General features: G+C 33.0%; 2 protein-coding genes across 2 annotated transcripts in view; one reads left to right on the top strand and one right to left on the bottom strand.

The window, feature by feature from the left end:
* Nucleotides 1-2,925: 2,925 nt before the first annotated feature.
* On the bottom strand, nt 2,926-28,485 carry LOC124362680 (tuftelin-interacting protein 11). Its single transcript, XM_046817384.1, has 13 exons — nt 28,080-28,485; nt 25,991-26,213; nt 23,667-23,838; nt 17,464-17,557; nt 17,045-17,258; nt 16,363-16,552; nt 16,002-16,217; nt 14,592-14,839; nt 11,396-11,592; nt 8,462-8,683; nt 5,879-6,085; nt 3,889-3,992; nt 2,926-3,273 (listed from the first exon to the last, which is right to left on the bottom strand). The coding sequence occupies exons 1-13, from the start codon at nt 28,189-28,191 to the stop codon at nt 3,031-3,033; spliced, it is 2,442 nt and encodes an 813-aa protein (XP_046673340.1). The 5' UTR covers nt 28,192-28,485; the 3' UTR covers nt 2,926-3,030.
* A 32,141-nt stretch (nt 28,486-60,626) lies between these two features.
* LOC124362670 (senecionine N-oxygenase-like) overlaps nt 60,627-60,948 on the top strand; it is a 14,773-nt gene continuing 14,451 nt past the window's right edge. Inside the window, exon 1 of the mRNA XM_046817372.1 lies at nt 60,627-60,939. Within this exon, the coding sequence (XP_046673328.1) occupies nt 60,656-60,939 (284 nt within the window). The 5' untranslated portion in view covers nt 60,627-60,655. The remainder of the gene's footprint in view (nt 60,940-60,948) is intronic.

Raw genomic sequence — 60,948 nt, 5'->3', positions numbered from 1 at the left:
ATGAAAACCCATTACAAAATAACTTATTTATATCTGGTATATATGGGATTATTATATGTTGACATTTGGCACAAAACGAAAATAACATGTTAATAAAATAATATTAAAGGAAACAAGGTAATTATATTAAATGCAAAGCGATATATAAAATATTTATTTTGTTATTTTAAAATCCCCACCATGTACACCTTACAGGCTATGGAAGCAACAAAACTTTAACAAACCTTCCAAATTTTTAACAGATTAATTATAGGCCTATGTTATGGAGTGAAATAAGTACTGGCAGAAACATTTCTCTATATATGAATTGGTAAGTGAAACTACTAAATAACAGAACCACTAATGTTAAATGTCAACAGTTTGAAAACATATATTTTGGAACTAAAATGATTTATTACTTTTTTGACTCTGGAAAATTCAGACGAAGTAAAAAGTTAAGTAAAATAGTTAAATACTACATGAAAACATTTTAAAACAGAAATAAACAGCAGAAAATGCCCGCCAGCAAAATCACATGTCACAGACTTTGATTTTACACTATCACTCAGGTTTAACAACCATCTGACTAATAGAATAAAAATTCTCTTCGAAAAACCATACAAAAATGGTGTTTTATCACTTATTTTAAGAAACCCACAAGAAGACATACATGTATGGTATTTTTGAAATCAGAAAAAAATATACTTTCTTTTAATTGATAAAAATATGGGTTGTTACTTTAAACAAAATTGACTCGCACCCTAGACCTCCTGCTTGCCGTTCTGAAGGTTTAGGGCATTGCAATATTTAAACATAATGGGTACCTAGTAAGGTGGAAAAGATCTAAACTATGCAACTGAGCAGAGAACAAGAGTGTTCTGTGAAGAGAAATTTTGGTACTAACATGTACTAAATGGGTTGACAAGAGATAGGTTGTATCCATTACTGCACAAGAGCCATCTAATACCAATTTGCTCCTGCTTTCTGCATAATGTATACATTTTCTTTTTAAAGAAATATTAAACAAAATCTAGTCATCCACTCACAATATATTTACTAGCTTGATCTGCTAAATCGGGACAAGGTAGGTGTTAAGTTACAAGCCTGGCTCTAATTTTATTACTGAAATAATTGTTTGTTTTGGTGTCATGTAGCTGCATGCTGTTGCTATACATTCAAAAGTTCCATGGCTTTAATTTGTTTCCTTGCCTTAATATCTACTACCGAATTAGCTGTTTATTTTTCTACTTATTGTAATTAAATTAATAGTGTATAGTTTTTCTGCTAAAATGTACTTTTCTTTATGCTTATTAGGCATGGTCAAATAAAAATATTATTTATTGACATAAGATATTGTGTATAATTTTGAAAAAAAATCTTGTATTTAAAAAGTAACTTTTTAATTCATTTTTCACAACTTTGACTGCAGTTGGAACAGTAAAAATAGACATGGAAGTTTCTGTTATCTATTTTACAACTAAAATACAGTAGTTTCATAAATGTAAAATGTACAAATAAACTGCAACATAACATATTTAAATCAATTTTGTGATTTTGTTATGGTTAATTAACTGAAAAATAATGGTCTTAAAATAATATTGTATTTTACAAAATAATACCTTTATGGGTTAAAAATTAAAATGCTAACTGAAAAATAAAAAATTGATTGTGAAGATAAATTGTCGGCCCATATGAAATAAGTACTACAAACCAGGTTAAATACACGCCAGACATTGGGTCAGTGTGTTAGACTTCACACTTGCTCCAGAGTGGACAACACCTGGTCCCAAGAGTGATTCCTTAGCTTAGGGAACCGATAGCAACATAGAAGAGTTTCACATCACATTCCAACCCTCTACATCAAATTATTCAACACTTAACGTGCAAACAGACAGACATAAAAAATATTTCGTTCATCAGCAACTAAAGGATTTAGATTTGGTACTAATAAAATTACCATTCCAAGTTACAATATGGATATTTTTTTGGTTATTTACCTAATTATAATAGTTAAAAAAAATTTATAGTTTCCAATGTATACATGACTAATTTTTTTATTGAATACAATAAAATTGTTACAGAATGTAATTTAATATTATTCCCACATAAAATGGGTAGTACAAATAAATGGAGAGTTAAAATTACAAAAAAATTGTTTGTTTTCAAAATTGAAAAAGTAAAAATGGTTCTTTTGTTTACATAAAACAAAATTGCCTGATATCATTCAGATCCTCAAAAATTAAAACATATTCTAGTCTAAAATAACATGTATCACACTACAAAATTGGATTAAAAACAAATTTTTAGGAACTTATTTAGCAAACCCTGACTTTTTGAATTAAATCCATCCATTGCTAACTGCCAATGAGACAGTTACTTGAATGGGTGAACTGTCTTTTACTTATACAAAAATACACAATGTATACTAAACTATATTTAACAAAAATTATGTTGAATATTACTACCAAACAGGTACATAAAGAAATTTAAATTACAATAGGCTTTCGGAGATGTGGCATCTAACACGCTAACTATACTAATGGCCATAAAAATGAAAATTTATACACCTTATCTAATAAACAACGTAAAAAGTATAATGAGGGCTATTAACTCTTAATTGGCACTATTTCACAAATCAAACCATTTTGTGTGGCTTTGTTTGATTTTTTTTATCTGCTGGCACTAAAAACCCACTTGTGAACTAAATTAAAACTCATAGCCTTTTTTCTCTAATAAAACAAAAAAGTTTTAGATTTCTTCATAACCTAAAGCAAACAAAGTAATATACTGTATAACAACTATTTAAGATTTCCAGAAGTCCCTCAACACCAACACTGCAGTTCTATACAGAGTGATATTGAACAAAGCACCTAGCCTCTGAGTGTCATAAGATTACTCCACACACTAAATGTTGAGGAAAGGGGTAGGGGCATTTTTAGATCTACATTTATCTGTAAAAAATACTTTTATTTACAAATATTTACACAAATATACAGTGGAGTTAAATAAATAAAGAAGATCAGCATAATAAATAGACTTGGTATACAATATTTATACGGCCATATCCAAAAGAGCGGTGAGGGAGGTGGGTTCCCACTGGCCAGAATTGCAGACAAACAGTACATTGCGGTCAATATAGACCTGTAGAGTGCCGCAGCGGTAGATCTGCTTGGCCTCTCTGTAGCGATTGGGGATTGGTAGCCACACAATTCCACGTTCCTCGCATCTCTTCTGCACCAGCTCCTTAAACCCTTGAGGAATCTGTTGGGCCGTCCTCACACTCTCAGCAATACCCTGTAATCACATTTAAGGTTTTATTAGTACTTTCCTAGTAAATTTTTTTTCTCTGTTACATAATATGTAAAAGAAATAGTATAACGTTAGTCAGAATTTAAATCTACTCCCAAGAAGTGTAACAAGTTTTGTGCTAATGTCCATTGTATATTCACATTAGTTTTTGAAAAATGTATTAATTTTTAATTATATTTTCTTAAAACAAATATTATAATCTAAACCCTTTTCTCTAAATACAAAACGAAAAATATTTCTTGAGTGCGTTTCATTTTATTGCTTAAAATAATTACTAAGTTTATCTCCAAAAATTGTTTCAACCTGAAATCTACACCATAGACTGAAAAAAGCATTAGACAAAAAGAAAAACAAAACATTATAATACTACTCTAACAAATTCATGATTATCTATACACAATTTGTATTTTAATCTCCATGTACAATTTAAGTGCTTTTATTGTTTTTCTAACTGATTGGAAACCTGTAAAACCTCAATGCGATTGCTGTACAGTGTATAATGTAAGACCTGGATAAGTGAGTTTAGAACACCTTATCTACTTTACTTGGCTCATCTGATCAATTAAAAAATGTATGGCTTGTGTCAGAACCAATGCTCACCTGATATCTGGCCTGAGCCTGAGAAGTGTCTGGCTGGGGAGGCTGAGGTACTGGTGTACCACCCACAGATCTATTCATCATCTCCAAGGCAGCCCTGAAGTGTTCTGGACAACAGGAACATTAAATTAGTGTGATTCTGCTACAACTATAACGTTTAATTGTCAGATGTGCCGATGCACAGTGTGTAACTGTAATAAGGAACATTTGATAAAAAATTGAGCTGGACAAATTGAATTTAATAATAATATAAAATTGTATTACGTTTTGTTAAGAATTGTACTTTATGTAAAAAGTTAACAACACACAAACACATGTACCAACGGCAAATCTCCATATTTTTCAATTTTGGTTCCAGTCTTATGTCTACCAACACACACACACACACACACATGTGCGCGTAGCATAAAAAACAATAATATGATGGTCTATAACAGAATTTTGGTTGTCAGTAGGAATATCCATTTATGAACAACCTGACATTTTCATTATTTGACGTGTTTATGTGGACTGTTAATGAAGCATGTTTTGATACTGTCTGGTATGTAGAGCAGTGGGGAATGACATTTTGCATAACTGTGTTGCCCAGCTCAATATATATCTGGGATTGCGTGAGAAGGCTAATGAATTATTTTTTAAATGCAGAAACTGATGTAAATAGATGCTGTCATCCAAAATCCTACAGATAGTGAATCACATGTAATCTATATTCTGTGTGAGGAAATATGACAGTTTTAAACTTTCACAGTTTACTTTGCACAGAAAACTAAAACACTTTATGGCTGACAGTGTTGTAGGGAAATGATGCTTGAATGCAGTAGTACAGTTTCAGACATTTACCAAGTATCACTAAGTGAAACAAAAACAATAACATTAGGTTTAGATATCAATCTGATCTCTTTCTCAGGTAGATAAATAACAAACCTACCTAATACCTTACACTACAAACTACATTAAAGGGAACAAATCATATACAATATGTTATGACATTCAGAAGTGACAAATCACAACAAATATGTCAAGAGACAACTGTATACATACTATCTCTTAATTAATAAAACTAAACTAACACTAATTTGTATTAAATAAACTAAAGAAGACAGGTCACAAATATTGTATGGCTCGCAACCAACCAGTGAAAACTGACCAATGACTGTAAATGGTGATCATAATGGCAGAAAGAAGAAAGCGCCATATCAGGAAGAGGGCTACTCTTGTTTTATTAGTACATTCTAGATGAACATCTAAGACCATAATGTGACTGCACATTAATTTACTACAACTTTCTATTGTGTTGATTTTATTAGATTTCCATTTTAGTTCATTTTTTAACTTCTCAACAATTGTTGAATAATGTGACAAGTTTGACCAAAAACAAACTTTAAACAGCAAGCAATAGTTCTGGTTGTTTCAGGAAGGACAGACAAATGTGGAATCATATTTTCTGCAATATAACACAAGACCTCATGTTGACCACAAAGGCTGCAAACAGTTACAAATGAAAGTTGTATTATCCTCCAGATCATATTCTGCTCAGTCCTGATTTACTACCTAGTTAGATCCGGAGCAAAACTATTTTTTGAAGACTGTCCCTTAATTTATAATTATCTTCAATCTTCTGTAATTTTGTACTAACAATCAGAGTAGTTTAGGTAACATGCATCTGTTTCCTAGTAAATAATTACAGAAGATTGAAGATAATTACAAATTAAGGGACAGCCTCCAAAAATAGTTTAGTTCAAAGATAACAGAATTCTACAAAAAGTTGAGTTGAAAACTCATCTCAATATGACAATTGATTCTAAATATGATACATTTGATAAAAATGTTTGTAGTCTTAATTTGTATCCGGGCCCATAGTAAAGAATCTATAAAATTCTGTAGTTTCTTCCATAACTAAATGGAACTGATGCAAAATTTAAATCCCTACACTAATATTTGCAACAATTCATCAGGGTTTTAGACCCAAATAAATCAAGCCAGTATTGCATACCTTTGACGAGTGGCTCAGCCATGAGAGAATCTGGAACCATTCCCTTCCACCCTGAGTACCAGTTGGTGACCTGGTCGTAGTTGGGATTGAGATTGAGCCAGAGAGTCAGCACCTGAAGCCACTTGGGGAAGAAGCTCTTGTCAAGGAGAGAGGCCATTGCATGTGATGGCAGCAGCTCTGCCCATTCCATCACCCAGTTCCAATTATCTGCCGACACAATCCAAATTGTTAGTGATAATAATGTAGACAACATTGTTGACAAAGGCGTAAAACACCAATGTATATAAAATGGAAGCTCACTAGCGTTAACATTATAGTATTATTTTATTGAACAGTTCAAGTAAAATCTAAAATTTACAATTGGTCAAACTTGGATGTTATTATAACCTGTTGGGGAACTTGCCCGAGCGTCACTCGTTGCAGTTGAGCGGGACTGAATAATCTTGTGCACTCATTGTGCTCTATCTAGACGCTAACGATCACGTATTTGTTTATTTTTCCACTAGATCACAGATTTGTGCCCTCAAGCATCGTGATAAGCAATTATTCCATTTCGATTCATCATGTTTCCACACTGGAACCACAACTAATAGCTTGTATTGTTATTGTTTACATTTTGCCATGTAATTAATTTTCGTCACTTTCAATGTTCTAATTACATTTTATGTATCGCGTTCTCAATGTTTAGTGTTTAACTGTTTATAGTTGTTTAATGAGTTTTTAGTTATTCCACTAGTGGAAAGACAATTTGCGTACTTCATAAGACAGATACTTGGACAGTGATATTGAGATATCAAAGATACCCGAAGGCTGACACAAAAGTGAATTATAAAAAGTAAATGAATGGTCATTGTATATGATGCAAATAGTTTATTTTAATTATCATTGTAATAATAACAACTGAATGTAACAAACAGTTTTATCTCATCTTCCAGGCAACTAATTAAGGAGCTTGTCACAAAATTATAAAAAAGTGAAAAAATGTAAGTTAATTTGGATTGTTTTATGCTTTATCATTAAGTAATCCAATAAAAACTGGTTTTCCATGTAAAAAAAACACTGTGCTGTTTTGAATAAAGAAAATATTGAAACAAATAAGCAAAAAAGTATTAAAATACTGAGTTGCTTTTGATTTTTTGTTTTTATAAAAAAAAATTATTTATGAAAGCAACAAACACTATTATAGAGCAACCAAATAGACTAAAATGTCCTGAAAATCTACTAATTTATCTGTATCCAAACTCATCCTATTAATATTTTAGTACACGCATGTACTTTGCCAAAATCAATTAAAACATTCAGTCCTAGACAGGCTAGGTTAATTGATGCCTCAATGGGTTAAAGGTCTTGAGGAGAAGAGAGCTTGATTTACAAAATAATCAGATCTTGTACCCTAAATTCCTGCATTTAATTTCATTTTTTCATTTGTTTCTCACTTATAAAATTATATGTTTGATGCTAATCTTTCTTTTATCTACAAGCAGCTTATTTGCTTACTAGGTTATCTATGAACTGTTAAATGATATTATCAAAAAAATTGAAGGATACTAATTAAATTTCTAAATACTGTAACTTACTAAAAATGATCAGCAAGAGTAGATGAATAGACTTTGACTGTACATCTCTATACCTGGTGTTCAAAATTGTATGCACACTGAAGGGATCTTAGAAACTGGTCTATGCGTGTTAATCCATCTTCCGGAGTGTAGGTTTTTGTTTTGTTTTTCAGTTACAGAAAACTAAGTTGAGTAAAGATATAAGCAGGTTGTTTAATTATTTTTATCTGGTTTTTTAGTTATTTTTATAAGAATACAAAATATGATACAATTTTAAACTAACATGATATTGTAATCAGTAATCAGTCACAAAAATGTCAGTAAGTAATTTTTAGACTAATCTTGTAAAAAATGGGTTGTGGCATTAAACAAAAAAATAATGTAAGCCTAGTCCTCCTGCTTACTTACTGGTCCTGGAAAAGTTCATTAGAATACTTAAAAACTAGAAGGAAGTTCATGCAAATTCTATGTAAAAATGTTACATTATAGGTAGTAATAAGAGAGAAGTAACAATTAAAAACTTTGACCAAAACAGTATTTACATCGTAGCAGTGAACAATGCAACTTAACCATATAGATTTCTTCATCTTATTATTACCCACAACTTTGTCAATTTAATCTTTGCCGCATCTCTTACAGTTTCCAAGGTCCCTTCAGTGTGCATAAAATTTAAAACACCTGGTATATAAAAGCCAATATAGCACTGACTGATTCATCACGAAATATATCCAAAATTACAGAATGGATTTACATGGAACTTTGTTCATCTTACTTGATGAGAAACAGTTTACAAAATTTTCCATCGTAACCACGCAAACCTGTGATAGTTTTAATGACAATATTTTTCACATTCACAATATTGTTAAAATATTGAAGTGTCTCATTTGACTAAAATATATATGCTCAAGAGGAGTTTTTTGCAGATTTTCATAACCAATCATGGAAATTCAAGAAAAAACGCTGTCCACTGAGTAACAAATATTATTTACAAAAACCCATTGCTATTTCCATATGAGCAACTACCTACCAAGGTGTTGCTGATGTGGATTCACCACAAACTCCTGCAGTGTGAGGTGCAGCTTGGGCACTATGTTGTTGATGAGGAAAGCGTCCAGCTCACCCTTGCTGAACACACCGACCCAGGGCCTGAGCATAAGCCGAGCTGAGCAGTCTGACGGATGCCATGACACCAGTGCTGCACTCAGCTTGTGCCTGATAACTGGGAATATTGTTGTACTCAGGTACTTACCTACACAGAAAAAACAACACTAGCTCATAATATATACATTGTATGTTTAAAAAAATTCAAAACATTGTGTCTTTGTAATTGGCATAACTGTATTGTTTAGTGTTTCCATTCAGCACAAAAATGGAATTGTGGAATGCTCACTACGAGTAAATTTGATCTTGAGCTGAACAGTCACAACAATTACTGAACCCAATTCAAACTTCTCTTCATTATTATAGCTTACTCACCAATTTGAACAGTCTTCAATATTGTACATTTATTTTTGGTTAGTTACTAAACATTTTTTTTAATCTTTTAAATATGAGTACATCTTTCCTAATTATAGTTCTAGCAACACAATCTTATTCATATTTAAAATAAGTAGAAACCGTGGACCTGCCTGTGACATTGCTTATAGTTTTAGAACAATCATTAGAAAACTAGAAATTATTTTCAAATTAGGAATGACTATGCAGAATAAGGTAATAATTGTAAAAATACTTTTGTGACTGATCCAATTATTTTTAGTTACTTCATAAAATTTAACATATTTTTAAATTACTAAATACACAAATTTCAACATTTTATTCGGTTATCTTTAAAATTACTGAAAGTATGAATATTTATTACACATATTGATTATCTAAATAAAAGACTCTCACGAGTCATTTATCTTCTGAGTAGACTGAATGATATTGTACCACTAAATTTTATAAGAGCCGCATACTTTGCCTTTTTCCAATCTGTTTTTAGATATGGATTAGTCCTATATGGTAATTGCACCAGAATTTCCGAAATACTAGTATTACAAAAAAAAGGCAATTAGGGCTCTAAAAAAGTGTGATACCAGAGAGCATTGCAAACCCCATTTCATAAATTTTCGTTTTCAGACGGTTCTAAATTTGTATATATATGACTCGGTGGTTTACATCCATAAAAATCCAAATTTGTTAAATTTTAAACATAAAATTCATGACCACAACACGCGTAATCGAAACAATGCTGAAATTGGACATTTTCGATTAAGCAAAACCCTCACCAGTCATGTTGTAGTATCTTTGAAAATTTATAACTTTCTGGAGAAAAAATATTGCTCATATCCCTTTGATATCTTTAAGAATAAGTTATATTCCTGGTTGTTGGAGAATCCGTTTTTACAGTCTAGATGAATTCTTCAACACCAAAAGTATTGATTTTTTAATGTGTTTGTTACTGTTACTGACAATTTGTACTGTCATTTTTGTGATTTTTTATTTATTTTATTTAATTTACTTGTAAGACTTTATTGACTATTGTATTGACTTGGTTAACAATAAGCAATATACTATGACTTTGTCAATGATGTAATACATTTTCATGACAAATAAAATTATTATTATTATTATTATTATTATTATTATTATTATTATTATTATTATTATTATTATTATTATTATTATTATTATTATTATTATTATTATTATTATTATTATTATTATTATTATTATTATTATTATTATTATTATTATTATTATTATTATTATTATTATTATTATTATTATTATTATTATTATTATTATTATTATTATTATTATTATTATTATTATTATTATTATTATTATTATTATTATTATTATTATTATTATTATTATTATTATTATTATTATTATTATTATTATTATTATTATTATTATTATTATTATTATTATTATTATTATTATTATTATTATTATTATTATTATTATTATTATTATTATTATTATTATTATTATTATTATTATTATTAATAATAATATTATTATTATTATTATTATTATTATTATTATTATTATTATTATTATTATTATTATTATTATTATTATTATTATTATTATTATTATTATTATTATTATTATTATTATTATTATTATTATTATTATTATTATTATTATTATTATTATTATTATTATTATTATTATTATTATTATTATTATTATTATTATTATTATTATTATTATTATTATTATTATTATTATTATTATTATTATTATTATTATTATTATTATTATTATTATTATTATTATTATTATTATTATTATTATTTTCTCAAGAAATCCATATAATTTTCATTTTTAGACTCATCTTTTTTGGATACGAAATACATGAAATTGAAAAACTTTTCCACAACCTAAAAAGTTCAAAACCATCTCGACATTGATTGTTCTATCAAAATGCTTAATAATACAATAGCTGTCACTACAATTCTTCAATTTACCTATAATATGATAATTGAGGAATTAATTCTGTATGCAATTCTATTAGGGTTCCAATACCAATATTTAAAACGAACACAAACATATGAACTATGGCTGGCCACTGTCCTTAGACATACACATGAAGAAGTGTGATATTGACATAACCACTTCTGAAGATAACAAGAATAATTCAAGAAATCTAACCTTCAATAATTTCCTCCTTTATTTTATTTGCAGTATAGTTGTACTGGATATCTGATTTAAAATGTATATTTGTTAAACAAAATATTCATATTTTATTAACTAAAACATATTTCAATTACAAAATGTATAAAATACACATTCCATATGATGAAAAGCTGAATATGCACAAATGAGCAGGGAGCACCTTTATATTGAGATATCTTACAATAATATATCTTAAATTGGTAAACAAAAATAAAGAGATAAAAATTATCTCAGGTTTAACTTATAGTAATTATGAGACAAAACTAAGATTGTGTTAAGATTTGCACAATACCGAGCAAAGGTAGCCAGGGGTGTGTCCAGGTATGTATGGGGATGGTGTCTGTGAGGGGGTTCCACTCCTCCACCTCATGATGGAGCCTGGGCAGAATCAGCTGTTGCAGGATATTGTCTAGAATCCAACCTGGGATCAGAGGTATCCATGTCTCCAGGAAGTCTATCATTGGTTCAAACTTCCTGCATTGCCAAGCGCTGAAGCGAATACAATTTTGTTTGTTAGGTTGCATTATACAGAGTTTCATTACTATAAACTTATTGAGGTTCATCAAGAATTATCAAAACTAATCTAAACTAGCAATTTTTCTGAGAGGTACTGCAATTGCAGAGTAATTTTCTGGGCAACAACTGATTTTTTATAATCTGCTTTACGTTAGAGTGTTGCTTGTGTGTCACAATATCTCTCTATACAGGCTGTTTCTTCTTACATTTAGAGAATGATTTGTATAATGATGAATCTGGCAATAAGTATATCAAATGAAAGTAAAGTGTGAAGCATCCAAGTGTTAAAACGGTTTGAACTGAGTAACGAGTTAATCCATAATAATAAAAGAAACAAGACATTGCAGTCAGCAATAATTGCTTGTAGTGACAGACACCTGATAGCCAGCTTAACTCAACACTTGCTTATAGTGACAAATACTTGGCAACGTTCACTTGATGTCACAACTTTACTGACACCTGATAGCCAGCTTGACCCAACACTTGCTTACAGTGACACACTCGGCAACGTTCACTTAATGTTACAACTTTACTGACACCTGATAGCCAGCTTGACTCAACACTTGCTTATAGTGACAAATACTTGGCAACACTCACTTGATGTCACAACTTTACTGACACCTGATAGCCAGCTTGACTCAACACTTGCTTATAGTGACAAATAATTGGCAACACTCACTTGATGTCACAACTTTACTCACACCTGATAGCCAGCTTGACTCAACACTTGCTTATAGTGACAAATAATTGGCAACACTTACTTGATGTCACAACTTTACTCACACCTGATAGCCAGCTTATAGTGACACTCGGCAACGCTCACTTGATGTCACATATTCACTGACACTTGATAGCCAACTTGACTCATGTGAGTACTGAATTAGTACACTTGATGTCACAACTTTACTGACACCTGATAGCCAGCTTGACCCAACACTTGCTTACAGTGACAGACACTCGGCAACGTTCACTTGATGTCACAACTTTACTGACACCTGATAGCCAGCTTGACCCAACACTTGCTTACAGTGACAGACACTCGGCAACATTCACTTGATGTCACAACTTTACTGACACCTGATAGCCAGCTTGACTCAACACTTGCTTACAGTGACAGACACTCGGCAACGTTCACTTGATGTCAGAACTTTACTGACACCTGATAGCCAGCTTGACTCAACACTTGCTTATAGTGACAAATAATTGGCAACACTCACTTGATGTCACAACTTTACTCACACCTGATAGCCAGCTTATAGTGACACTCGGCAACGCTCACTTGATGTCACATATTCACTGACACTTGATAGCCAACTTGACTCATGTGAGTACTGAATTAGTTTACACTTTTGTTTAGTGTCTTTCTTAATTATCAAAAGACTGATGAGTGAAGAAAAAAAGTCAATCAATGATTAAGTTGACATTTTCCTTGTCAACTGCAATAATTGTTAATCATTCCCATTATAATATTATCCTCATATTTTAATTAATTAAATAAACTAAATTGTAAATATCTAAGAAAAGCTGTAGTAAAATGTATCATTCATATAAAAGAAAAATTAATTTGTAAGAACAACAATAATTTGTTTTAAGTTAGCAAATAATTTTTTGTTGTGGCCAATATAAATTATGTAACTTATTTAAACCCATATGTGATAGATACGGCCAAATACAAAATAATTGAATCGGAAAAAGTAAGCGCTCTGTGGTGTAATGGTAGCACATTCACCCGGCAAGTGAGAGATCCGGGTTCGACTCCCGGCGGAGCAAGTACTTTTTGTGATTCAATGTTTATTGAAATTAAATAAGGCTATTGCCATTTATACAATGTAATGTATATATATATATATATATATATATATATATATATATATATATATATATCTTCAATAAGAAATCTTCAATTGTTTCAATTAAACAGTTTCTATATTTCGGCTTAAGCCGTCTTCAGGAAATTACAAATTATAAATAGGGCTATAAGAACAAAATAAACATACAACGTCAACACAGAAAATGAAAATTAAGAATGAATTATGTAGAATGGTAAACATATGATTTGATTTTATAAATTCACTTTGTTGACTGAGTCACCTTAAATTTAATCCATTTGGAAATTTTGATTTAGTGACGAGCTGATGGGCTTGTTCCATGTTTCTAAGACTGTTTGTACTTAAAGTTTCTGATATTTTTCTAATTAGTTTCACTGAATATGTTTCTTCAAAATTTAAATTGTGTTTTAAGCCATATACCACTACAGGTTGCTCTATCTTTTTATGTTTATATGCATACCTGTGCCCTGTCATCCTTGTACTAAGAGAATTTATCGTTGAGCCAATATAATCTTTAGGGCATAACTTGCACTGAATTTGGTAAACAATATTTTTTTTATTCACATGATATCTTAAAATATACTTTATGATTTTTGTGTAGAACTACTTGTAAATGTTTTTAAAGTAGAGCACATGTTGCAAACTAAACACCTGGGTTTATTACAAGGATGTGACCCAACTGTCACGTTTTCTTGGTCTTTGTGCTTAGGTAATTTTGGATGTACTAAAATATCTTTCAAAACTAGTGGTTTCCTAAATCTCATTTTTGGAATGTATTTGAAAATGTTTTTAGTTGAAGCAGAGCTGTCCAATAAACTGTATGCTACTCAAAATATATTGTTAATTTTATACAGTCCTGGGTGGTATTTTGTTAAAAACTTTGGATCATTATTCTCAAATTTAGATTGATTTGTTCCAATAGATAGTGATTTAGTGTTCAGTTTGTTGTTTAAAAGTTTGTGTGGATAACCCCGTTTGGAAAATGCTGATTATAAATTATCAATATATTGTTCTAAGTGATATTATTTATTTATTTCTACACATACAGAATACATACATACGTCTAAAATATATAGTATCGATAAATCACCATGATGATCAACATGACTTGATCGACAATGCAAACTGTTAAATATTACATACCTGACTGCAATTCGTACACAAGGCATCCACGTATCCCACAGCAGCTTGTGGTAAGGATCCTGATTGGTGGTGAGGGTGTGAGCTTGGTCCTGCTCGAGGATAGCCTTCCACTGCCGGAATACTGCTACTGGTTGTCCAGGATCCTGCAGGGGTGACCATGCAGACAGACTATCCTTGAACAGTGGTCTTACCACTGTATCTGCCAGTGACCATATCTCGTACATGCAGTACTCCAGATAATACTTCTCCTGTGAGTAAAATCACTATGAGACTGACGTAAGTTTAGATAATTTCCGCTATATCAGTTTTAAGGGGATACTATAATAATTATAGACAGAATATCCTCGAAAAGTGGTCTTACCACTGTATCTGCCAGTGACCATATCTCGTACATGCAGTACTCCAGATAATACTTCTCCTGTGAGTAAAATCACTATGAGACTGACGTAAGTTTAGATAATTTCCGCTATATCAGTTTTAAGGGGATACTATAATAATTATAGACAGAATATCCTCGAAAAGTGGTCTTACCACTGTATCTGCTAGGGACCATATTTCATACATGCAATAGTTGTAGTATGTGTTTATATATCTTTTTCTTAGATTTTCCTCTCAAATAACTTCGGCTAGAGGGGATAAAAAGAACTGCATTGTAAAGAAATGGTTATTCTTGAATGCAGTACTCCAGGCAATATTTCTCCTGTGAGTAAAACACTATGAGACTGATGGAAGTTTTGATAGTTTATGCTATATCAGTTTTAAGTGGGTAATGTAATAAATATAGTAGACACTGAATGTAACCCTATATTTTAAAATTTTACACTCAGTTTTTCAATCACAAAACAAAAACCAACAAGCCTGTTTATTTCTGAATTCAGCTGTTGTGCAATGTAAAATGTTCTTCTTGTCATACGTTGTACTTGTATGTTTTTTATGGTTTGTATGCTACTGATTTCATTTTAGTTTACACATTGTTTAATATATATATAAATTGATAGCTCAAAATTCCAAAAATGGTGTTATTCAATGTGTTTTGTAAACAATGTATATTCACCAAGCAGACAGTATCTTGGATTTAAGCTCATACTGACCATTTATAAGAGTTATATCAGAAACATTGTCATCACTCACTCAGACTCAGTCTGATGCCTTTCCCCTTGTGGCCACTGGCTCTCCTGAGGTCCTGAGAAGGATGTACCATTAAAAAATTGTACCAGCTTACAGGAGTTGAAAGCAATTGAATTAATACATTTTTAAAGTATTAAATCATTATTTAAAAACAATTATCCTTGAGTGAAGAACATAAACAAAACAAATGAATCATTGAAATAAATAAATAAAGTTTGTGATTTAATTTAGCTTATATTATAGTATGGTATAATTGTAATTTTATATTTCATGATGAATTACCTGAAGCTCCCGAAAGGCCTGGGAAGCCTCCTGTAGTGTGAGAGTGTTGTCCTCTGATCCAGATACCAGTCTCTGAACCACAGCCATCACCTTGTCCAAAATGGCAATAGTCTCTGCTTCCTTGACCTCCACTTTAGTCAGGTTATCCACCTCTGCTTCTAGTGCCACACAGCGGTTCTCTGCATATTGTAGGTTGCGGTCATTTGTTATAATGGCCTGTTATAAAAGAATGAGTGATAAGTGTATATAAAACTGAAGATTACAGACCAGCATCAATAAAAATTCTTGATGCTCAAATTTACCTTATTTAAATAAAATTATTTTCAGTAACAATGATCATGTTTTTATCAATGCTACTTACTTCTTCACACATTTCCACAAGAAGATTAAGATTATGCTGAAGTTCCGGCAGTTCAAAATTAGTGAATTTCTTGTCTTTGCGTATCTCCCACTGGTCAGACGGTTTCTGGACGCTTGATATTGCGTGATAGCCCGATAACACTCTCTGTTCTGGTCCTGTCATGTCTATTACCTTCACCTTGCTCAATTCACTGAAAACAATTACTTGCAAATTAACCAAAACCAACAGATAAACATTAAGATGATCTTAACTGGTTACAGTGATTAAATGTTATGAAAATGTCATGTCTCAGCAGAAGTAAGATGATTATGAAGCATTATGATATATAAACCAATGATAACATAGAAGACAAGTTTGTATATATTACACCTGAACCATTCACCATATAATACTTCTTCACTATATAAGGTCAACATGTGATTTTGGGTGAACAAATTCTTCAAAGATCTGAATTTCTCATTGTTATTTTCATAAAAATGGGATTCTAAACTATAACACAATTACATCACATGACTCTAAAACCATTACAATTGTGCAAAAGCAATGCATTTTTTTAATTGAAACAAAAATGTATACCAACAATATAGAAATTCTGTTTGTATACAATTTTAATTTCTATTGCAAATAAATTCTTCAAAGTTCACATAGTTTGATAAAAACCATTATTGTTGTTGACACTCACTTGAACTCTCGTTTCTTTTTCTTCCCAGGCTGCTTACTCTCCTCTATAACATCCTCTATACTTTTGTAAACGTAACGGACTTTTTGGCTTTTACTGGATCCGTCCTCTTTCCTCCACTGTGAAACTTTATCACTCTTTTCTGGCTCTTTTCCTTTTTTCTTATTGTCTGTATCCAACTCTGCAATTTTTTGGCCTTTTTCTGGGCCATAGGCTCCTAAAAATTGTTAGATATTAGCAATATATAAAATAAATATTAATTTAAAAGTAAAAATAAAAATACTAATAAGGTGAAAAAATTGTATTTATTACTATAAAATAAATGAGTAAGTGGATAAAATCAAGATTCATAATTTTATTTACAAATACCCAATTCATTCATTTATCAGTGATAAAATATTAATAGAATTAAAAACACTTACCGATAGCACCCCTGCCTTTTCTCAAACTAGCTTCAATGGGAGCCTGAATTCCTTGAAGGTCTTTTCCCAACCCCTTGCCTGGCTGGTAACCCATCTGGAACAGCGAGTTCATACTCAGTGGGCAATATTAAATTTAACTGTTTTCAAAGTATTCCCTGTTGTGGCGTTTTCTGTAATTATTATACTCATGTACTTTACTTTGGGTTTATTTTTCAAGATTTTTTTTAAGTAAGAGATGGGCCACCCATAGGACCTTATTGTTTATTACTTTATACATTTTTTCCCCTAAGTGTTCCTTATTAATCTATAGATTTAATCCCATAAGTAAATCACGCCCCAGGAAATTTCTCAAGCTGTGAAGAAAATAAAATAGTTTTAGTTTTAAAACAGGGTGGCGCGTAGGTCAGTTTCCCCAGAAGAGAAATTTAAAGACGTTATAGGGTAATTGAATAAAATACTTTTAGGAAAGAAACAAATTCAATTGAAATTACTTACATATTACCATACAATGTTATAGCAGTTATTCGAAATGTCCACCTTGATTTTGTATACAATTCATAAAACGACTGAGAACAGAATCACACATTTTTAGCAATAAAGGTTTTTGTGTTATTAACAAGTTCGAATGCATTTCTAATTAGGTTTCTAAGTTCGTCAAGATTTTGCAGTTTTTAAGCACACACAGTGAAAAATCACATGGGGTCAAGTCTGGTGAGTGCAGAGGCCGATCAGTTGTACCACAGCGACCAATCCATTCATTAAATGTGTTATTTTAAAAATCTAGAACTTGGATACTGAAAAGTGCTGGGGCACCGTCTTGTTGCCATATGAGCGAATGAATATTGGAAACAGGATTGTTTCTGAGCTCGGGAACTACTACTTCTTGCAGCAACCATAAGTAACTTTCTGAGTTAACATTTCCTTGAAGAAAATAAGAACCTATCAGTGCAGTACTCGAAATACCTCCACATACCATAACACCAGGCACATTTTTCTTGGATTACGTTATGAGGATTTATGTCCGACCAGTATACGCAGTTATGCAGATTAACGCGTCCATTTAGTTTGAAACATGCCTCATAACACTACAAAACTGATTGAAACAAATTTGGATCAGCCTCTGAGCGGATAATTATTGTCTCACAGAATTCCCATCATCTATCGGAATCATCCTTGTGAAGCGCTTGGAGTAAAGATGGACGGTATGGCTTTAATTTTAATTGCTTTAACATTCTTTGCACTCTTCTTCTTGATATTTCTAGTTTAGCAAATGCCTTATGAGTCGATTTACCAGGACTGGATACAAAAGCTTGAGCAACTGTCTGCAGGTTTTCTTCATTGCAAATTAATCGTGGACGACCACACTTCGGGGTATATAAAACGCTTCTATGTTTTCAAATTTCTTATTTAACTTCCGCATATACTGAGGGGGTATCGCGACACCTGGATATTTACTCACACTTATTCCATGCTGCTGCCAACTTAACATTGTTAACCTATCGAAACAAAATATCCCAATTTATGGGGAAACTGACATATGCGCCACCCTGTATTATAGTTTATTGATTTGAGTGTACTGTTTAACTGAAATGTATGGACTGCAGGTTTGTGTAAGAGTACTTAAGAACAATGTAGAGCAGAGGGGATATGGTTAATGATAATTTAAAAAAACATTTTATATTTTTTGTTTATTGATTTTAGTGTTCTGTTTAGTTGAAAATGTTAAAAATAAAGTAAAGCAATTATGTCTTATTTTACCAGGCGAAGTTAGTGCTAAGAAACCATCTCTAACACAACCTGAGGACCAATAAGGCATACATAACATAAAGGTGACTTCCGAACCACCACCAACTGCTGGGCTGCTTGCAAAGACAAAATCGCTCAGCAGTCACCCAATCAGCAGCAGCCACGCTCAACGTTGCTTGATCTGGTTATCTTGCGATAACAGTTGTACCCACTATACTGCACCATAGGCAAAAAAATCTTGATATGTATCATAATAGAGAATGGTTAAAGTTTAATTAAAGAAGACGTGGTTGAAAATTTTAGGTTTTAAAATGAAGAAGATGCAGAAAAGATGGCACTTTTAAAAATGAACAGTTGAAACAAAATGTTTAGACTAATAAAGGTAAACTTGGCGATTACTACACCTACAGTTTATAATAATAATATACAATTTAACAATGTTGAATGATCAAATAAATTTTTTCTTGGAATCTCCAGGAGGATGTGGAAAATTTGTTTATTCTTGCATCTGAAACATGTATGAGATTTATGGGATTGAGTGCATATCTCTAGTGTGGACTGCAATAGTGTTATATCTTTTAAAGAGCAGTACAACGATGCACAGATTATTTTGAATAGAAATATTCATAAAGCATGAAGAAATTCGTCAATCATTGTAATTGATGAAGCTTCAATGGTTTTAGCAGATGCAGTTCATTGTATTTAATCGTTTATAGTGTGATTTAACTAAAGTTTAACAACCAATAGGTAAAAATCATAGTTTTTTGTGGAGACTTTAGACAAGTACTACCCATAATCCCACATTCAGGAACGGTTCAAATAATTAGATTATTCAAAGAAATAACATTTGGCCTCCCATTCAGATAGTACATCTTACAAAAAATATGGAGTAAGAGATGATTATAAGGAATTCGCTAAATGGCCAATACAATTAGATAATGGAAAACTTAGAACTGACAGGTAAAGATAATTAAGTTTCCACAAGAGTTTATGTGTAACAACTCTACGAGGTGTAATAAAAATAATATGGGGAATGAATTTTATAGCGGCAACTGCTGACGCTATATCCATATGTTGTAATTTGCGTAGTATCCGTGATCTGTTGGGACAGGTAGGGACAAATTTCAACACGGAGCTGGTCAGTCGACTGCCAGAGCCACTAGATTGATGTTGTGTTTATTGTGTCTGTCGCGCATCATGGATTTCGATCCACGCATTAACATTAAGTTTTGTTTTAAGTTGCATAAGAATGCCAAAGAAACTCACAAAATGTTAAAATATGTGTATGGTGATAATGTGGTAACTCTGAAGACTGTATACACGTGGTATGACCAATTTAAAAGCGGAAATGAATTGGTTGAAGACTAGGAGCATTCAGGACATCCATTAACCTAAAAAACAGATGACAGTGTGCAAAAGATAGAAAGAATGGTTTGCTCAAGCAGGGGAATGACTATTCGAGAGCTATTGGAAGATCTTAAAATCTCGTATGGTTCCATTCAAAGCATTTTAACCAATAATTTGCAAATAATACGAGTGAGCGCAAAATTTCTTTTTAGTCTTTTGAATAGAAGGAAAATTGTGCGTCAGTCTGCACAGAGTTGAAGAATCACCTTCAAGTAGATCCGGACTTTATGGCAAAAATTGTAACTGGAGATTAATAATAGTTGGGTCTATGGATATGACTCAGAGACCAAAATATAGAGTTCCCAGTGGAAAACCATTACATATCCTCACCATAAAAAGGCACGTTAGTCAAAATCGAACTTCAAGGTCTTGCTCATTATTTTTATAGTGAGAACATAGTGAAATCAGTTTTTTCCAAAAGAAACTGAATTTTATAAGGGCGTACTGCAAAGTTTGCGAAACGACATACAAAGAAAGAGGTCAAAAAAAATGGTGTGAATGGCTTTCTTCTTCATCACGACAATGCTATGTGTCACATCTCAATTCTCATTCACAAGTTTTTGGCCGAAAAAAGTGTTCCTGTCTGTCCACATCTGCCATACTCACCCGATTTAGCACCATGCGACTTCTGGCTCTTTCCAAAAATTAAAACTGTACTTGAAACACGTTTTAACACGATTCCTGACATTGAGAGGGCCACGATAAAGCAGCTAAAAGCCCTTCCGAAAGAAGCCTTCCAGAAATGTTCCCAGTCATGGATTAAACTTTGGAATAAGTGCCTTGCCAGTCAATAACAGTAATTTGAAGGAGATTATATTGAATTTGATGAAAGTTTATTACCTTTGAAATAAAAAAATATTCACTTTATTTTTTGTTCACACTTCGTATAGTCAATCATGTTTATAGAAATTATTTTTAAAATGAACACATTGTTGTAATAACTAAAAGGCAATTATCTGTCTGTTTAATGACAAATGCGAAATACTCAAGATTCAGTTGTAGAAAAGTCTTACTTTGATTACAGATTCTATTATAGCTGATGATGAAACGGATTTCTTTCTTTAATATACTACTGGAATATTTAAACTCAACAACACCATCTGGAATGCCTCCACACAATTTGAAAATAGTCATTGGAGCTGTAGACATGTTAATCAGATATATAAATTTGTCTTCTGGACCAGTAAATGAAGTAAGACTAATTGTGTAAGCTATGTTTGAAAAATTATTACACTTGGAAATTATTTCTGTCAGAAACAAAAGGCCATCAGTATCTTCCATGGACGCAGATGTAAATGGAAAACCGAAGCACACAAGGAAAAATAAATAATGGCAACAATAATTACACAAAATCATTGTTTACCAAGAAGAAGTATTGTGATTCTAACAGAATGTTAATGTTTAATTAACACAATTAATTTAATTTATAGTCTTTATATTTTACAACAATAAAAGGCAGCAATTTCTGTTATGAGCTACTAGTAATGGTATAAAATTGTATTATTAAAATTCATTTTAACCTTTTGTGGTTAAGTTTTATCAGGTAGTATGGAATGTTAACTATGAGAGATTGAATTTTATTCGCCTGTGCATTACAAAATCACACTTAGTACCTCTACCGTGAATCAGGATGTCCAGCCAACTTCAATCATGAAATTCCTGCACAATTCCTGCATTTTTCAAGTACATACCTTTATAATTCCAGGACGATAAAACCAAGAATTTTAGTCCTTGTGAGTCTTTCCCAAGGCTAGATAATGTTTAGTTACTGTCTTAAAAATATATCTGGTACAATAATACATATCCTTTTTTTAAATTACTTAATGATGATTTTTCAAAAAATAACATTTAAAAAGTTTGTCACAATTTTCTTTTTTATAAGTGATGGATTTTAAAATGTAAATTAATTGTCCTGTAATATTTTTTAATCAGCACATATAAAAAATAGCAAATGTATTACACTCCAAAAATTAAAATAGAAGAGCTATTTATAGAAGTAAAAGAAACACAAGAATATGATATTTCTTTCAAAGCCAATAACAAATTATGGCAACCGATGAATGTCATACACCACCACAAACTAGATTATTCAGAGTGTCGAGCAAAGTGGTTTGAAGATATTCCCTGACTTTTCCATACAAAATAAAATCCATATTCTTTTACTGATAAAACCAATGGTTTTTTAAAAGATAAATAATATAAGTGTATGGTTACAAATACTGATAAAAATACAATAGTAAGTTTAAAAGTTAGGCTAATATTTACTTGGACAAAGTTACAAGTAGATCAAAGTTAAAATAACGATATGCGTTGAGTTGTGAGCAATATATTGGGGTGTTTGGAATTTACAACACAACACCAGAAAACTCCAGAAGGGCTACAGAACTTGGTTACACACAAAGTATGACAACATACTACCGATCAGCTGCAGACTGTGAATATATGCAAGATACTCGTGGTGATGCAAGTCATATATACAGAACTGCAGGAAAAATATTTACAAAAGTAGGATATTTTGTTAGTTAGGATATCTATTTATGGATTTTTATACACATAGTAGAACAATAAGCCCATTTTAGCCACAGCTACTCAGCAGATGAGCTATCGCCCGTGCATATACGAAGCAGACTCGCAGCGATGCATATACATTAATACAGCGGAAGCAAAATATGGTTTGCTGAACTAGGATAATTTATTAATTAGGTTATCTATCTACAGTTATTCATACACAAAGTACAACAAAATCAAATTTTCACAATCAATCAGCTATCGTCCAAGAAGATAGTAAATCTAATACTAACAGCAATATTAAAATACTATTTTAAAAACTTAAACTATTCATTAATATTTATTTATCATTTTACAAACACAAAATAAGACAAAAACGTTTTTGTAATGAGCAATTTGTATACTGACGATCAGCCGATAGTTAATGACCTGGTGAGTCTCCCCAGACTCTATTGATGAGTCCCATTGATTGATTTTTGGACTTGAATCTTTAATGAAGATTCTGTAGGCTCTAGATTTGAAATAAATACAAAAATTCTTACCTGTAACAGCAGTTTAGCACCGATTCCTTTTGTATGCTGCTCCCATTTTCCTACACCTTTATTGGCGAGAGAAGAGTTGAACTGAGGTCTCTTTTTCCGCAGCCCCGCTATATCTCCATCAATCTGGCTCATGGACAGATTGCCAAAAGATGCTCTTGGCTCATCTTCCTCACTGAAAATGGTGTAAATTTAGCAAAACCTTTTCTAACCTTACAAAAAAAAAGAAGAAGAAAAAAAACAGAGGAATGTGGATAAGTTGAACTTCAAGTGATCAATGAAAAACTTAATTTGTACTACCCATAAATGTATCCACCCAAGTGTTTTAGAAAAAGCGGAAAATAAAATAATTTCAAATATATTATTTATTGGCTGAGCATTAAAAAGCCTATCACTTGACGAGCTGGAATAATTTTATTTCTGTCTGTCTGCCCTCATATCTCAAAAACTAACAAACCAATAGGCTTGAAATTTTGCATAAAGCTTCATTTCTATATAAGCAACATTGAGTTTGATGATATGCATATCACTCCTTGGAATTTGGCTGAGTGTTAATGAACATTAGTACATTGGTTTTATGGTTAAAAATGATGGACTTTATTATTCAGTGCTATGAAACCCAACTTAATAAATAAAAATATGAACGTATCATGAGGAAAGATATTTAAAAAAATACTTAACCTGTAGCCCTAAGATTATGTAAGAAACTTCATTTCCACATAGACAAGATGAGTTCTAAATTGATGCATGACCAACTATGGGATATGGCTGTGTGTCATTGAAGCCTATGACTCAATCAACTGATACAGTTTTTATTTTGTTTACCAGGGGGATTTGAAAAAAGATTGTCCAAATACACAACCCTCGTGGTTTTCAAGGTTAGAAAATAATAATTTCACGGTTGAATTATTTTTATAAACAATGTTACCAGTAAAAAAGGAAAAACCATGGTGTTGGGCAGGAGGTGGGCAGATTTGAAACGCTGACATGACTCTCGGATGGAATAGTGAAATTATTTAAAGCTTTTCTTTATCTTATTAACGATGTTGACAGTTCATACAGGAATAAATGGATGTGTCTAAACAAATCAAGAATTCATTTTTGGCTTCCGCTATGACACAGTATGGGGCAGCAAGCACCCAAAGGTATGGTTTCTTGGGCAATGAGTATAAAATCCTTAACATTTATGATTTGTATCATACTAGAACTCTTACTAGTAATCATCTAAACAACAACAAAGGAATTATTTCTATAGGTTAACAATCAAATTTGAAGTAATTAGCATGGACCTATTTCATAATTATTTTTTACTTTATGTTTGTTAAAACAACACTACTGACCAGTAAGCTCAAGCCTGCAACAAGATATTGAGCTTTGCTTTGATTTGTTGAGTAAAAAATTAAGAGGGATTATGTTGTGCATAATGAGGTGGTGATAAGTCTATGAGGAGTTATTTACAGCCTACAAAGAGAAGGGGCCGGACCGGTGTGGCTCCAACTGGGCTTTTGTTGATGAACGTTAGTTTACGTGTTAGGCCATTAGTATTTACATTTGAGGTTGGCTGCAACATTTGACAATCTTTTGTATGATTGTTACACACATCTGAATGTAATCTGTAACTTATAGACTAGCTGTGTAATTGATACATGTAGTTAGATACTGCTCCCTTGCATTATTAAATCTTTTGTTTTTCGCATTAAAATAAAAATAAAATAAGGAATGTATAAATGAGAGATTAGTACATTTTTAAATTGAAAATCTACATATACTGTATGATAATAGATTGCACAAGAGTTTAAAGTCCTGTTTCACGTAGCTATGACCTGTTGATGGAATGGCATCACGAGGTAGACAGACTTTACATCATCTCCCACCAGCATAGTACGGCTAAAGTATAACGACCGAAAGTCGGCAGCAGAAAAGATTGGCTATCAGGACCTATGTCCTTATGGTACATATTGTATGGACAGAAATGTCTGTGCCGGCAGACTCGTTAACAAGTGGAGAGGAGGAATTAACACCAAGCGATGGGTAAGTGCAGCGAACTGAAATTCGGCGTATTTCCCTATACTGGTTCAGGTGAATCACATGATAAAAAACATCCACGTACGCGGTAATCTCATTCTGGCTTTACATGTTGACTCAAAACTCTATGCTTATAACAAACATGGCAATACTTAACTAGCTTTCAAACTATACTACAATAAAAATGGAATCACAATTTTAACTTATTTATTTAAAGTACGGTAAACATTACATTATTATTTATTATTTTGCTGATCTCAATCTGAGGTCAGTTTGAGATATGAAAGTAATAATAATCAAACCTGGAATCACTAGTTGGGATTGTATTAACATCATCTTCATTGTCATCATCTTTTTCTTTTCCTTTTTCAGTTTTATCCTTTGGTTTATTTTTGCCTGCCTGCTGTACACCTCCTGCGACAAAACTGACAGGAGCTGTGTAATTTTTGGGTTTCCGTCCTTTGCTGCTACCAAACCCTGATCGCTGACTGGGCCCCTCATCTCCACTGTCATCAGCCCACATTCCTGCCAAAATATTTTAAAAATTTAATTTAATGAATTAATTATTGAAGTTAACTTTAATGTATTGAATGTTGTGTTGACAAAAGACTAACTACATAACATTCCCAATATTGAAGTTATTAAAGTTCAAGTACAAACATAAAATGATTTAAGTGTAAATAATAAAAGGCTATCGCTTCTGATAGCCTAAAACATACAAGTGTACCTAGCTACTCCTACAGTTTGTAATTCTTTTTCATATAAAAATTCAAGTAAAAAGGCAGATACCATAATGTGTAAGTCTGTTTTTCTAAATATGTCCATTTCAAAATTATCAGGCTATAATAAATTATTACGCTTAATTTATTCATTACAATAATGAATAAAAAGACAAATTTTCTAATTATTGTACAAATATTTTGTTAAAGTAAAAGTGTTGCTCTTATTTTACTCTGTGCAGGACAAAGATACACAGCCTTCGAGTTTTGCTCTAAATTCTTCTTGCTAAATGAACAGCATCATGATCCAAATTGTTCAGAATAGGGAGAACTTAAACATGGCCACTAATAATTCATCAGAGTGACCGTAGATCGCAATTCATGTCAAACAAACATAACTTAAAAAAGTAGACTAACACATCACGTGCAGTGTGGTCACCAGCGACTGCCACAGTAGTGTTAACGGCACGTGATGTATTAATAAGAGGCCTACACTTATTATTCAGTTGTTTTTATTGAACGTTTCAATATTTTTATTTGAAGAAATAACTCAATATTACAATTGATTTAACTTAGCATATGATTTCAACTTACTAGGTATAGTAATTTTAATGTGAACAATAAACAACAAAAAGTGACTAATACTTTGAGACTGAAAATGGCGATTAATACGAGGAAAATATGTGAGATATTTCTCACAAGTGACAAGATTTGTTTAAGTAGCTTCAACATGTGGGTTTGGTTCCCGGTAACCTATGGGGAAAATTCTTTCCTCCATTTCACAAAAGCGGTTACTCGTTGATATCAAGCTGGGCAAGTTATAAATATTGTAAAATTTAAAATTGTAATGTACAAGATTCTTATTGTTATGGTAAGTTATTATAACTCTTGTGTACAATTTTTACATACCGAAGTTGGATAATACATCAAACTGTTCGATAAACACAACCAAATAACCAATGTAGGCCACTTATTAAAGTCTCCCAACTTAAAATAAAACTGCATTTGTACGTTACCAGTCAGATATCGCCGACAGAAAGCCTTACCATGACATATGGTGCCTGCTAAATCTGACCTACATGGCAATTAAGAGAAAGGTCAAATATATGATTTGGCAGCTAAAGTGTTAAAAGAACATGAATGGATCTTTTCCAGAAAAAGAAACTACACAACACAAGTGTACTACACAAGTGTAAGGTGTTCGACGCACAGGTTCCTTTAATTCTCCACTTCAACTTATCTTGACACACTACAATTTGCTGTTCTTAGTATTAAATCTAGTTGTACAAATTCAACAGATTTTTTTAATTGGGTATTTATATTTTCACAAATGAACATTTTATTTTTTTCACCGTCTTAAGACTGTAACTAAAATAGATCACGGTAGATGATTTTAGTAGTGGAACATGCTGTTTTATCTAGTATTGTATCTGTACCGCAGTACGCAGGTAGTAATTGGAGTGTAGGGTTTGTGGCAAGAGGATTATTCATTGTTCTTTACTGGATAAATTAGTGTTAGCTACAAAATTATGGTAACCTAACAATATTAGGTTCAATTTGTTTCATTTGATATCGCAGACTATTATCATATTTTCAGTTGATTGTTTTGCTGGCCTCTTATGGAACTACAACCTTGATTTCATGTTTTTATACCACAGTTTGCATTACTTACCATAAATCTGTTGATTTTTTGAATGTCCCCTAAAGATTCTTGCTCCCGGATTAAAAGCTCTATTAAGATCTTCATCTGTAATATCAAAAGCTTCCACTTCATCATCTGACATATTTCGTGGCTTTATAGAAGAACGAATTAGTTAAAACTCTTATTCCACAATCTTCATAAAGTAAACAAATATGTTAGATAACTTGGATTATTTTAACACTCTCTCTGGACTAGGCAATACTATTTTGTGTTAATATATAGTTGCTTTTGTAGACAAACTAAACGTTTTGATAACCTATTTCACACTCAATATAAAAATATTTGCAGAACATTAGAAACGAATATTTTATTAGTACCAACAACTCACAGCATCTACCAGTATTTGGCGTCCACTCCCAATATGGAGATTTGGAGGTTATGTTATGTTTTTTTTCTGATTTGGCTAATAAAAGGTATAAAGTTCTAACCATGAAACTTGATTGTTCCCTACTATCTAGTAACATCATACAGTTTTCTTACAGAAATTATTGAAGTCATATTATGGAAAGGCGTGATTGTTATATATTAATACTCTGTTAAATTTGCCTTTTAATATTAAATATTTATAATATTTTCCTATTATTATTATTTTGAATTCAAATTTGAATTTAAAAAAAAATTTAGTGGATAACTTTAGTGGAGTCAAGGTCCTGAAAAAAATGTAATTTCGGTGTATCTGTCTATCCGTCTATCCGTACGTTATCCCGAAAACAAACAAACCTGTAGACTTACAATTTTGCATGAAGCCTCTTTTCTAAATAGACAACATTGAGTTCGAATGATCTTATGTATGAGGTTGATGACAGCTAGAAAATATAGAATAAATAATTTTGTAAACAAACTAAGTGTGATCATAAGATATTTTAAAACGTTACATAATAACACAAATTGCTAGAGAATTGAAATTTTGGATACAACCTCAGCGAAGCCTACACGAAATGTGTTGTAGCCTGTTCTACCTTATAAAAGAAGCCCAGTAAAAAATCTATGATTCATCAATCTGGCTTGTCCCGAAATGGAGTCACGGAAGAGCCCAAGACGGAATTTATGTATCTATTGCATTAGGTTTTGTGTTATAACCTTTATTTTAAGATGTAAAATTGTAAAACACTACTACGACTTCTAATGAGCTGGTATTAAATTATATGGAAATCGTTTTTTGTAATCTTAAAACAATTATTCTTGAATAATTACAGTAATGATTCGGGCTCAAAAAAACTCAAAGGATTACAGCCTGCTTGAATTTCGAGACTATTGAACTTTTTTGTAATTTTTTATAAGCAAGATTAGCCGTATTTTAGTATATACCCCTTTAAAAATATGGTAGAATATGAACACATTTAATTATTACTCATAGAACTGATTCGGTTGACTTGATTGCTGTATGAATTCTATTCCATTCCTTTAGAGGTATTATAATAAATAAGGTGTTATTATATACTCTATTATTTAAATTACAGTATACAATTCACTGGGTTTTTCTACGAAAGTCAATTAATTGTGTCCAGCAATATGTCCAAAGGCTATAAAAATATTTTCTGTAGTAGAAATGGCACCTAACAACCTGCTCTTCTTAAAAAATTACTCATTTTACTTTTAAAGTAATATTTAATCGTTCGTAATGCCTTGTTATAGAAGGCCTAGAAGTTATCGAAACAAAAGTAAATATATAAATAGTTATACCATTGAACCAGTAAAATGGTTAAAGTTCTGGTTATATATTGCAATAACGTTTGGCTTGTTATTGATTTTTTTTTGACAATTTTATTTACAATCTGTTCAGACATTCTTAGAACAATAAGTAAATTAGATAACATAATAAATTAACACGAGTTAGACTCTATCCAGCGATAGAGCCAGTGCCGCATTTCCCTATAGGCCCACTAGGCCCAGGCCTAGGGCGCAAAATTTTAGGGGGCGCATAAATTTTAAAGAACAGAAAAGAAAAAAGTTGCGGCGGCGGGTGGTGTTGGCGCTCGGCAATTGGATGTTTGCCCAAAACACCAAACTTTCTTATCTTGAGTGATATTTATATCGAAGCTGCAAAATTAATTTTTTTCATCAAATACAATATGTTTCAAATTATCTTATGTGTACTAATGTTATTATTTCTAGCTGTATTTTACGTTTTTTTTCATTTTTTGATTGAAATAAAATAAAAGACTTTAAAAACTCATATGTTTTAACTTGTTTTTACACCATACAAATGACCACTGTTATTATAACAATAGCTAGAATATTATGTTGCAACTGGTTCATTGCTTTTATTTATTCAAAACACTCCTATATATATATATATATATATATATATATATATATATATATATATATATATATATATATATATTTATACTATTGTAATTATCTTTCATCAAAATTACGTAATTAAGAAAATTACTGGATTTCTACGTCAGTGTAATCAGAGTCCTCTGGGGGGGCGCTATTTGTCTGTAGGCCTAGGGGCGCCGAATTTGTAAATGCGGCCCTGGATAGAGCTAACACAAATAAACAAGAAAGTTTGAAATTAGAACCTAAGAGGTAAGTCCAGGATTGAGTGTCTCTTCAGACGTGTAACTGACGCACTATTATCCAACAGGTTCATCGCAAGATAGTTCGGATGAGAATACAGCTTGTCTTGGTACTTCTTGCTGTAGCGAGTTATTTCCTCTTTTACTGTGGGAATTTTGGTGTCTTGATGTATTAATTGATTAGTTATATACCACGGAGCTTCCAGGATGTTCCGAAGGACTTTAGACTGAAAACGTTGGAGAATTTCGATGTTGGAGTTACTAGCTGTACCCCAAAGCTGTATACCATAAGTCCAAACAGGTTTCAAAAGCACCTTGTATACTAACAACTTATTTCTTAATGATAATTTCGACCTCTTGTTCAAAAGCCAGGATATTTTTTTGAATTATGAGTTTAAAAATAATCTTTTGTGCCAGATATGAGAACGCCAAGTTAGTTTTCGGTCTAGATGCATACCCAGATATTTCACTTCTTCAGATTGGGGGAGGAGGACATTATTAAGAGAGACAGGTGGGCAGTTAGCAGGCCTTGTTGTGAAAGTTACATGAGTGGACTTGGTTTCATTAACCTTCACCCTCCATCTCACAAGGCACTCCGACAAGTCATCCAGCTCAGATTGTAGTCGTTGGGATGCAATTCCTGGGACTTCATGAGAAGTTAGTATAGCGGTATCATCAGCAAAGGTGGCCATGGTGACATCGGCTCGTACAGGTATGTCAGATGTGAAGAGGGTGTAGAAGATGGGACCCAATACACTGCCTTGTGGAACGCCCGCCTCAATTTTGTGGAGGTCGGAGTATTCGTCTTGAAATTTGACTCGAAAAAACCTGTTTGACAAATAGGACTTGATGACATTAAAGAAAGAATGAGGAACTAGTAGTTTTAATTTATAGAGGAGACCCTCATGCCAAACGTTATCAAAAGCCTGACTGATATCAAGAAAAACAGCCGAGCAGTATCTTTTTGCTTCCAGATCTTCCTTCACTACATTGACCACACGATGAATCTGCTCAATGGTAGAGTGCTTCTGGCGGAAACCAAAGTGATGGTTGGGGATAAGGTTGCCATTGATTTTTAGTTATAACTTAATTGTGGTTTATATTTTTGACTTAATACAATCATAACACTTTTCTCTCGTTCAGTTTGTATTTATGGGTTTTTCTAGACTAGATTTGTAGATTCTTTAGCTTGTCTGTGCATTTTCTTATTGTGTGAAATACATATTATGTGCTGGAACCCTCTGGAGCACCAAATTGATTTGTTCCTCTAATATCTGGAGTCTACATTGTATTCACATTCAAACTATTCTACATTGTTCTTAGATACATTCTGAATTAGGGTAATACACTACATATAAAATGTTTTATTACATGTTTTAAAAACCTGAATGGCTTTTAGAATACCGCGTAATTCGTCTATAAATCAAGAAGCCTCCAGTTTTTGAAGTTGTTAGACGATTCAATTGTGGATTATTTTTTTAGGTTGTGAGATAAAAAGTCAGCTCAGAGTCCAATCAGCTTTGGACAAATTTGTGTATGAAGACCTTCCCATAATCTCTATAAGAATTATTCAATTATTTTAAGATGTTTCCTCTAATTATTGGTGGTTGTTCACATTTCATGATACCTTTATTGATAAAAATCTTAAAATTATATTTAAGGTTAATATAGGTCAGTAAAGAGAGCTTCCGTTAAACTGCTTATTAAATTGCTTACACATAATTACTATTTCGATATAATCAGGCATATTTTATCCAGCCAATGTATGTGATAATTAGCTACAAGGTTTAAGTATCCTACCTAGCGTGAATGGTGAGAATCATTCAGTCTTAATAATATAAGTGCAAAAGTGACTTTGGTTTCTTTCACGAGTAAACTATTGAACCAATTGTACTGAAATTTTACATATTCATTTTTAGGGTACCTAGTATGAATATAGGCCTATTCTTATTTTGAAAATCACTCTGGGCTACTGATAAGAAAATGAAAAGTTTTAGTATATATATATACTTTCAACTGTATGTTTGAGCAAGTAATATCAAGTAATAGATATAAAAGACAAAGTTACTCTCTAACTTTTGCTACAAATTTGAAGACTACTATAAACCCCATCTTAATAGTATTTTGACAGAAGTAGACTTCTCAAACCTGTGTATTTATATATTTTATTAATCGGGAAACAAGGCATAATCAACTATGGAACACGATATATTAAGACCGGGGTAAATTAAAATCTTCACAAATATACACTTTGTGGCATATTTTCTTGATCGTGGAAACAAGGGAAATAAAATTGACTTCGGAAATAAAATTCACTCGAACCAGTAGTGCTCATACACGTACAGATCCTACGAAATTGTGTGGGATATCACGGGTTAGTATTAGTTAAAACTGTTAGTGTTAATTAAAGCTGTTAGTGTTAATATTATAAATTGTTACAATTCTCCTTCTCGATTATAGTATGGGTAACACAGCGTGAATGTGGAGAGCAATTAATTGTCGACTGAATTTGAAAGCTCTAAGTACAGCTTAGGGTTTGATTGTAACTATGTCGAACGTTCTACGGACACTGTTTAGGATATGACTCAACAAATAAATTACCTCAAAATATAACCCTTACAATAGTAGTTTGTGCCTTTAGAAAAATTTGCAGGTGCACTTCTCTCGCAACCTATAATGACTTGATTATATTAAGATCCTTTAAGACTCTGCAGTATAAGACTGCTGATTTGAACCATAAAATTAAGTTTGTTAGATTATTTAACATCTTATGTATAGTATATTTTGGTTACACTGAGTCTTCAATTAATTGTGAAGTCAGGTAGTAGCAATGTAGCTATTTTATTAAAAAAAACTTTCAGCTTTCACTTGTTTGCTAGGGTTGATTTATTAGGATAAATCTCTTAATTATTTTACCAAATTGGAGAGGGTTTGTTTAATTACATCATATAATTAATTGTAGCATACACACACACACACACACACACACACACACACACACATATATATATATATATATATATATATATATATATATATATATATATATATGATACAATTAATTATATGATGTAATTAAACAAACCCTCTCCAATTTGGTAAAATAATTAAGAGATTTATATATATATATATATATATATATATATATATATATATATATATATATATATATATAAAGTTGAGGCTGAACCAGAAGGTAATATCATCAACGTTAATATTGGTCCGTAACATTACAATAGAACGCTTGAATATTTTTAAAATGTTCTAACAAAATAAAAGGCGAAGGCTTGTTTACTACATTTAAACTATGTATTTTAAACAGCAGACAATACTACAAGAATTCAAAACTGTCATATAGTATTCCAGCTTACTCGTTGTCGCCACCACCTCTCGTTTTGAGAGCTCTTAGTGTATATCCAAAACCTGAAATGTTCCAATAGTGGTTAGAATAATGTTTCTATATTGACAGCCATTAATATATTTTAACATGACTTAAACAAAAAACGTGTTACTGTAGATCTAGAAGAGAAATAGAAATACTTTCTTATAACAAAACCTATGCATGTTCACCCACATTGTTGTTAAAATTAATTTTGATTGTAATATATAATGGCGAAGGAAATACATTTAATTGCGTATGCAGTTTCCTATACCGTATTCTATGGTGAACGTATAGAAAATAAAAATTAATAATAATGGAATTATACATTCACCATATTACAGTAATTTATAAATATTTGCATAGTACTTACTATACAGTACTGTATATTTGTAGAGCACTCAATAATTCAAGAAATAAAAATGTGTTTTTCCAATGTAATCATGCCGTGTTAGTGATAATAAATTTCTACATATAAAATTAGGCTAGATTTACACTTTTAAAGTTCCAATAAAAATAAAAATAGATATTCTGTAAGGAAATTATTTTAGTTCAATGAATATATATTTCAGACTGATCACATCCAAAAAGCCAAAGCTCCGTGAAGGCTCCATGGGCGTTTTATAAATATACGGACTTAAACTGCTCTCGATACATATCTGTCTGGACCTCTACAAAACTAGCACGATTGGCGATTGTTTTCTTTCTAAGGTGAGATTTATTTACCGATTCCACAAAGGCAAGGTTGAGTTTTAGTAAAGTATATTTTGGCTCACTAGAGTCCTTCTCACACAATGGTAAGGCTACATTAGTGCGTTGTAGTTGTAGTTGTACATGTAATAATTACGCATTGTGGTCGTACTTATACTTTAGGGAGAGGCAGGAAAAATGCAATTACGCACGCAGGTGGCCAGCCTGTAGTGTGGGAATCCCCTAAAAACGGGTTTTTACCCACTAAAAACCTCCTCTACTCTTTAGGATTCTAACGTGGGATTGTTTATCACATTACTTCAGGCTAGGCCTAAATTTGGCTTAAGCCCTTGGGGCTCGATCCTTATCCAGCCGCTCGGTCAAGGGATCTGGACCACTTCGCGGTCCAGATCGGGTTTCTTTTCCAGGAGGATGCCCCGGACGAACTGTGACAAACAATCCCAGTTCCCCTCATCCTCCATTATCTTTTCGCAGACCGTATCCACCGAAAAAAACACTAATAGCAAGTTATGAGTGAAAAGCCGGAAGGAAAGAGCGAATCACTCACGAATTCAATGGGTGTTAGTTAAGTACATCCAAAAACAAAATATTTTGTTTTGTAGTAAAAGATTTAATTTGCTACCCACATAGTATCAAAAATCATACATTTTATTTTTTCCCATTGACGACTAGATTTAAAGAATAGAGACGTATTTTTTCAAACGTAATAACTGAACTTTTATGGGTACTTTGGGATTATACCGACCACACCCAGACATGAATCGTTATTTCACATTTCGTTTCTACTGATTACTAGATTAGCGTAGAACAATATTTCGTCAATATAAAACAGGAATTGTCTTATCGCAAACACCTCCCCATCCTCAGACAGAGGTCAAAGTCGAGCGTCTAGTAGATAACGTGATTGCAGAGTCTCGCCGCCCGTTCAGCTGGTGCATCGCTTTGTTGTACTTCCGTGTTTTACCTCTACATTTCTCCAAACACAAAAATTCAACAAAAACAAACATTTACCAAACTAAACTTTTTATTAAAAAAACACTCAAAACTTGTTTTTATTCTTGATCACATTCCGCCACCCAAAATGCGAGTGCCTCCGGCCATCAGCGCGGGCTTCGGCAGCACCTTCGGTGCTGCCCCGCGCTGATGTCGACGAAAGAAAAACATCCCTCGAGATAGTACCTATCAGTAAAATATCAAATTCTAGAGGGGCTAATCAGAAATATAAATTGAATTGTAATGGAAAGGCAATGATGTACCGTGCAAATCACGTGATGCCGCGCGGCCTGCCGTAATCAGGATTCTCGAGAAAGATAAGATAACAGCGACAACAATACCGATCACAATACCTGGAAATGCTTGTAAGTTTGTAATTTTGTAATTGAAGAGTTGTTTTTTCGTTCTATCATGTTTGTTTCTATAAATTTCTATTTTTGTGTTCTTCATACTGGTGTGGTCGGTATAATCCCAAAGTACCCTTTTATGATTACTTAACTATATTCTTATATGTAATATTTTGTGTAACAAAAATTATTTATTACAACGAGAAAGTTAAAGTTGGTGTAAAAACCTGACATATAGCAGCAAAAATAATACAGATGTTACTGAACACTTTTTAAAAATTAATTAAAGTACTTGTTATGTTATTATTTACAAGATTAGGTGTTTCAGTATGTTTAGAGGGGTAAAACACAGAACGTTTTCGATTTATTACATTTTATATAAAAGAAAGCTATTAAGTAGCCTAAATTGCACAAAATTCAAATCATCATGTAGTTTTACTTTGTGAAAACTTAAATAATATATGGTTTTAATAAACATATGAACATAAAGCTGTTTAAGTATTATAACATTAAAATAATTTCATTAATGTTTTTCTGTGTGCTGGCTCCCTAAGTGGAGCAAATCAAGTAGTTTAACTGAGGAATAGGAATGAGGGAAATAACTGACCAACAGGCGATAAAACAACTGGAGAACAGGTCATGGGTGAAAACCTGACCGACAGTTCTCTGTATACTAATAAACATAAAAAACGTGTGGCTTGTGTTTAAGTTCTGGTCATTGTCATATATTTGAAATTTACTTTGTTTGGTTCAATACTAGAGGTTATTTTTAACTTAAACAATAATAACAATATGTATTCTGCAGGCCATAAATATGCACATAAGGGCCCAGGGTTCTGTTATTACAAAAGCTGGTTCTGAGTGCAGATGATAATATCTACAAGTACTAGTTGATGCTAATATCTGAATTACCACTGCAGTGTGGTAATCAATATTCAACGTACTTATTATTTTACAAAAAATTATCTATTTTAGCGAGAATATAGATAGCTGATATATCTTCATTTTAAACTAAAATATATCACGAGGAATAAAAAATACTTCGCCCCTTTTCTCTAGTTCATGAACAAATCTGTGCATGAGATGGAGCGTTGTTTGTCCTGAGAGACTTGTTTATAGACTACTAAGTCATCTTTGACCCTCAAGGGTTAAAATTATATGGTATATTCTAGGTTATGTACCGTATTGAATATACCAATAAATATTACCAAAATAAAATATATACCGAATCGAGAAAGAAAGATTTCATTCGTTTTAAACATAATCATTTCAAAGAGCAAAACAAAACAAAGCAAATTAACATTTACGTAGCATGAGAAGGTTTGGTTTAATATTTGAATTTTCCAAATTAGCCTATTCCTCAATTTTGAAAATGTTCGAATCTATTGCTACGTTTTTTTGGTCTGGAGGAAGACACTTATTTTCCAATCGTCGTTGGATAAACCTACGTTTGTACGCGTAATATCTCGTTTATTTACATTTAAAACAGGTTATTGGTTAGATTACTATCTACCTGGTTAACTATTATACTTTATAGAACGATTACTGTTTCTACCAAAGTCAGCATATCCTACAATCGGAGATCTAATACATATTTGTCGAGTTTTGCAAACATCGGGATTACCCGTAAACACAATTTTGTTTCTATATAGTTTTACAATTCATAGCCTACCTATTTTAATTAATTTAACAACAACAACCTACCCCTTCAACCGGAATATTGCGTACCGTACAGTGTTATATTGTAAGAATGCATTGTACGGAAATGATAACAATCTTAATAACTGAAAAAACTGACCTCCTGTATTGACATACTCCAACGCTGATCTTACCACAACCCTCGAGTTCAAGTTTTGTAGAGCGGCGGCGTTTATTCTGTGGGCGACATACCAGAAGACGCCTACGACCGCGATATACTGTAATACACTCGTCAATGCGTTTGTCATGGCGAACTCGACTAAGGAAGAAATATATTGAAGTGATATTCTATTTGAAAACAAAAATTCTTTTACCAATGAAAAGTACACGTACGAAATTTACAAATCAGAAAACGCCAAACGGAAATAAGTAACCGTATTATTGTTTCGAACAGCTGATATTAAAATTGGAGAAAATAAACCGAACCTTGTATTTACTGTTTACTGTATAACAGTTTATTGATTACTGTTGGATCTTAGCATTTCTATATCTGTTTATTATAGGCATTTGTCATAATATTTTACTTACATTTAGTTTGAACAAGTTAAATATAAGCAAATTGAATTAAGTTAAACGATGAAATTTTTCGTGAGTTGATTTGAGTTGTAGTAGGCCTAATGCCGAAAACTGGTTGTCCATACACTCCACAGAACTCTATATATTTTATGTGTATTTTGGCCAGAAGCGTGGAAACGTAGGCTATATAATTCGGATGGTTTTCCTATAGGCTATTTATTGTAAATATGTCCTTTTCTCTTTTTTTTTAAAGATGGAGTTTTGCTTTTGTTGTGGAGGAAATTCAGTTCGTTACTTAACATTATTATTCATTATTGAACTACTAGGCTATGACGAAGTTCTTTTTATTGTTATCTCTTGGTAATATCAATATTGAAAGTAGATGCTGAAGGATTATTCTTTGAGAATCCAAATTGTCTTGGAATATTCTTTTCTAGGGCGCGAATTCTGACTTTACCTCGTCTTGACTATTCTGACAATGAACACTTAGGTCGATCTTGAAAGTAAAAGCTGTCTTTTGGAAATATAACTCAAACTTACTTATTAAGAATGGCCAGCATGAAACATAAACTTGCGCCGTATCATTGCTAATATATATTGATCGTCCACTAAGGAGTGTTAATATATCTTTGTTTGAATGGGACCATCAGACAAATGGGATTGGATCACGGGTCGACTGTAGATATACAGAATACTCAGGGAATACAGAGCAACATTAACGAACATGAGAATGCTAGTCTAACTAACTTAGACTAACGTTCTGATGGGCATAAGGTTCGGAAAGTCAATCATATACATTATTAATTATTATTACAGAGTAATCATATCGGATCAAGTCTGAAGCAATCTAAATTCAATTTTAAGAAATCATAATATAAAAACAAGAAACAGTTTACAACTGTCGGAATAATTATCAAAATCCTCACTATTTGTAGTAATGCAAAAATGTATGAAAGTGTTTGTTTTTGTATTTTCTGATAAAATAAAATAATTATTATCACATTTTATTTCTCAACCATTACATTTCACGGCGAAAACAGCAGAAAGTCCCTGAAATTTCACCAGTGTGTTATCACTGGGGTCACAAGATTGTCAGTTATCATGCACGTGTTACCATTACCAGTGTAGCACGGTTCCATACTGTGTCGCTGGTGGATTCCGACCCATAACCCACCATCCCATCGGCGAGTTTTTGTTTGAAATTACATATCCTTGACATAGCTGGTCGGTGGCAAAATAATAAACAAACAATATTTCACGTAATTCCAAACTCTAGTGAGCACTTAAAAGAATCAGTAAGAAAATTATGAAAATACAAACACATTTTTTTAAATGTTTTATTGTATCCTACATTTTCACTGATCGGATATAGGATTTTAGAACAGACTAAGATCCAGAATTATTAACACAGGCTTACACTCACGACGATAATTCATGTTTTTTTTTTTTATTTAGATTCGGAAGGCGCTTTATTATGATCATTACCTGGTGACTAAGGAGTTAAAGTTGTTCTTAAGCGTACGGTATGTCTTTTTATTGCTTTACCATTCAGCTATATAACATGTATGTATATAAAAATAGTTTTAGATATAAAACATCACTGTATAAAATCAATAAGTTTTGTTAATAATATACAGAGTGCCTCAGAACTCTTTACCAACTTTTCAGGTGTTATTCCCGGAGTAACGACAATTATATTATATTCAAACATTCCAAAACTCAATAAATGGGCTACCCATACAACCGCATCTTCATTTATTCCTCTTACCAATTTTTTAATTTGAGAATGACATGTTGTAATAAATCAAAATTTGGTATATTGCCCAAAGACCCAATTACAGAAAAAATATTCATTTTTTAGAAGCTTTAGGTGTGTTTTTTCTTTTCGTCTGCATGTGTCTTAATTCAATCTGACAACAATGACATCCAACCGTAGGGGAGAGTGGTACAAATCCGCCACTCTGGGCAATTCCGCCACCCCCTTGATTTAGTCACTAAATGATGCGCCAAGTTAGCGTGACTAGTGCTGGCCCCCTTGCGGCCAAAGAAGCAACCTGGGGTCAGCTGCGCCATTACGCCTGCCATTCTCAGTTTTGGTATTTTAAGAACTTCTAGATTTTCTTCAAAATCTGATGTAATTTTTTGTCTGACATATGAATTGAGGTAAGTGAATAATTGTTTAACTTATTAACACATTAATACATAGATTTTGTAGCTTGGATATTAGGTATATGTGTACACAATCGTTTTAGAATTTATCCACGGGTTTGTGAGTTATAGACTTAATCCGCCATTTTGGGCAAATGGGGCAATTCCGTCACTCCAATGTGGGGCAATATCGCCATGTGGCGGTATTGCCCCATTCAGTAGTTTATTTAGAAACTGAACCATTTGTGGTTTTCAGATGGTTAGATCACGAAGAACGAACGTCGCAGAAGGTGAAGTGGAGCGAAGAGAGTCTTAAAAGCGCTATTGAAGCAGTCAACAATGGTGTTTCGAAGAAAAAAGAGCAGCCTTAAATTTCGGAATACCTAGATCTACATTGAGAGATCGCCTGAAAGTATGGCTAAGCCACCTCTAGGTCGGAAGCCCATATTCTCTGCTGAACAAGAAAAGAAAATCAGATCGCTGATCACGTGACCCTGCTAGCAAAAATATTTTACGGTATTACAACTTCCGAATTGAGGCGTTTAGCATTTGACCTAGCGGAAAAACATGGTATAAAACACGATTTTTAATAGAGAGACCAAAATGGCCGACGTAGACTGGTTAAGAAGTTTTTTAGACAGACATAAGATTTCTCTTAGGAAGCCAGAAGCTACGTGTTTGAATAGAGTTATAGGGTTTAATTAAGAACGAGGTAGACTTATTCTTTAACAATTTAGGAGCTGTTATTTCGAAACATAAGTTTCCACCTAGTCGCATCTACAACATGGATGAAACAGGAATATCAACGGTCCAAAAGCCTGGGAAAATTCTAGCATCCCAAGGACAAAAACAAGTAGGTGGTATCGCGAGAGTTGGGAACGGGGGAAAAATATTACTACTATAATATGTGCCATGAGTGCATCAGGAGACTACGTTCCCCCATTGTTTATATATCTAAGGAAGCGTATGACCCCACTACTGACGAGAGGGGGACCTCCCTGGAGCCATATATCGATGTTCTCACAATGGTTGGACCAATGAGGATATATTTATAGAATGATTAAATCACTTTAGCCAACACGTGAATCCAAGTGAATGTGACCCGGTCCTTCTTCTGATTGATAATCATGGCAGTCACATTTCACTGGAGTGTTTTGAATTCTGCCGAAAACACCATATTCATGTGGTATCAATTCCACACCACACATCCCATAAACTTCAACCACTAGATGTGACTTTTTATGGACCATTAAAAACTTCTTTTAATAAGGAGTGTGATTTTTTTATGAAGTCACATTATCACGAGAAAATAAACTCCTTATGACATCGCTTCAGTTTTAGCAAAGCTTATTTAAGGGTGGACACCTTGGAAAAGCAGTTTCAGGATTTGAGGCAAGTGGAATTTTATCCATTCAACCCAAACAAATTTTCCGAAGATGACTTTGCACCAGCCCAGTCTGTTGTTGAACAAATAGTCATCGAGGATAGAGAAGAGGGGATCTGTTGAGACTCCTACTTCTACTGCAAGTTGCCTAACTGAAAAAACCTAGTGACCACTTTTAATGCCGCTGCTAATGAAACCATGAATCACTCGCTAGAAATGAATATCAGGAATGATAAATATGCCCTCTAATGATGATGCTGATTACCTCAAGGCAGAAAAGACTTCCTCTTTTGACCTATATGAAAACCCTCGTCCAGGGCCCTCAAAAGTAGCTTCGTTCAAAAGAAGTATTGAAGAAATATTCCCAATCCCAGAGCCAAAAGAAAGAAAATAAGAAGGTTATGAAGGATAGGAAGCAACATTCAATAATTTTGACAGCCACGCCAATGAAAATAGTTCTTGAAATAGCAAAAGAAAAAAAGATATAAATAGGAAAATAAATTGACCAAGAAAAATAATACAGGCTGTAAAAAACAACAAAAATAAGAAAAAAAATCAAAGAATGTTGAAAATAAACTCGTTAAAAGAGGCTAAACGTTAGATAGTAAAGGTAGGCCTAAATTAAATAAAAGTAGCAAAAGGAAACTTGATTTCGACGAGTCGTCGTCTGAAAGATTTTGACGTGAAAGACCTATGCGATGATAATGAAGATGACGATGCCTTAGACTGGTTAGGAGACGGCACAGAGATGTGCCTCGTTTGTGGGGAGTTTGGAAGCAATGAAACTATGTGTCCTGTGTTCTAAATGGGCTCATTCTGAATGCAGTGGCTAAGACAGTGCAGAAAATTATGTTTGTGATTTTTGCTCTTATATTATTTAGATTTTCCATGTTGTTTTATTTTACACTTTTCACTTTTTTTATGTAGTTTTTCATTTGTTTATCACGCTTGTGACTCAAATAGACTGTATTATTTTTCATAAAATAGTCTATAAAATAGTTTAAAACATTTAGGGACATGTGTTGTACACATAATAAACTTTAGTTTAAAATAAAATGTTAATGTTTGTTATTTTTACACATATCCTCAATTATTTTTCAAGTATGACGGAATTACCCCATGGCCATGGCGAAATTACCCCACTATATGGGGCAATTGCGCCACTTTGCATAAACTGGTTTTTACCTTTATTCTAAACTTATAAAAACTTTTCAGTAACGTTGTATATATTGATTTGCGTAACTATAAAATGTATGTTAGCTTTTCCAGTAATGAGATCGTAGTTTCAACTCGAGTTAAAATTATAAAAAATTAAAATGTCTTAGGGTGGCGCCATTACCCCACTCTCCCCTACATATGCATTTGTTATACAGCTTGATACAAATTTAAAAATACCCTTATAGTTTAGTAGTGAGTACATTCGTGTACTTTTTAACTAGAGAGGTTTGATGACTAGCGTCACACTAGAAATATATTAATGAACACTTCCCGGAGAATATAATAATATGTTTCAATTATCTTGAGAAGTCTTTATTTGTGGTTTCCGGCGTCTTTAATTTTCGTAACATGTCTCGAGCATAGCAGTAGCAACAAAACCCTTTTGCCACTTAAAAACCGAGACGTAACTTGGGCAATTTATTTTAACGCATACATTTAATTTTTCACCATAAAAGATCATTAACATTTTCACGTTGACTTTCATAGTGAAAAATTTTATTGTATGCACGAAATACAACCAATATATTTATCCATGGCATTCAATTTATATAAATCCATCACTCCTTTAGGAGCTTATTCTGTAACAAGAAACCGTTAATAATTATATTTGTTCGCCATATATTATTTTTATTTTTTAATTTGTTTACTTTTCTTTATTATAGTTTATTGTGGAGACTAGTCTTACTAATTTGCAAGTCTGCATAGTCACTGACGAATATATTTATTTTTTTAAGAAAGACTGTGCCTCTACTCAGGCATTTTCTGTGGCGATCAAAAGTTTACGTGCAAAGTATAAATAACTTATTTGATGGTAGATATAATCATTTAATTGTTTCAGCTATATCCAAACCTGGTTTGTTTGCTTAATGTTTAGTGTTTATAAGCATTATATACAAGTAAATATATGATTAATTATATAAAAAAACTTAGGTTAAAAAACAAGTGCGATTGAAACAGACCTAAATGACAGAATAATTTTATAAAATAATGTGTTCTTTTATATAATAGACTCACTTCTAGCAAATATAAAATTATCTAGCAAGAAGGAAAGAATCGTATGAAGTCGTAGCTTCTAGATTTAAAGTGTTACCTCTCCTAATGACTCCTTCGTCCGAATAATCAGAAGTAAAGAACGCTGCTTTGAAACTTTGCTTTCTGTACCCTGAAGTCATATTAGTCCAGGTTTTATAAATGAGTGTGTACATTTTCAAATGTATGTTGAACTTCCAAGACATACCAACAGTGCATTACAATCATGCACTACATAAAACAAAATGTGCAAGTACATTTCCAAATCTTGAAATTGCAATTAGGATTCTTTTGACCTTACCTTTTAACCAATTACACTGCATAATGGAACTTTTCAAGTTTAAGCAGGGTAAAAATATGATGAGAGAACAACTCTTCGAAATCTAAAGTTAAGTTCATTAGTCCTCATATGTACAAACAAACACTGAACTTTAAAAACTAACTGTTCATATATTTGCAAAAAAGCTTGTTACAAAGGCGAAGGACCTTGAGAGTAGAGTAATACTAATACTGATCCAAATACATAAATAAAGAAACTTTGAAACAAGTCTATTATGGTTAATACTGAATACTGATCCCAAAAAATGTGTAATGTCTGTGACAAAAATTCAAGTTAGTTTCATAAATTTGAAAATGTGTTGATGTACTTACATGTAACAGGTAAAAGTTACATCACTTTCTACGTTACAAAATATCTATTATGTAATTTAAGTCTTAAGTCTAACTGTATTGTACCTACCTATTTGTTCAGAATCTCGATTGCAACAAAGAAAATAGTATTTTTAAATGTGATAAAAATACATTACAATAAATAAATCTATTTAAACATTAGTTTCTTAATTTATTTACATACAAAAAAGTATCAAACTGAAACAAATGTTTATTAAATAAAAATACAAAAAGTATGACTCACTAGAAGAATTAACTATATTCTATAAGATGCTGTTTAAAAACTGATAATCTAGAATACTGTAATCTTAATCTATAACTTAAGGTCTTGGTCTTGGGTTCTTAGGAGAATGATCAAAAGGCTACTCTTAGACAGCGATAAGGTATTCTAGTTAGAACGAGATAACCAGATCTAACCAGACCTGCGGGAGCTTTGCTGATTCAGTTTGTTTGTCCACTCAGAACAAATGTAGGAGTCGCGTGAATAGCCTAAACGTAAAGGACAGACCTCATCACAAAGGCTGTTGAAGAAACTGTATGTGATTGTGATTGAAGAGTTAACCAAGTTGAAGATTATCTGAAAGTGTTACCTAACAGATTCGTAAAAAGGAATAATTGGTCAGCCTGCAATACTATTGCTGCCTTCCCTAACCCAAGGACATTGCAGGGTCGGCCGAGAGGGAGTATATCAGAATCAGAAATCTTGACTGACATTTTACAAAATGCATAATAGTTGTCAATTAACAACTTAAATATAAACTTAAGGAAATAGTGTAATTGTGAAATTGTGCTATTACACAATGCAAATCTATAATGTTATACAGTGGTTTATACAATAGAATTTCCTCAAGTCTGTTATTAAACTTTGAGGTTTCGGGGTTTTAGTTTTCCAGGTAATGAATTATAACTAATTATATAAACATTTTAACTCTTGGTACACGAAGCTTTGCTGAGTCGCTGAAAACATGCATTTTGTTTGAGCTATATTATGTCATTTCTTGTTATATAGTTTTCTATGTCGCTAACTTTAGTTGTGCTTTGCAAGTTCTCATACACGAGAACTGAAAAAACAAAGACGGTAGAGTAAGGATAACTAGCCTAACAAAAAATCGTTTGCAGTGAGTCAGCCAGCCAGCACCAGAGACAGGCCGACAGCTTTTTTGCAACATAAATAATTTGTGAGCATGAAAACAATTCGCCTAAAATGAAGATCCATAAGACAAGTGGCTATGTACATGATCATAGCAGATGCAAAGGAGAACATCAGGAGACGACACAATACCTCTCAGTGATCTAACCATAAATAGACCCTTTAGAAATTTTAGGCCTAAAACCACGTTGGCATTCTGATAAAAGATTATTTCTTTATATGAAGATTATCATCTGACTATGTATGAGACGTTCCAAGACATTCGACACTGCAGACAAAAAGGATTTTGGTCTATAGTTTGGACATAAATCTGTTTGAACTTTCTTGTGTATTGGTATCACTTTAGTTTGTTGAAGATTGTCAGGATAAAAGCACCTTGTAATGCATAAGTGAAATAGGTATAATAAGACCTCACTTATGTGCTAAGAAGCTATTTTAAATGTAAAGCATCTTTTCCATAAATATTTAGACAAAAGCTATTTCTTTATTTGTGGCTAAGAAAACTTCTTCAACAGTGAATTCTTTCAGAGTAAAAGTTTCACCTAGAGGTATTTTACTTTTTGTATTTCTACTTAAGAAAAATATGTGGTCATTTGAGCAAGTTGGTATATTTTTACCGATATCCTCAATACTGTTAATAAAATAAGAATTAAAAATACCCGCAGAAATACAATCTGGTATATACAAGGCTTACTATTTACATTTATACCTTCACTAATACCTGCCCATGAAGCCCGTGACTTATGGAATGATCCAGTAATAAAACTATTGTTATAGTTCAGTTTAGCTCTCCTAATTTTATATTTATATTTCATTGATATGTATTTCCCCTTGATTACATTGTTATTTGAAGTACTTCAAAATAAAAAACAAAGCCTATCCAACTCTTTTTTTACATTAACATTATCATTCTTGGTACCATTTGTTATTTAGTTTTTTGTTATCAATATTTTTAGTTTTAATTGGTACAGAAGTATTTAGAACCCATAAAAAGATCAAAGAACACATTAAACTTATCATTGATATCTAGGTTACTATTATATACAACATAACAGTCTACTTTGCTAATATTGGTCAAAAATCCAGCAGAGTTTTCACAGTTTTATAGGCCTTGTTATATGTTTATGTTTTATTCTATCAATCGCATGATTCTTTATGTCAGTACTGGTATTGCACAAATTACGCGACCCATTATAAATACTCACAGCCTCGTTTTTACCAAATTCACCGTCATTTACAGCCACGAATTTATTATGAACCAAAGGTTGCAATTTTCTACACACTTAAGTTTGTGAGACTTAATTATTCAACGACAGATACCACACTTCAGCGATGCATTTCTTTGCGGTGCCATATTGATCTCCTCTATAAAGGGTGCGCTGCCTAGCGGTCGTCTTCAGTAGACTAGCCTCCAAAACTAAAGTAAGACGCGATCTGATCAAGATGTCATGTGAGACCAGCCGACCTGTGCGCGGAGAAACGCTGTCTTAGTGCCCCCTGGAATAAACAACTTTGTGCTTCTCGACCTGACGTCACCTCCGATTTCAAGGGGGTTCAACAGGAGGACACAAATATATATTTATGAAGATGGATGTCACTTTGGAAACCTGCTTTGACATAATTAAGCAATTAAAAATAATGACCTTTAACAGTAATTTAACCCTGAATAAGTTTTTTTTTTTGTTTGCAAATACTTGTTTTATATATACAATATATTGTTTTATATATATGTATATTATGTATAATATATATATATAATATACATATATATACAATATATACATAAATATATATATATGTACATATATATATATATATATATATATATATATATATATATATATATATATAGTTATGAACATAGGTTACAAAATTTAGTAAAATCGACTGTAAAAAGTATCGAAATTTATACCAGAAACTGTAGCGACTTAAGGGAGTAATTTTCGCGATGTTTTATACTATACAGCCTGCACTATTTAAAAAAAAATGTATTTAAGAAAATATTTTCATGAATTTGTACTTCTCGTTTTCGTTCAATTATTACTTTATTTGGCCAAAAACGACAATGTTTTTATGAGAAAAATTTTGTCTCTATTTTATCGATAAATAAGAAGAATTTTCATATAAAAGTATCAGAAATGGCCTAGAAAACAATTTTAGTACAATAAGAATCATCATTTTTTACGAAAAGGAGGATTATCTCATGAGAAAAGAAGAGGGTGCATGCGGGTTCTTTTGAGAATCACAATACTGTTTTGGAGAAATTTGTAATAAAATACAGAATACTACGGTATTAAAAAAATTTCATTAATTCTGAGCAATTAATTTCAAACAGAATTTTAAAAGGTTTTTCATTAACTCCAAGCTGATTTTTCAGTCATGTTGAAGTTATGCACAGAAAATAAATAGTATTGGTGGCCTGCCAGTAAAAGGATTCAAACTATTTAATTTGAAACTTATGACATTTGAACTGTCGAATATTTAAAGTTTACATTTCAGTTTTACACGCTTTCTCGTACAAATAAGTCTAATGTTGGATATGTAAACAATGTCTAGTCTATTTATCGGCATGGGAGATCATAAGGTAGCCGACAGCTGTTTGCGTCAATGCGGTCCTCAGTTGTTTATCAGTTTAAAAACACCTTGAGCACTGTGTCGTCCCCCGTTAAGATTATTTTACTGATTTAGATCCTGTTTTGCCACAAATAATTGAAAAATCAAATCTTAGTATCTTAATACAGAATGAATCGTAGTTCTAGCGTTATATTGCATAATAACTTTTGCTATGATTCGACTTCTTAGTTCCTAGACTCGATCCATTGTCTAAAATATGCAGAGGTAAATAATGCGTTTCAACATATAAGTATTTGGACAAATTATTTACAAATCTAATGTCATGAATTTTGCTCTCGAGCTTGTAGACTCAGAAAGTGGCCGTGCCGTCATATTGGCAGATTCAGTTCTGGAAGAAGTCAATAGCATTAAATTCCTAGGAATACGCATAGATCGAGGGTTGACATGGAATGATCAAATTGACTATGTTTGCGCCAAACTATTCTCAGGCATTTATGTTGAGGTCTTTAGTCAAGTATTGTCCAACTCAGGTTTTACGGCGTGTTATGGCTTAATTTACCCCACCTTACCTACCGAGTGTTATTGTGGAGTGCCTGTGCAAACAACCAGTTGATTAGAGTGTTCAGACTGTAGAAGCAAGTGATTCGAATAATCGCTAATTTAAATTTCAGAGAGTGTTGTACAGACAACTTCAAGAAAAAGCAGCTGTTGACTCTGCCAAATCTCTAAATTTTCGAAACGACCCTCTTCTGATTGTCTAAATGTGCCATGACAACTTGCCAAGACATTCGCATGAGACTAGAGGCAGGGGAAACTACCAAACTGGTAAACACATAACGGTAGTTGACGAACATCTGTCCTCACGGGCAGGTGTTCAATTCATCAACAAGCTGCCCATTTGGATAAAGAATCTCGCAGCATCCAAGGTGCTCAAAACTCGTGTGAAACGTTTTTTTAGCGTCACAAACTATAAAATAAATTTAGGCAAATTAACGATACACGAATGATTGACGTTTATGCAATAAAAATCATGTATATGTAATAAAAATTGATTGATTGGGACTAATATTTGTTTTAACATTTCTTTTTAACAACGTTTTCCCATCGTGTTGACTTTTTGAGTATTTTGTCAGTAAAGTCATCGTCTGCAATTTTGTGTTTTACGTACTGCATTGGTCGATGAAACCAAACACTATTTTCGGCTTCGATTGCAACTTTGGTATTTATTTTCTATCCTTCATTTCAGATTTAAAGTTCACTAATTATATCTTTAAGGCACCGTTCTACGACGGAAAATCTGTCGGCGACGCAACCGGAATAAAAAGTAGTGTATCCACACTGCTATTAAAATTTGACAGCAAAACGGGACACAACGGCTGCAACATGTGTTTTCATTGGTGCCGCTGCTGTTTCGCAACCAAAGACGAACGACGTACGTCGAACACGTTGGTCTTCGGTTGCAAAGATCGGCTAAGTTAAGTCGCACGCCCATCTAGAATACGCTAATTTATCGCCCTGTGTTTGTAGTGTCCGCGTGCCTATATAATTTTGTCGCCCAGGTAGGAATGGCCTTAGGTAGCCTACTGACCACGTCAGTAGTCGCTCCACGAGACTAAATTCCGTTGTTTATCCCAGATACTTATCAAAAATATTTAAGACTTTTAGTAACTGAATATCACAACGAAGCAGTTGAACGATTTCGTTTATTTTATATATTGCATAAATGCGGCATTGATTGAGTGATCGCGATCCTCAAGTGTGACCTCGAAGCGCGGCCGTCGAATTAGGTTGTAGCAGATGGTGGGATTGGCTCAGCCCGGGCCCCTTTATATCCCCGGCAGAAATATCCAAGTAAACCGATCTGGCGAAATTACTATAGTTACTAACAATAAACCGATATTTTAACCTTTACTTTTCAGTAAAATCGAAGAGAATGGTCCCCTAAGAAAAATTGATCGTCAGCCATGCGAAGAAAGTAATTCGTAGAAATACTACTAACTTTATGTGTTTACCACAAATTTATAATAATTATATATACACAATTATATATCTATGTACATTTACTTCAATGGAATTTGTAAACTGCTAATAAAGGATTCCAGTTTCAGTGAAAATCTATGAACAAAAATACTTACTTGACTGAGATAGGAGTTAACCAACAACAAATTTTGCCAAATTGTAATAAACATCTAATTAATTGCTTCGCCAAATCAATCTCAGTTGAGATCCGAATTACCTAAAGACTTCAGAAATACTTGCCAGATTAGGTAATTAAGAATGGAATACTTCAAATAGGAGCCTCTTGGGCGGAAAATTTACAAGTGAAATGTTTTCAGATGAGCTACGCCTTTGTAAGGAAGTATAACTTAAAAATTTACTACCGGAAAAAAACTTTGTGTAACTAATTAATTGAAATAATCGTATTATAATTCTGTCATTATGTTTATATACATTGTGGCTCAGTGATTATGATCAGAATATGATTAATGCACTGGTCTGAAATTATAATTGGCTTTATAAACCAACATAAAATCTATTCCATGTTGCAATTTAACCACTATGTGAAGAGGATCAATCGGAAACAAGGAGAATGGTTAGTTACCGTTATAGCTCTTCTAAACAACGAAGAACGCACATACAAGTTTGATGCGCTTTTCATATGTAACGGGTAAGTCTACCATAAATTTTCAACATCACAACACGTTCTCTTGAGGAATGATATTCTCATGTAATATTTCCCTACCAAAATATCTAATAAAGCCAACTTCTAAATAAAACATAGGTTTAATTCTTCTTATTAATCATGTTTGTAAATTAGTAGCGTCGTCAAGAAAGGGAAGAAACTTTAAACCATAAAATATTTTAAAATGTCTATAATGCAAGGTTTGTTTCAAATTAAGATATCTCTGCTTTGTAAAGATATGTGTAAGGTATTATATTTTATGTATAAAATACATCATCTCAATAGATTCCATTATATGGAGCGAAAAAATGCTATAAATGTGAAAAATTTCATAATTGCATGCTACTTTCGTGCCGATTTCGTTGTTAGTTGTGGTTGGTCTTATCCCTATAACAGGGCATAACATCGTGGGTAAAACTTTTACTTGGGGAGGTAAATCGTGATCTCCCAGTTTCTATCTGACCTGAATGCCTAAAGTCGCAAATCCGATAGGCACATATGTATTGAATAAACAAGACCAATGATTATCGGCTTTCTTTTTAGTGCGCGATCGTTTCGTACGTGACAGAAGGGAGGGGTTGAAAAAATGATGTCATTGCCAAGAAGCTCAAGAAAGTGATCAATTGGGATGCAAGTCACTACTACATTCGTAGGATCTGTTCTAGAACATAAGAGTGCATGGGTGTCTTGAAACCCTTGCGAAGATCAAACAAGATGGAAGAGACTGCTTTTCATGCCTGATACGCCATGTTCCGAAATGATCAACGAGCATTAACTCGGGCATGGTTTTGGTGACACGTGGAGTTCGATTAGATGTTTACCCAGTTAGTTCAAAGCTATTTTTCCCGACGAACCAACAGAATCGGATATCTTGGATGTTGTAAAATATCCTTGGGTTGGTCGATACCGTTTGTTGGAAAGGTGATGCATCTTTTTTACCTCTTAAAAATAACGTATTGTGTTAACTATTGCATATCATTGTAGCAATGTGTATAATTGTATTTTTAATACTCGAAATTATATATTTATAATAGTATAATTATTATTATTTTGATCTTCAGTCTGAACAACAAGCCGAAGAAGGCGTATATAAAAGGGGCAGAGAGTTTTGTGGGCTCGAGCATGCACAGCCATTACTACCGGAAACCAGAACCATTCGCTGGACAGCGGGTGCTGATAGTGGGGGGGGGGCTCTGCACTTGACCTCACCAACCACATCTCAAAGTTCGCTGACAATGTAACATTTCGACCATCAGTGACGTGAAACACCGGAACGGAAGACCATTTTCAATTACAAGGGGAATTATCTAATAAATGATTTATTACAGATTAAAATCACAATTCGTATTACATTCGGATAATTAAATACTGTACTTATAACTTGTTTATCTACAAACAAAAGCTAAACTCCTAATTATTTATTAATAAAACATTACATTAAATATTTCTTCACAATGATTTAGATTCCTGGTAATAATATTACATAACAGATCTATTATATTATGTGGTGTTTTCTAAATTGGATTTAAATTATTAACAATTGTACAATACTAATTATGGTATCAAAATTTATTTTAAATTTCTGTTCTTATATTATATTATTGTTCAATTAATAATCAATCATACATGGTACAAACAGAAGACATTTTAACATGGTACAAACCTTTTAACATTCTAAATTTACAATACAATTTTAACCAAACATAAAATTATAGTTTTGTTTATAAAATTTACTGTAATAATACTGTATTGGTATGCATGTGCTTACACATTTTTCATTTCGACAGTAATTGAGACAGTGTGATACATCTATATCTGTAAGTTATCAAGAAGACCTCGGATATATCAATACAATCATAACTTCAAATTTGCATCTTAATTATTCCATCTTATGATAAGAAATTTAAAATAAAGTTAAGCTATCCATCCATTAACATATTTAACAATTTACTGGAGTGTCTATTTAGATGCATTTATAATATAATATTATTACTTTTACAAAACCCGTAAGTTATTTAATGGTGAGTTTAGTATTTTTTTTTTTTTAATTTTAATTTACAGGAGTTGTAAGTATTTGCTCTTTGGCTGATGTAGGCTTTTCAGACCGGTCCCGATACATATTCTTGATCGGGACAAAAAATAAAACCATGGTGTCGGAAATATACCTGGTGTCCAAAAAGTCCCTGGACAGTTAAATATTTTTGGACAGACCTTAGACAGCCAAAAAACATGGTAATTTAAAACAAATTCAAGGTCTGTATTAGAAGAGTAGGCTACAACGTTGCAAACCAGACTTAAATGGACAACCGAGCCGGAAATGGCAGCAATTCGAAGATGGTTTAAATTCACAATTAATAGGTGGTATACAAGAATGTGCAATTACTGAGAGGGATTGGAAATAAATTATACAAGGATAATGAATGAGCTATGATAGACCTAACAGGTAAAGTTATTTGTGACTGAGTCACAACCATCACTGATATGGCTGATGTATTCTCGGAAACAGGAAACATTCTTGCTTTAGGTCTTTTTTATTAATAGGATTCTACTCATTGACATATCAATGTAAGACTGGGTTGTGACAAGGTGTAGCCACAAGTAACGGAAGAATACCTACCAAGTAACGGGACAATCCACTGAATTCAACGGTTGAGCTGTCATTCTATCATTCTATTGTTATCAAAATTTCACTGCTCACCTCCATGATTTAAGTTAGCAAGTGTTTACATTACGACAGACAACGTGAAAAATAGCAACCTAATAAAAAATGCAGAATGATCGAATTCCGAGGAAAAAATAGGATGTAAATAACAGGAAAGTGGCGAGACATCGCATCGTCGCGTCAGTTCATACTGAGAATCTCCTGATACAGTGGGCAACGCCTCGGGTGAGAGGGAAAATGGGTTTGCGGTAACTGCCCAAACGACCAGGCTTGTAATGATAACGTCTGATTAGTTTAGGGTTGAAAACTTAGTATTTGCTTGGCTTTAATATGATACTTGGCGAACGCGATAAAATAACAATATTAATGATGTGTGATTGAGGGGACTTAACACGGTCTTACATTAAAATTCAAAACTTATTCAATGATTGATTTCCTAACTGAAACCCATTATCGAAAACAACAGTTGAGAGAACAGTAACCATTTCTTTAACTGTATCTGATCTTCCTAGGAGTTGTCGCCCACCAGGTGCACAAATGTGGATTTTGAGTGTGGAAGTCATCCATAGAGAATCCTCATAGAACGCTCAAGTCGGCTGCAGGCAATCATGATATGTCCAAATGCACTGTGCAAAACTTTTTCGTAATATTGACTTGAAACTATACAAATTTACATTGCATCAAGAACTGAATGAAGACGATTTTGACAGGTGTTTTGAGTTTTGTTAAATTATGACCAACAAGTTACATACAAACCAAATCCTTCTAAGTAACACTGTATTTACGGACGAGGCTACCTACTTATGCTAAATGGCAATGTCAACGAACACAACTGCCGGTGCTGAAGAGATAGTAAACCACATTGGATGATAGAAGATCACACACAACACCTACAAAAGTTAAATTTCTGAGTCGAAATCGTACTTTGACGAATTGTAGGACCGTTTTTTATCGTTGGGAATTAAGACGGAGTTTATCATCTTGATATGCTCTTAAATCGTATAACACCAAGACTTATAAATATGATCCGCACGTATCCCCGACTTATACCCTTTGGAATTTCTTTTCTCGGGCTACCTTAAAGGTACATAAATGAAAACAACGTTGTTAAAAGGGGATCCGCCTCCTTCAAAAACCAATATTGGTAATTTTTGACAATTTTTTGTTTTTGATATTATTTCAAAATACATATTCTTAGAAGTGTGTTTGTGAAATTTTAAGTCATTTTGAACATTATTTCTTAAATTTCGTGAGTTTTTGTAAAATAAAACAGATCGAGAAATTCTGGCATTTTGCTGTTTTGCTCTATATTTGATCTCTTATGTTTGATAAGCATTGAGATATGCTTTATAAATTATGTTTTCAACTAAAGAACTAATATTGTTTGTTTATTAGTGTTATAAAACAACAAATAAACAGTTCACTTTATAGTCATAATATAATTGTAAGAATTACGTAAGAGAATTACGTTAGGTGGTAAATCCCATGGTAGTCTAAAAGGCAACACCATTGAAAAACTCACAAAATACTACAGGAATGCAATTATTAACAACCTTGAAGATGTAGATGCAATGAAAACAGCTATCTTTGCCACAATTGATTACTGTAGATCAACTGACCAATCTCCTCGGCACAGTAAGTGTCCACCTGGGAAAGAAAGCTGGTGCTTTTATCAGAGAGACTTGGCAAATGGGAGTGCTCCTAGAGAACATCTAACAGCTATAAAGACACCACTAAATGAGTATGTAGTAAAGCATATAACTTCAAACATCCATTTACCAGGGTGTTGGAATTAAGCCAAGATTATGAAATCTTCGTAAGGTGAAATATACTTATTTTATATTTATATATTGAAATAAAACTATTATCTGTTACTTTACAGACATTTCTTTAGAATAGATATAACGAAATTAACTTAAAACAAACTCGTTGTCCAAATTGAAGTCTGGATGTTTTATTTTAAATGCATTTTGGAGAATTTTCTAATGTTAAAGCTCTTAAACTATTAGTGATTGGAACTTAAAAAGTTAATTAGATATTTAATGTGGATTATAAAATCCAAGAAGTAATATAAAATGGGTGCTTACATCACTATTCATCTCATAATTCTAAAGTAAGTACTGAATAAGCCCTCTCAATAATTAATGATATAATTCATATGTAACTAATTGCGTAAAAAGTGGCTTTTCTCAACTGTAAAGATAGTATCGCAACCGTGAGTAAAGATGGTCCTGGGTAAAGTTTCTTTTCAATTAAGGATCCATGTTGTCTACATTAACTATAAAATAACCATAACACAGTCACTTTTTATCAGATTTAACAAATTGCAGCTAATGTTTATAACTAAAGAATTTCTTTGGAGAAAATGGCGGTTAATAATATTATAATATAAAGCGTAGACCACACCAAACTGCTTGTCAAATTGGAATCCCATGGCATTAGAGGCGTGCACCTATCGTGGCTTAGTTCATTTCTAAGCCATCGATCACAAGTTGTTCAGATTGCAACCCAATTTCAAACCCAGTTAAAATTAGCTACGGGGTCCCTCAAGGCTTCATTCTCACTTTGACACTTAGTCTGTGTCAGCGACATAGAATCATCATTTCTGCATGGAAAACTCGTACTCTCTGATTTAGTGGAAAGTCAGACTATTTTAATATGGAACACCTCTATAGTTCTACAATCAAAAATAATATGGGTAAAATTGTTTTTAACGTCGTTCTAATGGAACAAAATTAAGAGTTGTTCCTTATAGCCTTACTAAACTTATTACTGAGTTTAGGGCTTAATATCTTTAAATGATTAATAAATGTTAATTATAATGTTGGTTTAGTTTACATAAATTATCCTTCTAAATGATGAATAAAAGATTTTCTGGCCTGAATTAAAGATATAAATGATTAAACTATTAGACCTAAATTCACTTTGCATTAAGGTGAATTAAAAAATACTGCATTCTTGTAAATGCTTCACAGTTGTTCTGACGAATATTAAATGTGCAACATGCAAAAGTGCTGAATCATTAATTATTTGAATGAAGTAAAAGTCTTAGTTCTGAAAAATAGATCTGTATCATGATTATCTACATAACAATGTTTATAATCAAACTATTTTATAACTTAAACAATAAAATTGACTTAAACTTCTGTTCTTAAAAGTATAACTTTATTATTGACAATTTATTCAGAAAAATTATCAATAAACTATTTTATAACGCATTATGAGTATATTAATTTAGGTTGAATCAAGTTTCTATAAAATCTGGAATTGAAGAATTGTCATTGATTGTTGATTTGATTTGTCTGCTTCAAAATTATTTCAAATTAATATAAAAAACCATAATACATTTATTTTACTAATAAAGAGTATTATGAAGGATAGTCTTATTTCGCTAACGTATAATTAATTGTCAATGAGACTGTGACTTCCATTAGTTAATTCATAACTTTATTATTGGTTGTAGTATTCATATTTTAAACAACAGTATACGATTCAGATATTCATCACCTTTAAACATGTACTTCGATACTAAAGATTATCGTCGCCCATTCAGTCAGTAGAGGGAAATAAACGATATAAATGTAGGGCATACATGAATTCTGCAGAAATGTCTCCCGGCGATCATTATCAGACTCTCCGTAAAACATTGAGTGCAATAGGAGCACGACTATCCGAAGTGTATGGAAACAAACAGATTTCAGATAGACGAAATTTTGGAGGATGCGCTCTGCCATTACAAACTTGTCTCTACTTGATATTTATGCATAAATGGTATTATATGCAGCACTAATTCAATCTTTGTTATACAGGTTATTTTATTACTTTAACACACATTTTTGTTAAAACTTAACAATAGGCTAGTGCTTGCTCGGAAGTATCGCTACGACCGAAAACGCAGTTGCCTGGCTTCTAGCAGCACTTGACTTGTTCACTGCCGTAACATAAACGAAAGTCATTTTATAGTCAGACAGTACGATAGTAAATTCTCTGATTCCGCGGCGGTCTTTCAGTCCGACAACCATTTCGACAGTCAAAAAAGCAATCGCATCGACGAACCTCGGTTCCAGCAGCCACTCGAGGAGGTTCCCTGCCGTGACGAGCATACCAGAGAGGTTCACCATCTCCCTTGCCTTTATTTATGAGGGTCAGGCGTTGGATTTTCCATCGCTTATCGACGGTGCCTTTTGCAAGCAGCGGTTGTACATAGTATAACCTGTGGATAGGTTCGAACGACTTCTCCGGGGAACATCATCGGGTCAAACGCCTTCCGGCACCGCATCTGTCCGTTCGGCCCGGGACAGTTCTGCACCAGCAAAGAAAGGAATCTGCTCAGAGTCGACTAGGACGTCCTCGTATTCCTTGACCGGATGGGTTGGAAACAAGGCATCCACTTTATTGTACATAATCGGCCCGGCTGACTGGACAGGGAGTCTGCGCATTACAACTCGGTAACCCAGCTCCTAAAGGTACCAAAGGTCGTTTTTCATGCACTCTCTTAACACTTTCACTTATCGCACTAGCTGACGATAATTGTTCGCTTCAAAGCCCACCTCACTGTAGGAAACTCCTGTGTGACGGCCTCGGGAACCATCTCCCCCCGCCGGCCACGGATAATACTACGCCTCAGACCGAAGCACCTTCTGCGGAGCAGTGTGATGTCCTCTTTCCTCCAGTACACTGGGGCTCTAACGTGTCTTGGGCCTCTCTTTTTCGGTATCGGGGCGTCGCAGCCCCTCATGACAACCTCCATCGTAGAGTTTACAATGTCGCCGGCGTCCCTCGTCACTTCCAGGACAATGTCATTTCCCCTAATGATAATCTCAGTCAAGGTGCCTTCACTTAACCTAGTGACGTTTCAACCTTGACGTTGTTGGGGTTTTCCAGATCGGAACTCCTAATTCCTTGGCACACTACTAAAGGTGATATACATACATATATAGGTCAATAAGTCAGATTTTCGGAATATCTTGGTTTTTATATATGAGTCAAACTACTTTGGATCAAAAGCTTTAACTGCAACCCAAATTCATCTCATATTCCTTTGCGGAAGGATGAGTGTTATGACATTACTATTGCTTAAACGTCTACAACGTAGCCTATTTTTTGTAATAAATCACTAAAGTTTGTACCGTACTCTATTTTGAAGTCTATTAAACCTAAGAATTAAAGACTGGGCTTAAATAACAAATTTTATTTACTTTAAAAAAGTTTTCGCAGGAAGCACTATTTAGAAGTAATACATGTATGGTATAATTGATATATAACATAACTGAGAGAGACAGATTTGTTTAATTGTCAGAAAATTAAACAATTCTGTATAATATGACTAGATTTGTCGAATAGCAAGCACTTGTATTTTGAAGCTATAAACTTTGTTTTACACTAATGATGAATGATTTTTTACAAAGAAATACCATAAATCATTAATACGTGATTTTGTGTTGTAAATTAGAGTATACAATATAAAACGAATGGTAATGATATAATTTGTAATGAGTAGTAGTCGTATGATGCAGTTTATCATTTCTAACCCGAAAGTAAATTATATGATGCAATTAAGTTTGGTGGTAATGAGGGAATATTACTCCTGATCGTTCCACTGACCTGCCCAATAACAGTAGTTGTTCAGATAAAGGTCAAGTAAACAAGATTAAGACTATAAAAAATTATGAGCCCATAAATCCAAATCGGGTTCTGCTTCATTAATCTCTCCGTATGATAGTGAACCAAGTGGTGTCAATACGGTAAAACCAAACTAACATATTCCTCCAAAAGTAACGATTAGCAATTGCCAAGTGGACAGGAAGACGTCGTTCACAATTACAGCTTCTGTATTTTTTAATTGTAACAAAATATTTGGAGTAGTTGATAACAATTGGTTAATTTTTAAACATTATAATATCTGGGTCTAGTTAAAATTGTGTGTGTGATCTCCTCAGAAATTCTAATGTGTTCAAAGGATCTAACAAACTATATCAATGTGGAGAATAATTACACATACATTCCTATGTGCTATAAATAGGGCAAATGCATTACTTTCTTTCAAAACTTAAGGAGAAGCTTGAACACGTATAAAACAAGATGAGTGCAACACAGCCATCAATTGGATTTATCACATTGTACTGATGCCTAAGGCTCTAAGGGCAAAAAGGTTTTTTGCTATGAATACTCCAAAGAACTTGAACTGGGAGTACGTTCCTATCACCTGACCTCATGCTGACAAGGTTACACTATCTGGAATCTAACTTCAAGGACGTATAATTATAAGATAAGATCAGGAGATGGTTTGTTGAAAAGATATGTTTTGTTAAAGAAGCAATGGGACGACCTGTACGTAATTTACTACACTCAGCTGGTCTCACTGTGTGAAGTTACTGTGTCGTATAGTACGAGCAGTGTGTATGTTGTGTAAATCAGTCATTGTGGTTAAACATGTATCGGTTCGAGAATTGTGATGTAGAGCCCAGTTTGCTTGTCGTGAGATCTAGTCGTCTTTTATAAGTATAGATCCTGGGTTCTTGGAAAAAATATTTAAAATGGTTCTCTTAGACTAGTTAAAAGAAAATAACCAAACCTGACCAAATCTGCGGAGTTAGTTTGTTCTTCCACTCAGAACAAACGTAAGTGTGTACGATAGCCTAAATAATATCTTAAACGAAAAGAACTGACCTCCTCATCACAAAGGCTCTTAAAAAACTCTAGGTTTATTGTGATAAAAACGTTGAAGTAATGAAGAAGTTGAAGATATGAAGCCGGTTCTCTTTCAGTGTTATCTAACAGAGTCATACAATAGAATAATTAGTCAGCCAGCAATACTATTGCTGCCTTCCACTTCTAAGCCAGGGACAGAGTTGGTGATGTCGGCCGAGTGGGGATATAAGAGGCGCGTTACTCAGCGCTCTTCTTCAGTAGACACCACAACTAAACGGCGACTTGACGTGATCAAGATGGCAGTGCGAGTGGCAGTGGTAGGCGCAGGACCAGCGGGATTGTGCGCGGCCAGGCACACCCAGGCTGCTGGGATGTGTTGTACCGTGTTTGAGCTAAGTGGTGATGTAGGTGGCACCTGGCAATACACAGACTGTGTGGGCACTGACGCTTACGGCATCCCCATTCACACCAGCATGTACCGCGACCTCAGGTAATGCGA

This window comes from Homalodisca vitripennis, chromosome 1 (assembly GCF_021130785.1).
Source record: "Homalodisca vitripennis isolate AUS2020 chromosome 1, UT_GWSS_2.1, whole genome shotgun sequence".
In the NCBI taxonomy this organism is placed as follows: domain Eukaryota; kingdom Metazoa; phylum Arthropoda; class Insecta; order Hemiptera; family Cicadellidae; genus Homalodisca; species Homalodisca vitripennis.
Note: the sequence above shows the minus strand (reverse complement) of the source record. Positions and strands in the feature narration are given on the sequence as shown.

Bases quoted from the DNA above. Each gene is read 5' to 3' on its own strand.
- LOC124362680 (XM_046817384.1), bottom strand. From the start codon at position 28,191: ATGTCAGATGATGAAGTGGAAGCTTTTGATATTACAGATGAAGATCTT. The intron at 16,553-17,044 runs GTGAGTGTCAAC...AATTGTTTTCAG, and splicing joins AAAAAGAAACGAGAGTTCAA to TGAATTGAGCAAGGTGAAGG. The intron at 8,684-11,395 runs GTATTGTGCAAA...TTTTCTGTGTAG, and splicing joins CCCCTGGCTACCTTTGCTCG to GTAAGTACCTGAGTACAACA.